Consider the following 72089-nt stretch of genomic DNA (forward strand, 5'->3'; position numbering starts at 1 on the left):
GTCGTGGGGGGGGGTGCGGGAGGGGGTGTCCCCTTCCGGCCGAAGGCCGGAAGCCCTGGAAAATCAGCTAAAAAATCCCTTTCTACAGCTCACAGTCACTTTAAATTATAGTATTTTCAGGAGTATTGTCGGCAGTGTTCCAGGACAATTTGTGTTCATATCATAAAAGCCATTTTCCTGGGAGATTAAATATGATAATTCATAATTACAAATGATATTAATTGGGTAATGTTGAATATATTTTGAAGAAAGAAAACTAAAATCAAGAAATAATTTGACAATATTGCTCAGTAAAGTACCTTGATGTATGGTATGAAAATAGGTGTGTTAAGAACCTCTATTTGCTTTTAGGAGGTAAACTAATTATTCATTATTATTAATGATATAAATTTGATATTGTAGACTATATTATACAGTGTTTCATCTAGATAGGGGGATGGGGGTTCCCCCCTCTGTTGACATGTTGACACCCCAAGTAATTTGTCAAGGCCCCCCCCATGAAATGGTGGCAGTCACACCTTATTCAAGCAGTCACATGAAATGGTGAAATCCCTCCTAAATTTTCTGGTAAAGGGGGAAAATCCCCATCTAGCTCTGTTGATGCCATCCTGGATGAAACACTGTGATAGTTTAAACACAGAAAATGATAAAATTTCCATTACTGTATTATGTTGTGCTTTAAAGTAAGAACCCTAATGTTGGTTATGAAATATAGGTAAATGAAGAACATTAATACCGTTTGTGAGGTAAAAATGATAATTTATTTAACAATAATGATTAGAAATGATTATAGTGACCATATTTCACAAATAGAAACAAAGTAAGAACCTTGACATAATGGATTTAACCTGACGATCGTTTTTGAAGTGAGTTCGAAGTCTGCTCGTATCGTAAACCACTCAGGGCTAGGGCGAATTCTTATTGGCGTGGGTAGACCGAAAAACAGTACATATCATACCTCCAGCTGTACGTAAACGTTGACGCCTGTAGCAGTGCATCGCACGTCGGCCTACTAAAATTGAAACTGTAATAAATGGAGAAGTTTTTTCGTAAGAGATAATCAGGCCGTAACCTTCGAAAACAGTTTAAACCCACGTAATTACTCTTCTCTTGTTCCTTGGTGCGCTTTAAAAAGATCGTACAGCAAAGCTTGACCTCACGATCCCTTCTCCCTCTGTTTCGGTCATTTTGAATTGAGCTTATGAGGGCTGACAGGTGTAGTACGCATTTTTTCATTGGCGAAATTAAAAAGTCGCCACATAGGGGTCAGCAACTGCAGTAGTCATTAGAATTGCTCATCGCAATTCCGAATTTTCCTAAGGCAATATACACGCGAGGCGTGTTACACGGCGATCGCAGTGCTCGTCTACTAACTTTGTTTCACATAAAACCCGTTTTTAATAGTTTGCTAGCACAGCTTGTGATACTTGTCCGAACCATTTCAGAAGGTGAAAAATATTTTAGCGATGAAAGAGTCCCTATTTTCCAAAAAAGTAGCCGGCGAAATCGTGAGATTAACCGGTCAATTTCGGTATGTATGTATGTATGTATGTATGTATGTATGTATGTATGTATGTATGTATGTATGTATGTATGTATGTATGTATGTATGTATGTATGTATGTATGTATGTATGTATGTATGTATGTATGTATGTATGTATGTATGTATGTATGTATGTATATTTTCAATCAGAAGTTATAAGATATTAGGTATATGAATTCAGCTTACCTGTACATACACGAGCCTCAATAATTGGTGGGTATGTGTGTGTGTATCAAATTTCTCCGAAATAAGTTGATCCCATACATTTTGATTAACGTCATACAAGCAAAGTTTGTTCAACCTTTAAAGTGTACAAATAAATGACGCGTAATTGCTGTAAAAGTGGGTCGCAGGATCATAAGCTTGAGTTTTTACGTCCTTGCCCTCCATAAAAACCGCTCGTCGCTACTACTGAGAACGGTCTCCACGAGATAAACTTTAAATCACCATGTAACCTACTCCATTTGGGATTTCAAAATTAATAATTGAGACGACCTCATACACATCTAACGGTTTCGATGTTACCCTTTCCTTCTCATACTTTAACATGGGGATATACTCACGCTAAAAAGCAAGAAACACCCGAATAATGTAGCTTACACTGGATTCAAACTCGGTCTGGATACTGACTTTAGTCATCACTAGCACACAGCAGGCGTAAATAACGTACTTTTATATTTTGGTGTTTTAAAGTGGATCAGAGGCTCTATTAAAAAAAAACTATATGTGTATATATCACAGGAACTGACACGGGTGCAGATCGCACTGTGTGACGTAGACCAACAGTAACAAAAAGTCCCTAGTACCCAAGGTCTACACCACACAGAACACTTTTCATGCTCAGCAAGCAAGGCAATCCCCTCGCAATCTAAAAAAGTGTAAATTTAACTGTTCCGAGAGTAATTGTTCCCTTTCTGCTGATGCATTCTCTTTTTATAGAGGATCAATGGGTCCGGTTCCAAAAAGAAATAGTTATGTATCACATGAATTTGTACAGCACGGGCGCAGATCTCACCCTATGGAACGCCATAGCTGTCATAAATGCATATTATCTTTTCCAATTTCAGAACATGATTCGCATTTTCATAATATGCTAGGCATTACTCCCACGTCACTATGCATTGAGATGAACATTTTGACATTTACAATAACGTTATTGGCATTCAATAAATCATGTTAGGCATTTGCAATACGTTTGTACGCATCCAGTTAATCATGCTAGGCATTACTCTTACGGCATTAAGCATTGAGATGGTCATGTAAGGCATTTGCAATGACATTATTCGCATTCAGTTAATCATGTTAAGCATTTGCAAAAACATCATTCGCATTTAGTTGATTATGTTTGGCATTTTAAGCAACATCATTTGCATTTAGTTAATCATGATAGGCATTCACAATAGCTTTGTAGGCATTCAGTTATTTATATTGGCATTTTCATAAATGTTACAGAAAATTTAGTTGACTGTTAAATGCATTCAGTTTGTTATTTTAGGCATTTCAAACACTGATATAACCATTTTTTAAAGATTGTAAGCATTTATATTACTGTTATATCCTTGTGACTGATTTTTGAGGCATTTATTTGGTCATTTTACGAACATTTAACAATTTAATAGGCTTTTAATTAATTATTTTACCACTTTACAAACGTTGGAGTCATGTAAGTAATGATTTTAAGAATCAGCGAGATTTTTAAGGCGTTTCATCTACTATGACAGGTATTTGTAATAATGTAAAAGTTACTATAGACACTTCGCCATTTATCTTAGGCATTAGCAATACAGGCCTTGGCAATAGCTTTGCATACAAGTATGACATCATGGTTGGTATTTTTAACATTCCGTTGAAGTATCTTTTTTCAAGGAGGGATGACCTCTAACCTCAAATGATTCTATTTTCCGAGTGACCTCTGAACCCAAATGAGTCATTCGCGTAAATAAATGATCAGATCAACTAACAAAAACGTATGAAATATCTTCTTTTAGGCTTTCACATGGTTGACACTTTACTTTAAGTTTGCGTAGCTGGAGACCCATTGTGCCAACTCCCAGTCGCATGAGTTGGCCCTCACTCATAGATGGAACAAGCGTTGGATCGATTCGCTCAGCTTCAAAATTCGAAGCCAAAGTACTGAGAGACATTTGTTCGAGGATTCGTTTCATGGCCATGGCGAAAAGTTCGAGCTCAATGCGTACAATATCACGCGAATGCCCGTTGGAGACGATAGCAGTAAAAGTGCGCGGAATTCGCGGGAGCGCGAGCGCTCCGTTGATTCGGACCTATTGCGCGGACTCGGAGTTGACAACAGCGCCCTCACAAATGGGCTCTACAATGATGAAAATGCCTAAGACGATGAGCTGAATAACTTTGACTGTATTGTGCAAGCCTACTATTGACATGGTAATGAGTTGGTCAATCTAAAATAACAGAACAGCGCCCGCACAGTACGTTTCAGGGTAATGTGAATGACGAATACTGCAATGTCAGTGGATTTAACGATAAAACCAATATAAAATAAATGATGCTTAATGCTTTCGTGTGAAGATATTGAGCAAATAAGCCGTATTTAAAGACGCCCATTGGTTATAAATACCGGATTACATGAAAGGACGCTCATTATGCAAAGAGACGCCGTGCGAGTAGCTTGAACTGAGAGCTCCAAAGATTGCGGGTTTTTGCGTGTTTTTTAAGAAAATTTATGAAATACGATTGCTCTACAGCAGGGTAAATACCTGATCAATACATAACGACTCCATATTTTTTAAACCGATGACTTTTCGGGACAATTTTAGTGAGTAATTGTGCGTGAGAACGTCGACCCAGGGGACGCCGATTGGGATTTGAATACCACTGTCAATCAACCCTTGTGCAAAGTAAGACACGAGTCAGCTAGATGTGTACCTAATGTCGATTAGCATTCGCCTTATCTGCTGACGGTGACTAAAAATAAATAAAATATGTGTCAAGATTTCCAGTATCGAAAGACGTGCGCAATAGTTTCTTCACAGTTCTGCAACTTTTTTACGTACCCGCCGCATTTCTAGAGATAAAAAACTCGATCAGACGACATTCAAGTCGATTACATCTTGGTAAGCGTGGACACGGTCCCTCCACGAAACGTGCCGTGAAGAAGAAAATGTATTATCGATTTCTCTAATGCTGGAAAGTTCGATGGCCCTGAAAAGGGCCGACCGTTTGCTTTGGTTTTGTGGCTTGTACCGTACACCCAACGATGGCAAATGTGTATGGTACGCCGGGCAAATTTGGATAATACGATCGGACGACAGAAGTCACGCAAAATGGCATATCAAGTTTTTTCTTGTGACGAGTACGTCATCAGCCTGCATCAGATGCTGTTTTCGGGCCAAAAATCGCTCATCACACCAAGCGTGTGTCCGGTCAAGAATATCCCAATACTTCCGACAGAGTCGGAGCCCGGGAGTCGGAGTCAGATAAACGCGTTGTCATTGTCAAACTCATGATGCTAAACTCAGAATGACAAATCAAGAAATGTTCAATACCCCGGCACAGAGGTGTGAAGCGGTACGGTATCCGTGTATAGTTTCCAATTATGGAGTGTCGTTTGTACCTCCATGAGTCTACTAATAAACCATAGGCCCCCGAGAAAAACGAGGGTCTACCGTCTATGGATAAACCAAATGTTTATTTGACAATAGAGCTAAAAAAGGACTATTTGACTTCCTCTGTTTCGTTCCGTCATCACTTCGAGCGAACGTATCCACGTGAGCAAGTGCCATCGATACCAGTTCCGCTGCATATCGATCGAAGTTCATTACGTCTTAGAAATTTACGAGATTTCCTGTCCGAGTTTTCAAAATGCATCTGATTTTCGTACTTTTTTGGTTCCAATGCAAACGAAGTCTCGCAAAACAAACTGGCAAATAATGTAATACACGATAATCTGGACTTGTTTTCTGACTTCCGACCGTCATCTTGGCCTCATAAAAGTTGTACGTTGGCTGGTTGAGTACGTCGGGGTCACGGTTCAGTCTTCAGAAAATACTCATTTTATATTATTTCGACATCGATGTCTCCCAATTTAACGATGCGACTCAGGTTCAAAGGTCAATTTTAGCAATTTTTTTTTATTTCAAATTTCGAACCACTGACACGTGGCCTTTCTTTTTGGGAAAAGTGTTTGGTCACATCGTACCGGGAAATTCCTGAAATATTACTAAAATGGCAAACTATCAGCTACACAACGTGCCATTATTTCCCTTTTGTCTTAACGGTCGCGGATTACCGACCACGATATCTTTGATAAACACGCAGAGATTATGTATAGGCTTGGCGGTATAGTGCGCATGCGCTATCTTCAACGTTATGCTCAGCGTTTTGAACTCCGCATGTATCGGTACGGCAAACACGTCGAGCAGACCAAAGCCAGCGCTTGCGCTCAGTACCGTCGAAAAAGCAAGCGAGGTCCACAAAAGCGGACCCGAAAAAGACGGCTCATACTCCCTGCAATAACCGATCAAGAATGCAGTGAAGAGTCAGATTTGGCCGAGGACGCAGACGTTAACGGAGACGTGCTCAGTTCAACAACTATGAGAGTATTTGACACACTGCTTTTCGAACATATTAGGCTACGCTGATTACACACCCGAGTCCAAAAATTAGCCTGAGAGAGATGAAACTTCTGTTAGTTGCGATAATTTTATCACTCTTGCTGTACATGCTTGGTGTTAGTATCGTGTTCTTTTATATTTTTAAACTCTAAGTTTCATCTTTCTATCGTGCAGTCTTGTCGTGTCTGCTGAGAAACCTTGAACAACACCGTACCCGACAACACGCGACATTTATGTCAAGGAGTTTCCCAAGCGAGTGCAGGAGTTCATACACACATGATGCAGATTCACAAGAGCAAGTTCACCGATCTGAGCTGCTAATTTTTCGAAACGAAATGCAAATATTTTTTTATTTCATGCCTTTTCTTTCTTTAAATATAACCCAAAAATTAAATTACGTCAAACGTGGATTGCGAGGTTCTCAAATGATTCTTGTGTCCGTGTTGTCTAAACTTATTACCCACACTCCACAGCTGCTAGCTGGACCTCAACACTGAACGTCAAACAAACCCGGCTCAACTTCTAGAAGTGCTGAAACTAGCAATTTTTGCTATATGAGGTCAGTCATCAAAAGTTTGATTAAAAGTAAAAATCTCCGAAATAATTATTTGTGCGCTGGTATTGCGCAAGTCGAGTGACTCCACTGTCGACTAGTCGACACTCGGAACACACGCTGTCGATGACAGCCTATACTGTTCTACGCTACGGCGTGATTATTATTAGTTTGATAAAATCGGTACAAGAACACATATAAATAAAGTTTGAAAAAATTAACACGAGTCAATCTCTCCCGTCGTAACGAAGGGCCACAAGTTTGCATTGCGGTGCAAAAGCTAAGAAAATACAACAGACATTTTATGTTGTTAAGAGTTACATGTGTTCGTCTCATCTTGAGGTAGGAAAACTAGCAACTGACGTCCCGTTCGCACCGTGTCGGCAATAACATAGACTTGACAATCATTTTTCACAAAGAACATGCATAAATTGCCGATCGCGAGACAGGAAGTAGACAACTTGAGTCAAGAACAAGTGAATGCCCGACGCGATCGCCAGACAACAGCACACAGGTCTCGATCGGATAGACTTTTTTACACAAGTTTCGACGTCTCAGTTCGTCTTGACTGTGAACACTAGTACCCAGATTGTAACCGTTGAGACAACAGTATACAGATAATCTACTAGTTAAACGTTCCAAAAATGGATTAAATCGCTAAGTACGCCTCTGTGTTTGTTGGGTAAATACCACCCACTGCTGGCACTAAGCATTTGCCAGTTCAGTGTATAATTTCTTTCTATTTTCACACGATCTGCAATCCTAAACATATTCTAAATTCCCAAAACTTACTCTAAATATTTCAACTTAGTCCTGGTGTAAGAAAATTCGCAGAAAATGGTGCGCGACTCGGACTTCTTGGCCACAATGTGTGACGCATAGGTCGTTTACACAAATCGTCGATTTTCTCAGTTCCGTTTTTGGCAGTGCGTACATTATTCAAATAAGTATAAGTCGGCGGCGCCTGGACAGATTAGCCTGATTTTTAACCTGTGGACAGTGAATGAAAATATCTGAAAGACCGTGTCTCAGAATTCCGATAAAAGGCCTGGAAGTGAAGATATCTTGACAAACGTGAATAAAGGCCGATAATTTATGCAAAAATCGTCAAGTTGACACTTTGAAGGCGCATTGTGCGAAAACCAAAGCGAATTTCAAAAATCCGGGACATGATTTTTTGCCCAGTATACCCAGCCGTCGATTGCCGTAAACAGATCACCAAGGCCGATTGGAGATTTGTACTTACACTTTTTTGAGTAAAAAAAATAAAAAACACGTGTTTTTGAGTAAAACAGCCGTATGCACACTGTTTTTGAAAAACTAACAAATTTTCTGAACTCTTCGGTGACCAAGCAGATAAAAAAGGTACCACATGTCGGGTGTGTGACCACTTCTTCTTTGTGAAAATGAGGATTGAAAATAAGTGACAATGAACCTGAGTCGCTACCTTAATAACACATTAGTTCTAAGAATTTGAGAGATTCGAACGATGCAGATCGTGTCTTTTTGCATACCAGTACATTGACTTGTAATTTTGTGGATCGAGGCATGGCATAGACAGTATAGGGGGCAAGATGACCGAGGACACTGTCGCATCAGGCGCCAAGCGACACGCTGCTGGAATCGGTGAAATCTGTAACTCGAACGCACCAAGTATGGTGACTTCTTCTCTAACTGCTCTCTAACCGCAGATAAGATCTTTAAATCTCGCCTTACACCCCCTTGGTCTATGGAAAGACCTCATGCCAAAATGTACGTACTCTGACGTGCTCGTCGACGCTCGACGTGAATTTATGTTTGTAAATCTACTAATATAGCGGCGTTTGACGCAAAACAATGAAAACGATACCGTGTTGACAGGGTGGAGTACCCACTAATGCGCTAACCTGGGATTGAGAACGGCGGCTGTAAGTTCCAAGACAAAACACAAAATTCGCAACTGTTGGAAAATAACCGTAATACTATTTGAATTAACTAGCTTATATCAGTTTCGTAAAGACTGATAAATGCCATGAAACAATTAACTAAAATAAGTGACACGATTTATAGAATGAGGAACCCATTATAAAGAATCACTGAAATTATATAACAAGTGCCTGCAAAATAACAAGCACAAAGTCACTAAAAAAACACCAGATTAGTAAATATGAAGAGAATTAAATGACGTCATGTTTGTCTAAATTGATATAATACATGCTTAGAATACTACACAACACTTAAGCCAAATGTGAGTAAAGATTTGCATATAGAGATGAATGCCTATGACGATGCCTTTAGTGCCTTGATATGTAATTCGAAATGCAACACATAATCCGCTAAATATCACAGTAAAGTTGCAAACACCTTAAATATTTCATTAAATGCCCATAGTATAACAGTATTGCAAATGCCGAAAGTGAACAATCGAGTGCCTTCAACAATCACCTTAATTGTCTATAACATTGTTTGAAATGCCTAACGCGATCATTTAAATGTCAGTAATGTTATTGCGAATGCCTAAAATGATGATTTCAATGCCTATAACATTGTTTGAAATGCATACACGATCAGTTGAATGTCAGTAATGTTATTGCAAATGCCTAAAATGATAATTTCAATGCCTATAACATTGTTTGAAATGCCTTACACGATCAGTTGAATGTCAGTAATGTTATTGCAAATGCCTAAAATGATAATTTCAATGCCTATAACATTGTTTGAAATGCCTTACACGATCAGTTGAATGTCAGTAATGTTATTGCAAATGCCTAAAATGATAATTTCAATGCCTATAACATTTACATTGTTTGAAATGCCTTACACGATCATTTAAATGTCAGTAATGTTATTGCGAATGCCTAAAATGATAATTTCAATGCCTATAACATTGTTTGAAATGCCTTACACGATCAGTTGAATGTCTGTAATGTTATTACAAATGCCTAAAATGATAATTTCAATGCCTATAACATTGTTTGAAATGCCTTACACGATCATTTAAATGTCAGTAATGTTATTGCAAATGCCTAAAATGATAATTTCAATGCCTATAACATTGTTTGAAATGCCTTACACGATCAGTTGAATGTCAGTAATGTTATTGCAAATGCCTAAAATGATAATTTCAATGCCTATAACATTGTTTGAAATGCCTTACACGATCAGTTGAATGTCAGTAATGTTATTGCAAATGCCTAAAATGATAATTTCAATGCCTATAACATTGTTTGAAATGCCTTACACGATCAGTTGAATGTCAGTAATGTTATTGCAAATGCCTAAAATGATAATTTCAATGCCTATAACATTGTTTGAAATGCCTTACACGATCAGTTGAATGTCAGTAATGTTATTACAAATGCCTAAAATGATAATTTCAATGCCTATAACATTGTTTGAAATGCCTTACACGATCAGTTGAATGTCAGTAATGTTATTGCAAATGCCTAAAATGATAATTTCAATGCCTATAACATTGTTTGAAATGCCTTACACGATCAGTTGAATGTCAGTAATGTTATTGCAAATGCCTAAAATGATAATTTCAATGCCTATAACATTGTTTGAAATGCCTTACACGATCAGTTGAATGTCAGTAATGTTATTGCAAATGCCTAAAATGATAATTTCAATGCCTATAACATTGTTTGAAATGCCTTACACGATCAGTTGAATGTCAGTAATGTTATTGCAAATGCCTAAAATGATAATTTCAATGCCTATAACATTGTTTGAAATGCCTTACACGATCAGTTGAATGTCAGTAATGTTATTGCAAATGCCTAAAATGATAATTTCAATGCCTATAACATTGTTTGAAATGCCTTACACGATCAGTTGAATGTCAGTAATGTTATTGCAAATGCCTAAAATGATAATTTCAATGCCTATAACATTGTTTGAAATGCCTCACACGATCAGTTGAATGTCAGTAATGTTATTGCAAATGCCTAAAATGATAATTTCAATGCCTATAACATTGTTTGAAATGCCTTACACGATCAGTTGAATGTCAGTAATGTTATTGCAAATGCCTAAAATGATAATTTCAATGCCTATAACATTGTTTGAAATGCCTTACACGATCAGTTGAATGTCAGTAATGTTATTGCAAATGCCTAAAATGATAATTTCAATGCCTATAACATTGTTTGAAATGCCTTACACGATCAGTTGAATGTCAGTATTGTTATTGCAAATGCCTAAAATGATAATCTCAATGCAGAGTGACGTGAGAGTAATGCCTAACATGTTCTAAAAATGCGAAACAAGTTCTGAAAATGGGAAAGAGAATATGTTTAAAATGCATTTATGATAGCTACGGCGTTCCATACACAGTGGTAGTAGTTTATTGCATTTAAAGGCCTCCGGCCCATTTGCAAGGAGTTACAATCAAAAATTATACAAATGGTTAAGAAAATGAATGATTTGAAATTAAAATTTAGTTTCAATAGAAAGAATTTCTGAGCGAAGCTGAAAAGCTTTAGAAACAAATTTATAATACTTAAATAAAGTATTCTCATCTATTGATCGTAACAAACGTAGAAATTTACACTTATTTGGATGGATGTGAAATTCTTTTGCAATATACATTAAACAAAGCTTGTCAAAAACAGGGCATTCTAAGAGGAAATGAAACTCATCCTCCACCTTATTGAATTTACATATTTTACAGATTCTTTCAATGCTGGCAATACCAGTATGTCTACCTTCCTCTATTTGTAATGGAAGACAACAACGAAAACAAGCAAATGTTTGAAGTATTTTGAAGTCGAGCTTCAAAGACAAATATCTTTCTACATCTAATGTGGTCTTAAATTCAATATACTAGGTACGCATTTTTGGTTTCCTGCCACTATTTTCCCACCATAATATACATCTTTAATTCTCAAGTCAAACTCTTGCATGAATCTGTCTTTATCACCAACTTCCTGTGCCAGCCAAACGTATCCAAAGCCATATAAATATAAAATATACTTTAAGGAGGTCGCCCAGGTTTGCCGTTCCAGTACATCAAGCTTTACAAGCATAGCATACGCTTGACGTAGCAGTCTGGAAGGTAGTGATTCAATTACTCTAAGCCAAAACTTAACACAACGCTTTAAAGTTGAAATAAAGATAGGAAATCTGCCGCATTCAGCAACCGCCGCTTAATTTTGTGCACTCGACGGTAGACCCATATATAATCTGCAAAATTTTCTTTGAACTTGCTCTAGTTTTTCGTAATGCTGATATCCCAATATTTCAGAGGCATAAAGCATGATGGGTAAAATAATTGAATAAAATAACATAAAGTGCATTTTAAATGGAAACCCCCCACCTTTTTAGAAGAAATTGACAGAACGTTTGATGCTTTGTTCGCCTGATCAGCTAAAGTTGATACCGCTTTGCCCCAGGTGTTTCTGGACGAAATTAAAATTCCTAGATATTTGTAGTAGCTTACAACTTTAATACATTGACCATTTGATACCCATTTTTCTGACCGAGCTCTATGACCACCATTTCTACATACCAAAACTTTGGTCTTATTTAAATTCACATGCATTTCCCATTTCTGCAGAACTGCTCTGAAACAGTAATTAATTTCTGCAAATTTCCAACAGAATCCGCAATAATTGCAACATCGTCTTCATACAAAAACACAAGACTTAGTGTATTAACATAAGCTCGATTTGTTTTGGTTTCCTATGGAAAAATAATATTTTTATTTGTAATTGAGTTAACCATGTGTTTGTTTTGCTAATTTTCTCTGAAAACCTAACAGCACACGGACGGCAACCAAAGAATTTCATTTAAAGCGCCTAATAGCGTTTGATGCTGTTGTGAAAATATGTGTGGATGCATTCAATGACCAAGAAATCGAATCGGCGAAACATCTATTGTTTGACGTTTGTGGAGAGACTGGCTCACATCTATTTAAGCGTCGTAAGGGCGTGAACAAATCACAGTCGAACGTGCAGGATATTTTGACTCTTCTCCATGAGATGGAAGTTGAAAATATTCCATGCTTTGTCGCGAAGGATTTGAAGAAGCTACCCCCGGTAAACTTCAACCATATCAATGTGTCTTCATTGCTGTCACAAATGAAGCAGATGAAATACGACATTGATAGCCTTAAACACGGAGTTGACAATATGTCAAAACTTTATTTGACCATTTCTGGGGACATTCGACAAATAAAAGAGAAAATAATAGATCTGCCACTTGAAAAGGACATGATTGTGAAATCAGTTACAATATCAACGCAATCCGATCACAGTGAAGACTCTGACATGTCTGTACATTCGAAACCACTCCTTGATGATTCGGTCAGTGTCCATGACTGTGTTCAGCCACTTGTCAACACCACGTCCACGAATGTATGTGTTAATGAAGAACCTGATTTGCAAGTGAATGCAGAAGTACCATCTGCATGTGGTCATGGTGTGATGACTGGTGAAAACGAAATACCAGATAATGATGCAGATGGTTTCACAGTTGTTAACTATGGGCGCTACAGAAGGAGACACAGAAGCTATGCTGATGCAGTTGCCGACAGTCAGAAAAAGGACGCTAAGTTAACTAATGATCGTGTTGGAGACCGCCGCTCACCTGCTACTACGACCAAGGAGCTGATACGTCCAGTTGACAGCGGTCGTAGTAAGTTTATACTTGGCAAACGCCAGCACACCGGACTACAAACAGCCGCTACACAAAGAAAACGTGTCTTTGTGAGCAGATTGAGGCCAGAAACTGATACAGAGCATCTTGTGCGATACATACGAGAAACCATGCGTATTGATACCATTGACTGTGATAAGCTTAAGACGAAATATGATTCCTACGCTTCGTTTTGTATTGCTGTGAGACCGGATAATTTTGAGTCATTGATGAACCCTGATGTTTGGCCGGAAGGTGTTCTAATTCGAAAATTCTACCAACCCCGTAAATCCTAGATGGATGAACTTCGTATACAACTGTCGTTCTATCAAGAATTCGTTGCAAGCTGTAAGAGATTTGTGCGAATGTCATGATATGTGCCTATTACAAGAACACTGGCTTACTAAGGATGACATTTCTTTTTTATCCTCCGTTCATGACGACTTTGATTACTTTGGTGAGTCCCCTGTTGACACAAGTGAGAACATCATTGGTCGACCGTTTGGGGGCGTTGCAATTTTATGGCGTAAGTCTATTGGTCACGTAGTTAAAGTAAGATCATTTCATGATAATAGAATAATTGGTATTGAAATAGATAATGTCAATAGTAAATTGTTAATTCTTTGTGTTTACATGCCCACTTGTAGTAGGGAAAATAATGATGTTTTTGCAGAGTGTTTAGCAAAAGTTTACTCAATTGTTCAGTCTTCTGACAATTATAGCACAATGATAATTGGTGACTGGAATGCTGATTCCAATTCATCTTTTGGTAAGTTATTACAAAGTTTTTGTGATGAATATAACTACTGTATTTCTGACAGGGCTTTTCTACCCGAAAACTCATTCACGTACGTAAGTGATGCCCATGGTACTACCTCTTGGTTAGACCACTGTATTTCTTCGTATACGGCTCATAACTGTATCAAGTCTATGGATATTATGTATGATGTGATATCATCTGACCATCTTCCACTTATAGTGTTGTGTGCGATATTGGCGTCTTACCCTCATGTCAAAGTAGTCATAGTGATGAAAGCGAAGCAGATTCTCGGGTGAATTGGGCTAGGATCAGCAAAAAGCAGCGTGATATTTACTTTAATATTACTGATAGGCTCCTATCTGATATCACCATTCCTACAGAGGCATTGTGCTGTAAAGATATCCATTGCAAAAATCCTATGCACGCAAAGAGTATTTGTAGTTTCTATGACAATATTATCAACAGTCTTTTCGCTGCTGGCACTCATATTATGTCAAAAACTCACAGTAAGGATTGTAATATTATAGGATGGAATGACCATATGAAAGAGGTCCATTCTATTGCGCGTGATTCTTTTAAGCTTTGGCGTGATTCCGGGAAGCCTAGGAGTGGTCCATTGTATGACCTTAAACGACGTACACATGCGCGCTTCAAGTATGCTTTGCGGCTGTGCCGCCGTAATGAGGAACAGATGGAAGCTGATGCCATGGCGACTAATCTCTCCTCAGGTAATTGTAAGAAATTTTGGAATTCTGTCAATAGTAAGAAAAATCACATGTCCAGACCAAATAATATTAATGGCTGCTCAGGTGATGAAGACATTGTTCAAATGTGGCGTAACCATTATTGTGACATTTATAACTCTGTAAACATTACTAAGGATAAGAAATTTGTATATGATGCTATTGACAACTGTACTCTGGGAGATAATTTCACTATCTTCCCTGGTGATATACGTGATGCTATTGCCAACCTCCAGGCTAACAAAAGTCCTGGTTCTGACTTTCTTTCATCCGAACACTTTATGTATGCCAGCAGTAAAGTTTCAACTCTGCTCAGTATGTGCTTTACGGCCATGTTAGTTCATGTAGTTTGCCCCGAAAGACTTTCGAACACTATTCTAGTTCCTATCACCAAAGATAAAAATGGTGACATAACTGACAAGAACAACTATCGTCCTATTACTCTCTGTACTGTTACTTCTAAAATTCTTGAGTTAGTAATATTGCGTCATATTGAATCATATCTTGGGACGACAGACTACCAGTTTGGTTTCAAATCAGGTCACTCCACTGATATGTGTGTTTTTATTTTGAAGGAAATAATTCATTTTTACAGAAGTTATGCCAGCAATGTATTTATTACCTTCATGGATGCCTCTAAGGCCTTTGACAGAGTTAACCATTGGACACTTTTCAAAAAGTTAATTCAGCGTAATATTCCTGTTTTTATAGTTAGATTCCTTGTTTGTTGGTATAGAACTCAAGTTATTGCTATTCGCTGGGGTGCTCTTACATCGAATAGCTTTACTGTGACAAATGGTGTCAAGCAAGGTGGTATACTGTCACCTAAGCTTTTTAATGTTTATATGGACGACTTGAGTATTCTCTTAACAAATTCGAATACAGGCTGTAATATCGGTGGTGTTTTTGTAAATCACTTACTGTATGCAGATGATATCTGCTTAATTAGTCCTTCTGCAAAAGGTACGCAGAAATTGATAGATGTTTGCACTTGCTATGGTGGTATACATGACATCATTTTTAATAGCAAAAAGACTAACTGCATGTGTATTTTTCCTAATCACAGTAGGATGTGTAAAATTCCTTCTGTGTATCTCAACGGTGTTAAAGTAGAAGTTGTTTCTTAGAAAAAATACCTTGGTGTTGTCTTATCTGATCGCTTTAGAGATGACGATGACATCGAGCGACAGACGAGATATCTTTACATTTCAGCAAATATGTTGATGAGAAATTTCTGCAAGTGTACGTTTCATGTTAAGTGTGTTCTATTTAAAGCGTATTGTTACCAGCTATATGGAGGACCACTCTGGAGTAATTACTCTGTGGCTGTTATGCGTAAATTGAAAGTTGCATACAACAATGCTGCACGACTCTTATTGGGTTATGAAAAACGGAGTAGTGCGAGTTCAATGTTTGTATCTAATAGTATCAATAACTTTGACGCTCAAATGCATAAACAGATTTATGGTTTGAGAGAGCGACTTTTGAATAGTAGTTATACAATTGTACGTACATGTGACTTATTGTACTTCAAGTCTGATATAGTTAAGGTTTGGAATAAGCTTCTTTTTGTTTGACTGATTGTTTTTCTTTTCAACCAGTATGCAAGAGAACAATTAATTCTTCAAAGAGTCTGTAATAACATTTCACAACATTTATATGGACTTTTCAGTCCGAAATAAAGTTTATAATAATAATAATAATAGGAATACAGTTTTCACAGACGAAGAGGCTTGTCGTCAGTGCGCCATCAGCGACAGTTTGAATTTATGCTGAATGATTTAACCTGTTAATAATAAGTTAACGACCACTAGCAATAGGCTTGTCAAGGGAAACCTCGACTGATTATGAAATATACGCATTAATGTACTGCTAGAAACAAATGACTAGCTAGCCAGCGTCATCAATACAGCAAATTGACTGATCGATCGATCGATCAAGCAATTGATAGATTGACAGACGAGACCGGTTCTTGAATACATAGTAGAGATTGATCGATATCGATTGAGTGATAAATGAGCTGGTTCGTCGGTAGCTTAATTGATTTGTTGGTTGGTTGGTTGGTTGCTTGGTTGGTTGCTTGGTTGGTTGGTTGGTAGGTTGGTTGGTTGGTTGGTTGATGGTTGGTTGCTTGGTTGCTTGGTTGGTTGCTTGGTTGATGGTTGGTTGGTTGGTTGGTTGGTTGGTTGGTTGGTTGGTTGGTTGGTTGGTTGGTTGGTTGGTTGGTTGGTTGGTTGGTTGGTTGGTTGGTTGATGGTTGGTTGGTTGGTTGGTTGTTTGGTTGGTTGGTTGGTTGGTTGGTTGGTTGCTTGGTTGGTTGCTTGGTTGCTTGGTTGGTTGATGGTTGGTTGGTTGGTTGGTTGGTTGGTTGGTTGGTTGGTTGGTTGGTTGGTTGGTTGGTTGATGGTTGGTTGGCAGACTGATTGATTGATCAATTGATTTATATACCGATAAACTAACGGATGTATTGATTGATAGATAAATTGATTGCTCAATAGACGGATGGATGGCTTGATTGATTGATGATTTAATTATTGACAGACTGATTAATGTGAAAACTATTTTCTTTGTCTCACGGGATTCAGACCAATTTATTACGCTGATTGCAACACTCTTTTTGTTTATAGTAACAATTGCAAGCATGCTTTCTTTAATATTGATATACATTGTGCCGTATCGAATTCATTACTTAATAATTCTAATGAATGTCTAGCACTCATGTTTTTGTTAAATAAATCATTATTGATATTAATATTACACTTAATGATGCGGGTCTATGTGACGCCCGCGTCACGTTCGGTGTCATTCCACGCCCTGTGCTGTATTCGTCAAGTGCTCTGGTGATGGCCCTGACATGGTCCGTCAGTTTTCCTGCGCAGTGAACTAGAAGAGCGTGAACTTGCATGTGTTCAGTAATCCAGCGCTTCGGGAGAACCTGAACAAAAACAAAGGTTTTCACAGAATTACCGTGCCATAGCGGGGAAAAAAGCAGACGGAGAGTCGAAACCAGTACTGACCGGGGTATCATCGTCAGAAATTCGTATCATTATTGGACATCCAACACATCACACTGAGGTAAGCTTTCTGACTGTTATGTTTCTACGGGACACTTTGACATCGCATTCATCTGCGCGTCAATCTGCGCATGAATTAAAAAACTAAATGCCGCCTCACTTTTCTAATAGACCGTACATCAAACTGTACTAATTCCAATTCCATTGCGTTTCATGTGAAAAGGGTCGCGAATGCAATATAGATATAATTAGGCCTTGCGCAACAGTCTCCGTTGTAAAACGATGGCAGGAGAGGTGTGTGATTGACGAAACAGAGATCTGCTTTCGATGGCTGTCTATTTTTTTATTTTCATGGTGACAATGATGATCGTTTTGCAGAATCAAAGAGAACTCAGTAAATTGCTTCATGACGTAACCGGAGAAATTTAGGAAGCTGTTTTATAGTTTAACACTGCATACACAGCGCCGATTACAATCGCGCACAGCGATCGCCATCTCAAACTTTCAGTGATAGCGTTCTTCGGCAGCAATGACTCGCGAAAAGGTGTGATGAATATTACTCAGATTGAGGTCAATATTGACCACGTACCTACCACTTGTAGAAGACCGGCGTTGGTGTCCCTTTGTCGGGAACACCGGGTTGTTGACTCTCGGCAGATGACGTGCGAATTTCAACGAATTCCCTTGGAAACGTAGTGTAATACAGAATTGATTTCACCTCCATAGAACTTTTAGTAGTGAGTGAGCGTAGATCTTACTATTCCAAGGGACAAATTTGCTCTCTTTGTTTACCTATTCGTGATATCAAAAAACATGGAATAATTCCATAAAGTCACTCATTGTACAAAATGACGAATGTCCATACCAGCAACTGCAGTGTAAATATTACCCATTTGCTGAATGCAAACACAAGATGTTGTTTGTGATCTCAGGATAAAGGATTTTTTTCCTATCCTCCGACTTGCTTTCCCATAACAAATAAACATCGCCCAGCCCTAATGCAAAGGAAAGCTGCTGTCCCCTTATTTTTGGAAGGTACCGCCAGTTGATATTTCATTAGAAAGCTAGCATTAGATCCGAACTTATGTAACAGATTATATATATATTCACGATATTTAGCCATGCGTGTACAGTTGAATTTTCGGACTTTATTTTATGGCACCGACCGTCGTTTTGATCTTGCCCGGCTGCAAGCAGAGTTGAGGTTGTACGTAGTTGACCAGTATTTCATCATGTTTCAAGAAGTCAAACGACACAAACCACTTTTCATATCAAACATAATTCTTGGAAAAAAGGGCACTTTCCCCTTAATTGTTCACTTACAAATTGTCATTGGCTTACATCATTATCATGATGGGGTCACAATGGAGGACTAATATTCGCCAGATTGCACTGGCGAATTTAACTGTATAGAGTTGAAAGTAATTTGTGTAAATTGGCAGATACTCCTGCATATTAATTTGACATACGAGGAATATTTTTCGGATGTCAAATTTCCGAGAGAAACAGATCCCAATGAAAGTCGCCCTCTACGTCTCCCCAGCGCGCTCACACCGAGGAGAAACTGACAACCGGTAAAAGCATACATTGTTTTCGATGCAGCTAGGATTGATTGTTGTAGTAAGCAGCGCTGTATCAAACTTCTTGTGCATCAGCCTTTACTGTACACAAGTGATATAACAAATTATGTAAAACAAACAATTTTGCCAATGAAATCGATTACGGGAAGCATGTTGGGTGTATTGATTACTGTCGAAATGGGGACTATGACCCATTTATACTGTGTTTATTGGTCAGGTGAAGGGGGAAAAGGTCAAGGTGCCCTTTTTAAACAAACACCTCACGTGACATCTTGCTAGTGAAAGCGTGATATTAACTGTGTCTGAGTTAATTGCTTCTTGCTATTTCATTTGTCGCACAAGGCTAGTAATCCTTTATTCCGCACGTCGATCGCTCAACCTCGAAAGGTCGGTGTTAGAGATTCAGCAGGTACAACAACGGAGCTCTATCGACCCGTTTTATTCTCACACCTTCTGTACTTCCCAGTGTACCGCTGAGCGAAAGGTCCTTGATTCCTGCTGGTAAGTCGGGTGGGGCTGTTTACGGCCTAATGCTTAAGCTAGAACTGTGGACCCTCCTCAAATAACTACGTGACGCCGGTCATTGCGATTAGTGGTACGTGTGATCTTTTTGAAACTCCACGCATTCCTAATACCATAACCTTCGGCATATCGTTGTTTGTCGCCCCTTTGCAGAGATTTCATAATTTCGTTTGTGAATTTTGTAACGGTAAGTGACATGCAGAATGTGCCACATAAGCTTCTGAGAGCTTTAAAATGAATTTTTCTATCTCTCTGTTTGTCGATGAGATTGTTGTTGCTACGAGTGACCCCCGAAAGGGCACTCGAGGCTCGCTTTTCAAACCGTAGCAGGGTGTGCGTGGTACAAGCATCGGTGATTATTCAATATAGTTAAATTTGAGGTCATGCTCTTTTCAAATACCGTGTGTACAGTGAACACAAAAGGTGAAAGGGAATTGAATATATGGGTTCCGTTCAAATAACCTCTGTTAGTACCCGTGCGACAGTCCCTATGCGTCAAAGTTTTGTGCGACGACATTCGTTCGACAGACACTTTAAAAATTATAATTACCTCCTTAATGAGTTTTGCATTCTCAGATCGTTGTATTTTAAATTTATCTTATTTTCAAGTTTCGTCGTCGTATATTATGTCCTCTGTCGCTGATTAAGTCTAAGCTTTTTATTAGTTAAGGTAGTATGCGCCGCGCAAGTGAAAGACGAACTTTTGCTCAAAATATTCTCCATTCTCTTTTAAAATCAAGAATAAAAATCGGGGGTCACCGTGCAAATTTTGGTATTAGAGAAACAAATTACCTGACATATACCGATTGTTGAAATTCAAAAGTGCCGCCATCCCTTGTGTTAACTCTGTGAGAGAATAAAAAAATACGATTTTCGAAAAACTAAGACAGTGAAAAGTTTTCTTACACCAAGAGCTTTAAAATGAGCCCCCACAAGTGGTAGATCAGAAAAGAATTGTAAAAAGTTTGATAGTCCGAATGTCTGTCCTCGGGGCGCGTTCTACCTGCAATGATTTCGAATTAACATCTTACTTGAAGTAACTCTGAAGTCAACCTGAAGTTTTGGTTACTTGTTCTGAAGACACTAAAAATTAAATATTGACATCTGAAGTCAACCTATGTAATTGCGCTGACGTTTTGGTTATTTGCTCTGAAGACAGTGAAAATTAAATATTGACATTAACAACAAAGAAATTCTTATAACTACAAAACAAAATGTTGACATTAAAAATAAGGAAAGGTTTTAATTTTCCAGGGGACCGCCTGTTAGAGCAAGACACCTTTCAAAGATGGCGGAAGGACACGAATCCAGGCGTTTTCACCGAGCTTTCCGGATTCTGTGGCTGGTCTTGATCGTTATCGTGGCTGTACTGTTCGGTTATTCAGCGTTCACTTACGTCACCAGATACTTACAATACCCTGTGACCGACGAAGTTACCATGGTGAGGTCGCGGACGCAGCAATTTCCCGCTGTAACCCTGTGCAATACAAACACTTTCCGGAGGTCGGCCTTAGGAGAAAGTAGTTACAAGGACTTGTTGCTATTGGACAGACCAGGGGCGTTATCAAATTTAATGCCCTATAAAGGTAAGAATGACTTTAAGAAATATACCAAATATTTCCCTATTTTCTCAAAAAATACCTATATCCCTATCACCGTTACAGACAGTACTTCACGTACGTGTGTGCAATGACACTGTCAAAATATAAACCGGCATTATCCTGCGACAATGATGGACCGTTCCATCAACATTGTCACTTTCAGACGTCCCTGTGCAAAGCTAAGTGATGCCATCATTTCGTGTTCAAATTTCTGTTTTGCAGATATCGAATGATGCCATACCATTGTGCACACGTGTAATATTAAACACGGTGTCATCTGATTTACAAGAAAGCCATCTCTCAGATAATGCTCTTGAATTCATCTGATCAATATATCAGAACCATCGTCATAATATTACTCAAAACGCGCAAACTTCGACCCAAGATTCTTTTCAATGTACACTTTTCATTACGAGTTCAAGGGAAGTGGCGATAAGGAGAATTTCTCGCCGTGTATGATAACAGCTTTTTCAACCGATATGTCGTTTTAAACTACTTGTAATAATATGCCTTTCTGCCATTCGTCAACATGGCGTTTTGCGTATTGAAGTGTCGCGCCATTATGAATTGAACTCTATTGTCAGTGTAGGAACAACAAATTAAATATCACTCTCTCTTAATCTGTGACCCCTCTATTTATTTGTCGGCCTGTTTTTCTGCTCCGTGTGTCTGCATGACTCTCTCTCTCTCTCTCTCTCTCTCTCTCTCTCTCTCTCTCTCTCTCTCTCTCTCTCTCAACTATGTCTATCCATTTATCTTTCTATCTATCTATCTATCTATCTATCTATCTATCTATCTATCTATCTATCTATCTATCTATCTATCTATCTATCTATCTATCTATTTATCTATCTATCTATCTGTCTATCTATCTATCATTATCTATCTATCTATCTATCTATCTATCTATCTATCTATCTATCTATCTATCTATCTATCTATCTATCTATCTATCTATCTATCTATCTATTTATCTGTTTCTCTATCAGTTTGTGTGTCTATGTGTTTATGTGTGCAAGATTCCGTATAATTAGTCCTCATTTACATTTCAATGGTTATAACCGATAAACGGAATAATACTTTAATAACTCCCCTTTCTCTAATCGAATAACCCCCTAGGGCCTTGCTTCGAGGGTGATTTTTCATGTGGCGAGAGTTCAACAGAATGTGTGAAGCGTTATATGAAATGCAACGGCGTTGAGGAGTGCAGCAACGCGGCCGATGAAGACAATTGTTCCGGTGGTCCAGGTACGAATCCATGAAAGGCTGATCATTGGAACATGTGAAGAAATATACAGAACATTAACTTTTGGGGGATTGTTAAGACAAAAAACATAAGATACTCAAGTTTGAAAGGTTAACAAAAACAAAAAAAAGACAGAACCAAATATATTTATTTCCCTCGTTGTGTTTGCGACGTTATATATTTAAGGCGCCGTTGAAATGTCTCCAACAAAAAAGTTTGAACCCTATGCAACCTGTTTGACTGTCATTCATTCTTATCGCTAGTGTCCGGCAAAGAAACATTCTTAAAGCTAGCAAGATTTATAAAAAACTTGCAAAGTCCTCCTGAGCAACTCTTCCTTTACACGGTAAAGCAAATATCTCGCTATGGTGTAAATTGGATATAAAGTTTAGCGTTCCTTTGTTTACGGAAATCGGTGGCTAATTTACACTGTCATTTTCTATCCGGTGTTATATTTAGCCCCGGTGTCTGATGACGATGAACCTTGTGCTTCGGACAATACATTCCAGTGTAATAATTCGAGGTGTATATCAAGTGAACTAACCTGTGATTTCATCGACAATTGTGGCGATTTCTCCGATGAAGAGAAATGTACATACCTGGAAGGTAAGAGAGAGAGAGAGAGAGAGAGAGAGAGAGAGAGAGAGAGAGAGAGAGAGAGAGAGAGAGAGAGATTAAGCACGCACTTTTAGTGTTCGCAATGTAATCACTACACACAAAAACGTCAGTAGGGCCGTACAAATTGTACGCGAAGATTTTTTTCCGCTAACGGAAGACTAGAGGGCCCCTTTGCTTGAAAGCCAGCCTGTGCTTTCAAATATCAAAGTTAAGCGAGAATGCTGTCAGTTTTTCGCACGATTCGCACATACTCTCAAGATCAAACATTGAACATCTATATCTGCATGTACCAACGTCCCAATTTTGAGACTAAAATATGTTACAAAGGGTGTATTTTAAGGTAGAACGCGCCAAGGGGACAGATATTCGAACTCTCAAACTTCTACAATCCTTTTCTGATCTACCACTTGTATGGGCTCATTTTATGTAAGGTTCTTGCAGACTTTTCACCGTCTTAGTTTTTCGAAAATCCAAAATTTAATTTTCCTCCGTAGAGTTAACAAAGGGATGGCGGCTATTTTGAATTTCAAATATCGCAAAATGTTGGGTAATTTGTTTTGCTAATTCCAACTCTGCACGGTGATCCCCGATTTTTATTCTTGATTCAGTAAGAGAATGGTTGAAAGTTTCATATAGGAAAGTTTGAGTAAAAGTTTAAGCCATTCACTTTCGAGGCGCATAATACCTTCAACTATTCCTGCTATACGTAAGCTTTGCTTTCATGGCACTGTGTACGCTAGAACAGGTCAGGAAAATAATGCGGGTAACTCCAAGCTTGAAATATAACACTATATTCGCTAATTCTTGATTTGATCACCCTTGAAAAGCGCATCTATTTCAGTAAAGAGTTCACAATACGACCTACTGGTTGTTGGTAGTTTAATGTTTATGTCAGTAAAACTCACCGCCACATTACCATTCTGCTCTGTTGAACTAATAACTTAATCTAGTGATTATCAAGAGGTCACAAAACAGTGTAAAATTATACTTGTAGTACTCTACTAGTATACTGAGCTGCAATGGTACAGAACCTCTAAATAAACTAGAAGTGATTGTATCAAGACAGACACCAGACAAGAAAATCAATCCCAGTCTAGCTATGTGTCGAAAATCCAAATCTAACTGTAAAGCTCTACAACTTCATACCAAGATATGATTATTTCATTAGACTGCAAGGAAATCAAGTTCAACTGAAAATAATGGGGACACCTTTGAAGTCAGAGATATCTTAGAGGTCTTAACAATCGTCTTACAATTATAGTCACAACAATCTCTCCAGAAATTCTAACAGTAACCTAATCACCGAAATTATTAAACAGCAATTCTAGAAAGAGGCATTGTGTTCTATAGAGCTTTCTACTGATATGCAAATTGCGATGCTAAAAATAATCCATTGATAGTAAACTGCCCTTGAAGGCTGTTGGACTGGTTATCGAGGGACACTAATCTAATCAGCACAAAAGCAACAGAGTTTAGTTAAACTATGGTGGTAGCAGGTGTAGATATTGTGCAATTACATTGCAAGTTTAACGATATTTAACTTAATTATTTTCTTGCGTGTTCATTTCATTCTGCTGTGTGCCTGTGTTCATTTCATTCTGCTGTGTGCCTATGTTCATTTCATTCTGCTGTGTGAATGTATTCATTTCATTCTGCTGCGTGACTGTGTTCATTTCATTCTGCTGTGTGCCTATGTTCATTTCATTGTGCTGTGTGCCTATATTCCTTTCATTCTGCTGTGTGATTGTGTTCGTTTTATCCTGCTGTGCGCCTATATTGATTTCATTCTGCTGTGTGCCTATGTTCATTTCATTCTGCTGTGTGAATGTATTCATTTCATTCTGCTGCGTGACTGTGTTCATTTCATTCTGCTGTGTGCCTATGTTCATTTCATTCTGCTGTGTGCCTATGTTCATTTCATTGTGCTGTGTGCCTATGTTCATTTCATTCTGCTGTGTGTCTGTGTTCATTTCATTCTGCTGTGTGCCTATGTTCATTTCATTCTTCTGTGTGAATGTATTCATTTCATTGTGCTGCGTAGCTGTGTTCATTTCATTCTGCTGTGTGCCTATGTTCATTTCATTGTGCTGTGTGCCTATGTTCATTTCATTGTGCTGTGTGCCTATGTTCATTTCATTCTGTTGTGTGCCTATGTTCATTTCATTCTGCTGTGTGCCTATGTTCATTTCATTCTGCTGTGTGCCTATGTTGATTTCATTCTGCTGTGTGCCTGTGTTTATTTCATCCTGCTGTGTGCCTATGTTCATTTCATTCTGCTATGTGAATGTGTTCGTTTTATCCTGCTGTGTGCCTATGTTGATTTCATTCTGCTGTGTGCCTATGTTCATTTCATTCTGCTGTGTGCCTATGTTCATTCAACAGACTGTAGTGGTGACTCGTTCACATGCGATAACAGTGGCGGTAAGTGCATCCCCAGATATCTACAATGCGACAGAGTCAGAAATTGCAGAAACGGCGAGGATGAGAACAATTGTGAATATTCCACAAACACAGGTACGCTGTTACCCAGAAAATTACCATACTCACTTATTGTTTTTTCTGACTCCAATTTATGTAAAGATTTCACATGCCAAGTTTCTTTGCAAAATCAGTCGTAGCGATACGGAAAGGAACGCCCATGTATAGACGCCGCAAGGCTAATTCTACAACAAAATTTGAATGAATTGTAAAAAGAAATGATATTTTAAAATTTGTGTGGGTCAAAAGTTTCGACGTAGACCAGACATAAGCTTTTCTTGCATACGTTAGAGTTAATATCATTTTGGTTTGTATGCTTAACCTCACTCTTTTCATACAAATTATCCATGTGTCATACTTGCTCTGTCTGTTTGATTGTCTGTCTGTCTCTGTCTGTCAGTGTGCCCGACACTCAAACTCTCTCAAACTTCTTTGCTTCCTCACTCTATCTGTCCCTGTCGCTGTCTGTGACTAGTAATTTAAAGCCCCAGTGCTGCTAACTTTTGATGATAATTTCACCATTTTTATTTTGAATGTGAACCATAATTCCTTGTTCTTCTCCCCAAAGCATGTTGATATACACAGTATCCAATTCTTAGGGGAGTAGAATAAGAAGTTGCAATTTATTTATAAAATAAAAATAATGAAAAACCATCGAAAGTTAGCAGCACTGGGGCTTTAATTTGATCGCTCAGTTTTACAACCGGTAACCGAATTTTAGAAATACTCTTACAAAACTATCGAGGAAAACCAACAGTGAATGGTATTCGAACCTTTCGCTGAACAATTTGAGACACACACAAAGGACCTAAGATGTTATCAACAGTTTTATTGGTAGATTTAAACACCAAGAATAAAATGTACAAAATCACGTGAAAGCCAATATACATGGCCAGAAAGTTAACAGCACACAGCTTCACGACATCGTAAAGAGTTTCACGATTTCTTCGTCCATGTTGATGAACATTTGGCAAACAAAATTCCAGCAGGCGACAGAGTATCACAATATCCTGATACACCACAATTGTTATTGTACTTGGGCCTCAGCCCAAGTACATTTGTTTTCATTCCGTGGGAAAAAACTCTGTAAGGTATAACCATTCCTGGCTGAGACCAGGGAGGGCAAAATGTCTTGGCTTCATCTTTCTTGGCATAATAAATGGCGTAATGATGTTAACTGAATGGAAGTGCTGCTCTCAGCCAGTCTTGAATAAGTGAGATGTGAATATTAATGCTTCTCTATCTGAGTTTTTGCCACAAAATCTTCTGAATATAATCAAAATGTGCATCGAAATGCAACAATTAATGCACCCTCCGTTTCCTAGGCTATGGCACGACCCTTGCTACACCCACTGGACGAGCCAAAGTGGGAGGGGTAATTTCAGTTTGGTCGAACAAGAGGGCTCGAGACCAGAATTTAACATTTAAACTTGAAACATGTTTAATCGCTGACAAGATGTGGACTAGTGTTAATCGAAGTAAAATTGTGAAAAGGAAAGGTTTTATATCCCGGACACAATGAAAAACATTACGACTGGAAACTGTACCCCCAGTTGAGAATAGTAATGCCCTCAGCGATGGAGAACACTTATCCTTGAGCTGAGAAAACCAGACCATCATTTCGAAATAGAGCTGCAGATTCGAGAAGCTCGTTCAAAATAGCTAGGTACACCCCATAAAGGGGTGGTTTCGAGTTTTGAGGGCAAATTTCGCCTCCTTCATATAGAAATCGTACGTTTGTTTTTCCAGGAGAACACACCATTTGACACAAAATTTGCATGTAAAGGGGTCGCCAGTAAGCACGTGGTCAAATCTGGCATAAGAAACAATATGAAATGTTGGGTAAAGCCAGTCCAAAATAAACTGATTTGAACTTTTGTGTTTTGTAATTTATACCACTGCAGTAACATTACCTTTTTTTGACAACATCACACAATGTAATACGTTTTGAAACTGAATACTCCGACGTATTCTGTGTCTCCTTTGCTAAAAAATACGGTATGCCGATTACCATGTAAGGAGATGATGACGTCAAGACAGATTTGTAGTGTGTTTGGTCCTGGATGGTGCATGAAGTTTTGTCAAGGTAGCTTGTGTATTTATTTCCTAAACGGGAGAGATTAGGGTCGATCTAAACGAAGGCCGAAGAATGTTATGATCCTCTAAGCGAGCTGAACTCTAACGCGAATGGTTGGATAATTTGGAGGATGTCTAGAATGATCTCGTCTCATTAAGATTATTTGGCGGTCAGTATTGAATTTCAACTGCGTCACAAGTTTGCGAAATGAGTATTCCGTCGAACGGTCAACGAACGATATTTTAGAAATCTGGAGACATGGCACATCGCATTTTTATTTTAATATTTTACATTTTACAAAAGATGTAAGAAGCAATGATTTTGTCGAAAATTCTGAAAAAAATATAGGAAGATTTGATCGCGAACACATTTTCACTTGGGGTCAACTAGCTCTGCGTACGATGCTGTGTGTTCCGCTACAGCTAATCGCCCCACTCACCACAGCCCTGCAAAGACCCGTACGAGTACGTAGGGTCGGTGACTTCAAATCCATTTTGGGACTTGACGTAAAAAGCCAAATTACTGCCGAAATTCAGCGTTCTTGGGCCCAAGTCGTATCCCAGCCTACCTCAGCTACTCGATCGCTTCCAAAAATGACAGTCTTTTATTCACTTCTCGTAAATAACCGTCGATGTCGGCAACTCTCTCGCTAGCCCTGCGTACAATGCTGTGTGTTAGCTGTTGTAGCACATAGCATCGTACGCAGGGCTAGGGGTCAACATGGGGTCGCAGCCATGTTGCCTCAAAACTTATTTCTGTCTGCACTCAAAACTCAAAAATGTCGGATATGAACCTGAAAAATCGATGCAATTTTGTCAAACTTCGGCGAAATTTCAGCATATAGACAAAATTTCATCTAGGTAAGGTAAATTTACTGAAATTTGATCGACAAATAATCCTGAGCTTGAACGTGACAGCTCGCCTTCTCCGGGAAGTCAAGTATCCAGCTGCTCATACACAGTTGCCCATATGGCCAGGTTTATGAGATTGTTTTCAAGCGACAGCGGCAGACCGTACGGGGCTCTGGATATGAACCTACCGCCGGTGTAGCTGTAATAACTGTTGCGTTGTTTTTAGTGCCCACGGACGAAGTCCTGGGGGAGTTATAGGTTTGGTCATGTCAGTCCGTCCGTCCGTCCGTTCACGCAGATATCTCAGACATGCCCTGGTCAATTTCTTTCAAACTTTGCACAAGAATAGTACCCAACCCCATACAGATGCACGTCGATTTGTTTCACAATGCGATCAAATTTGGCCGTGTTAGAGGACTTTTTAGTTTACACCTCCATAGACTCCCATGTATAAGGCAGTTCTCCATAGACTTTCATGTATAAGGCCAAGAAAAATAAAAATTTAGTTTCTCATCGTATTCATATTGCCTAAAGGATGCAGTGACACAGTTTTTTGTCCCCACGGATAAAGTCCAGGGGGCTTATAGATTGGGTCATATCCGTCCGTGAGTCCATCAGTGAGTCCATCGGTTCACGCAGATATCTCAGACATTTTGACAAAATATCATGTGACCTTGGTGACCTTTGACCTCAAATATACATTATTGTCCATAACTCAGTAACCACAAGTGCTAAACCTTTCATATTTGGTATGATGGGACACCTTATGACGCCAAATATTGTACCTCATTAATTATGCGCATATCTAATTTTTAGCGAGCCAATAGAGCTAGAGGTCTGATTTTTGGTATATAGGGATAAGTTAACAATATAATTTGTTTGACAAAACGTCACGTGACCTCAATGACCTTTGACCTCAAATATACATATTTGTCCACAACTCAGTAACCACAAGTGCTACACCCTTCATATTTGGTATGATAGGACACCTTATGACACCATATATTGTACCTCATTAATTATGCGCATATCTTATTTTGAGCGAGCCAATAGAGCTAGAGGTCTGATTTTTGGTATATAGGAATAACTTAGCAATACAATTATAATGACAAAATGTGACGTGACCTCAATGACCTTTGACCTCAAATATATATATTTGTCCACAACTCAGTAACCACAAGTGCTACATCCTTCATATTTGGTACGATAAGACACCTAACGACACCACATATTGTACCTTATTAATTATGCACATATCTAATTTTGAGCGAGCCAATAGAGCTAGAGGTCTGATTTTTGGTATATAGGAATAACTTAGCAATACAATTATTTGACAAAATGTCATGTGACCTCAATGACCTTTGACCTCAAATATATATATTTGTCCACAACTCAGTAACCACAAGTGCTACACCCTTCATATTTGGTATGATGGGACACCTTATGACACCACATATTGTACCTCATTAATTATTCACATATCTAATTCTGAGCAAGCCAATAGAGCTAGATATCCGATTTTTGGTATATAGGGATAACTATAGGGTAGAAATCTAAATATGCCCATCTAAATATTAGACATCTACCATCGAGAACAAAAGAAATTTGCTGTAATTGAATATTTAAGGAGTTTAAGCAATTTCACTATAAATAAAGAACCCCTGCCTCAAACTCCACAAAAGTTGCTAGACATATTTTGCCGTTGTCATGCGATTGCTTCGTTTAATAACCAGTTAATCAAATGCCTAATTGACAGGAGGAAATTCAAGACCATATTTGAATAGTAGTATATATTGTCCTCAAAATTACTCTAGCTCGGCCCAAGTACTCATTGCCTTCAGCAATACTGCCTTGTTATAAATTATTATTACTATTAGTATCAATGGCAGCGTCTGATAGTTAACGGTTGATATTTCATTAATACTATAAGGAGACGGACTCACCGATGTGTTCCCTGAAGATTGGACGCAGGCGTACCAAAATATTACGAAGGTCGAACGACACTATGACGACTTCAGAGAAAAAGTGTACAAGCCAAAGCCATCGCCATCTTTGATTCCTCTTCTGGTGGCGAGCACGTCCCCGGCATTTGATGACGTCAGAGATGCGCTGGCTGTGACCAAGGAAGAGATGCGAGAACTTGGACATCAACAAGACGACGCCATCTTGAAATGCAGCTACAATGGCATGGAGTGTGGATCCGGGTAAGAATAATTTTGTGAAATATATTCAACCCTTCGGATGCCGTAGTTACCCCTACTTCTAAAGATGTCCATCTGTGGTTTGGGCGGCTTGACATGAGTGTATTGTTTCATAGATGAAATTAAATTTCCACCAGTGCCACTTGATCTACAATGAATTCACGTGTATCCATCTGTCGAAATGTAATATTTCAACATTTTCTTAACTGCTCAAAAGTTGATCTTTTTTTCGGACACACACACGTTAACGACTGTCTTTACTATAGATACCATGTAATAATTTCTCCTTTCAAATATTATCTTTAGTTTGGTAGCACGGTTTATGATCAACTGAATGTTACTGGAGCATAAGCTTTCAAATACTCTTGTCTTTTTCATCAGATGCAAGGGTGGAATAAAGAATTGAAGCAGAAAGCGACAGAGAATTTGGAGTGAACATTTCAGAAAATTCAGAAATTTAGGGTGGACATTTTTCACCCTGAATTTTCCGTTGCTTCCTGCTTCAATTCTTCATTCCACCCTTGCATCTGATGAAGGAGACCACACGTCTTTGAAAGCTTATGCTCCAGTAACATTTACTTGACCATAGCGTACTACCAAACCCAAGATTATATCGTATTGTAGATCAACACGGCTACATTGTTTTTGCCAATATGTCAAGCTCCTTTGAAATATTAATTCTTTTCGAATCGACTACAATTTCCTCTCATTATAATATAAAAACAATCACGCAGATAATTAAATAATTAGGCCTACATAGAATTCATTAGTTTTACCAGCAGATACGACTTAAGTACCGGCGAATTCGGTTCTCTAAAGATAACAGTCATACTACAAACGTAAAGACATATTTGAAAATTCTGCAAAAGGTAAATGTCACGTTGATGGTCGAATACTGCGTATTTCCCTCTCCATAGAGCTTTTACCATGTCGCAACACAGACGGTATGGCAATTGCTTCACCTTCAACGGCGATGCCAGCGCTGCACTGAAGGCATCTAAACCAGGTCCTGCACACGGTATGTATGTCGTGTCTCGAAAATGCATGTGTGTATAGCACAGTACGCGTATACGCTTAAATATAATTTTATACAAAAACATAGATGCATTTTGTAATCTATATAAAAACAACGCTATGGCCGGTAAAGTAAGATAATCACTTTGAAATGGTTTAAGGAGAACGTGCCTCGGGGACAGATATTTGGACTCTCAATCTTTTACAATTCTTTTGGGGTTCATTTTAAAGCTCTTTGAGTAAGAAAACTTTTCACCGGCTTAGTTTTTCGAGAACCGAATTGTTTGTTTTTTCTCGATAGAGTTGACACAGGAATGGCAGCCATTTTGAATTTTAAAATATCGGTGAATCTTGGGTTATTTTGTTCTATAGTACCAAAATTTGCAAGGTGACCCCCGATTTTTATTTTTGATTTAGTAAGAGAATGGCTGAAAGTTTCATTAAGGAACGTGTGAGCAAAAGTCTTTCACTTTCGAGGCGCATACTACCTTAAAGTGAAGGCAAGGAAGTTGACATCAAATGGAATGAACAATCATTGAATGGTCTGACATGTCTATTATACCAGTATAATGATGGCGCAAGTACTGGGTGCATGAGAATAACCGTGCTATTCAAATATAGCACGGTTGGAACAGTCGTCAGCTCTCAGCTAGGGAAGAATTCCTTTTTTGACGTTTCACAATTACGTCATAATTTATGTAATTTCGTAATAATGATAATTTCATAATTCCTAGTAAGTACGATATAATAGCAATAGATCACCTCATCTCAGCAACGGGTATATCACTCCATTTTGACCAGTTCACTCCATGTATTCACTCGCTATCACTCGTTCATATAAGTCGTGAACCGGTCAAAATCTCGCGTGGTGTACCGTCACTCGGTGTGGTTTGAACACGATTGGAACTAATTTGGGATAATTGGATATTCGTATTTTTTCAAATTTCTCAAAAGTATAGGGGGCCACATGGCTGAATGTTGCAATATTACAAATTACTCATAAAAACACGTGTGTAACTTAAAAAGAAAAGCAGATGAGCTTACATTTGCAGGTTAAAACGACCTTACTTCACCACCCAATTATCCCAAATTAGTTCCAATCGTGTTTTTGTTTCTTATAAATATAGACGTTTTACAACACAATGAAAATGTCCTTTGAAATGTACATTCTTAAAGCTAGTGACGGTGGAAAAACTCGTAGGGTAAAAAGTACAGAGGCAAATTGAAATAGTAATTAGGCAAATATCACAAATCCCACAAAAAAAGTTATTTTTTTCTATTATGCTTTTAGCAGACTGTTGGAGCAAACAGAGAAACAACTCCCATGAAAAATGTTTTTCCTATGGAGCGAAATAGTTTCTAATTTTGATAATTACAATGGCTGTTGTTACAATAAACAAACCCTTAACGCCTAAATTACATTGATTGGCTGTCGTGACAAAAATCCCACTTATTGTATTATCTTTAGAAACATCGGCCCTGTTTTGATGATGGTAATTGTCTGGTGAACACCTTTTTTAGTATTGAGCTGACAGATGTATTATACAAATATGATTATTTCTTTCATCCATACACGCAGGCAGAGTTCGGTAAATACTTGAAGAGATACGACAGATTCATGAATATTAATAATATCAAACAATAAGACTCGAAAGGTCTTATTTACTTTTTAACATATACCTGCCCCAACGTATTATTTGATGAATTAATATCGCATTAAGATGAAAATATTATCGGTACGATTATAGTTTCTATGGACATCAAGTGACAGAAGTTGTAAATTTTGATATTTTTATCGGCTTCCTTCATAAAATTTTGCTATATTTTCACCTGCAGTAAATTGAAATTAAATTGCGAGCCAGCTACATGCATGTCTGGCATAAATTATGAATGCCATAATTGGCAGATGAATTCCAATGCGGACTAAAAAGCACACTACAATAATACTGCCGATGTGCCAACTGGCTCGGCAGATTATTGTATCTAATTGGTCGATTGTCGCTATTCACAGCAACTTAGGGAGTCTATCGTGAAAAATTCAATGATAACGGTAGGCTCACTCGCACCTCGGCTCTGTTTTATAAGTTGAACTTTTGGCATTGCGACGTGACTTTCGAAGCAGAACCAGTACATCAGCCGTGTTCTGTCGACAGAACAAATATAATTGAAAACGCGCCATAAGTTGCTGCAGCTAATTAAGCCTCGATATCGCGTATACCCTGACCCCGTTCATCGAATTTGAAATGTAACAAACGTGAAGTTCACTTGAATTCCACACGAGCCATTGACGGTTGCTGTGTTCCCACCTGGGTGAGGTCAAGTTGAATAAGGTCACAAGACGAACGTAACATATTGTGTTCGGGGGCCATCTCAATTTTCATAGATTTTTGTTCAGAATTAGTGATTTTAACCCCCGCATATATGCTACAATTGCAATTATGTGCCCCCACTCTTAATATTAATTTAATGAACAGTCGAGACATCAAGGAATTTTAATCTTTTTTTTCCACTCTTCAGGCTTGAAACTACTGCTGTCCGCTCAACAAAACGAACATGTAGGGATATACGGGGGAGAGACTGGTTTCAAAGTTGTGATCCATGCCCCAGACGTCATGCCTTTCCCGGAGTTGAATGGATTCTACGCTTCGCCTGGAACGTTCACATCGGTTGCCGTGGAGAAGGTGACAGTACCATGATATATTTATCACTAATTTCCATCCTCTTAAGGTAGTATGCACCTCGAAAGTGAAAGACTTAAACTTTTGCTCTAACTTTCCTCAAGGAATCTTTCAATAATTCTCTTTCAAAATCAAAAATAAAAATTGGGGGTCACCGTGCAAATTTTGGTACTAAGAAACAAATTACCAAAGATTTACCGATATTAGAAATTCAAAATGGCCGCCACCCCTGTGTTAATTCTATGGAGAAAAACAAAAATTTTCGAATTTTGAAAAACTAAGCCGGTTAAAAGTTTTCTTTCACCAAGAGCTTTAAAATGAACCCCCACATGTGGTATATCAGAACAGAATTGTAAAAGTTTGAGAGTCCGAATGTCTGTCCCCGAGGTGCGTTCTACCTTAATGATGGCATCGCCCAGCAATTCAAGGCGTGTGAAAGAAGTCATTGTGGTCGATGTAAATTATTTCCATTAGCGTACAACACAACACGACAGTAAGGGCCACACGATAAACTAATCTTTTTGACTTATTAATGTTTTATCTCAACTACTGACAGAAATGGTACTCATCGAACAATAGGCAGTGCCACATTTACTAACGCCCTGTGGATTTAAATATTGAACGCATCAGTGTCAGACAAATGTGTGCTATACTGAGTAATATGTTGTCTATCTCAGCCTTTTCCAAACTGCCAATAATTATTATACACAATATGTTACCAGTTACGAATGGTGTGTTAACACTTTGAGCGCCAAAGTCAATTTTGTTGCCTTTATAAAATGCATCGCATTCATTTTTTTCCAGATTTTTTGCCAAAATTGTGATAACAAAGTGAAGCCAAATGTGATGTATATTTGGTCAAAAATTATCCAAAAAAAATTCAGAAAAATTCATAAAAATTAGTAAAATGATGCACTAAAATTCTGGCGGGAAAATTACAGCACTCGAAGAGTTAAACCACAAATTTGAGATAGTCCACTCGTTTTGTGTTTATTTATGCTGTTTCGAGGAATAATATGGCTAGCCATATTTTTGTCTCTGGTACTACATTCACACTGCAGAGTTAAGGGTCGTCTCTTAGTCGGCCTTCAAAAATGTGAACAGGCGCTATGTCGGCCCTGGGCCGGTCGACTTTATTTGGGGTCTGAGGGGAAAGTTCAGAGTTCACACAGATTTGTTACCGGGTCCTACTTGTGTGTTATGGGTTTATGTCCGCCCTGGTCCATTTGACACCAAAAAGGAGACCGATCAGTGACTCAGAAGAGGGAGTCTAGTTATACAGTTTGAACGCGAACCAAAATGTATCTTATCACGACATTGTGCCAGTCTCAGAGGCTGCCCTGTGCCTAAATGTTAACCTAGCATATAGATATTCGATCATCAGTGTTAACGCCCTCTATATCCTGCATCCTAACTAGCCTCTGTTAAGCATCCGTCATTCAAAAATATATTTTTTATCTTGCCCCATAGATTTCCACAATACGATTACCAGAACCTTACAACAGTGCCTGTTCAACTGAATATCGGCCAGTAGAGGTAAGAACGCCCTGCGTTTCATTTTGTTTGATTTGTGCTCGATGTTGCTTTGAGTCTTGGTGTTTTGTCCTAAACATTCCCTAAATCTATCGTCTTCCCTAATGCAGATCAAAGATTCAAACCAGTCTGTCGAACGTAGGCAACTCGGTTTTGGATATTTTGTACCCACGAAAGCAGAATTCTGACGAAATCACGTGCCTCATTACTAGCACTTTGTAGTCCAACTTACATAGAAAATATAGGCATGGGGGATTCTGGATTCGGGCGGAATAACAGCAAAGATTTGGGAAATCGTCAAGGGTGCTCTTTTATCCAACAAAGCTTGTATAACTTCCAGTAGAACCAAATTTAACGTAGTATGCGCCTCGAAAGTGAAAGACTTTAACTTTTGCTCAAACTTTCCTGAATGAAACTTTCAACCATTCGCTTACCAAATCAACATTAAAAATCGGGGATCACCGTGCAGAGTTGGAACTAGCAAAACAAATTACCCAACATTTTGCGATATTTGAAATTCAAAATGGCCGTCAATCCTGTTTTAACTCTATGGGGGATTAAATTTTGGATTTTCAAAAAACTGAGACGGTGAAAGTTTTTCTTTCCCAGGGAGCTTTAAAATGAGCCCCCCCCCCCCACCAAGTGGTAGATCAGAAAGGAAATGTAGAAATTTTAGAGTCCAAATATCTGTCCCCGAGGCGCGTTCTACCTTAAGTTGGTACAGTTATCGACTGACAACAGAAAGATAACGCCTTGTTAGAGAAGTTCTACAATGATAGGGCCTAACACTGCGCTGTTCTTATCCTTATCCGCTGTCTCTTTATTTCATTCTAGGAATGTGAAGCAATGTGCTTATCGAGATACATGGAAGATTATTGTGGCTGCAGTGATGTCTTGATGGCCACAGAGATCGCCCCGTGTGACAAAGAAAACCCAAAACAAGGTTTGAGACCTTTTAAGAATCATTCTATACGTCATTGGTTTTTGTAACAATAGATACTGTCTGGCAATGTGAAGCGGGGTGAAAGGTTACATATGATTGGCAGATTGTCATTATTTACAGCAACTTAAGGAGTCCTCAACAAGGGCTATCCTCTACCGGATTGGCTGTGTCGGAAGAATTCAACCCATGGACCTATTGGCTGAAAATTTCAAACTTCAAACCAACCATTTTTCTGTAATAACTGAACCAACTATCAGACCTTCGTCAGTATGAATTGTGTTTACAATATCTGTAGATTTTCCTATCCTTTTTATGATGTTTGCTGTTAACTTATTGATTAATTGCAGACATGTGCCGGCAGTTGATGGCGCACTTTTCCGCTCTGGGAGTTCTGACGTGTCATTGTGAACCGCCTTGCAGGTACGTTACTACGGAAATGGTTACTTGGTGTGTATGTAGGATCAGAATAATTAGCAATTTTGAGATAGAGGACTGACATTTACACAAGGACCAAATCCAACGTTTGGTGATTGGTCGTGAAAAAAATTGTACATTGTGACGTGTACTAAACGAATGAAGCCCTACTTGCAAATTTACAACCAATCACTGACAAATTAACATCTGTATATGACAGATTCCCCGATATATACACCGCATTATATGTTACCATGGAGTCTCAAATTGTGTTGTTTCCATGGAAATTGACTCCTTCTAATTGTTTGAAAAAAAAGCATGAGTCTTGGAAATTTTTGGGGGTGTACCGAGCCCCAAAATGAAATAGATAAGACACTGATCAAGATTGATCTTTTTCACCTATCACTCAAACAAGTCTTGTATTATTCTTACAGCGAGACTCAGTACAAGCCTACAATCACCCAAACTGCATGGCCTTCAACGAAGTACGTTCCCCATTTGTTGAATTCACTGCACCACACCAATAACAAAACTTGGATGTTGACTGACGAGATGGACGTCAAGTAAGTATCTTTCCGTCTAAATTTTTGTATCGCTTGTCAGTCTCAGCAGAAGATGAGTTTTGTGGTCAAGTAAGGTACAATGCGCCTAGGGCACATGTATTTGGACTCTGGGATTTTCACAATTCTTTTTATGACATACCACCTGTTAGGGCTCATTTAATGCTCTCGGAGTACAAAAAAAATGCGCTGTCTTAGTACTATCGAAATATTTAATTTCTCCCCGCAGAGTTAACACAAGGATGGCGACCATTTTGAATTTGAAATATCGGGAAATGTCAAGTAATTTGTTTCTGTAGTATCAACATTTGCATGGTGACCCCTGCTTTTCATTCTTGGTTTGGTAAGAGTAAGGATGAAACTTCCATTTAGGAAAGTTTGAGCGAAAGTTTAAGTCTTTCACTTTAAGCGCAATGAAAATATATTAGTTTCGATGGATAAAGGTAGGGGTTTAAAAATGAGCCAGAAGTACAAAATGTCTACAATTATGTTTAATTGTCATTAAAATTGTGGTCACTTCAACGCGAGAGAGGTGATTTGAAGACATTAATAGCAAAATAATAGAGACTAAGGTGTCGATTAAAGTAATTAATGTAGTGAATACAGCTAGGCACAGCGTTGTAACATTTTTGTATTGTACGTCAGTTGAATGATTATTGATACAGCCTACCTTTTCTTTGTGCATTTCAATCGACGATTCTATTGTATGTCGGTTTGGTGATTTGTTCAATGATATTATCTCTTTTGTGTCTGTTGTGCCTAATTACAGAGCTAACCTAGTGTCCCTTGAGGTGTACTTTAACGACTTTACAGCCACACGAGTCGAGCAGAAACCAGTCTACACGGTAAGTGCATGGCTTCCTTTACCAGCGTGGTGTCAGAAAAAGCTGGCTCTTTAGAGATACGTGGCAATAAACTCTGTACAGCTGTTGCTGTGAATTTATGAACAGCGATATAAAACTACACATTGTCTTATGAATTTTATATCCATGTGGTCACTTGCAGGAGGTGTGTTTCTTAAGCACTGACACATAATTTAGAAATGATCATATATACGTAGATACATATGAGCATACATGCTAATGTGTAGGCATCCATTTATGTATGTATGTATGTATGTATGTATGTATGTATGTATGTATGTATGTATGTATGTATGTATGTATGTATGTATGTATGTATGTATGTATGTATGTATGTATGTTGTATGTATGTATGTATGTATGTATGTATGTGTGTATGTGAGTGTGTGTGTATGTATGTATGTATGTATGTATGTATGTATGTATGTATGTATGTATGTATGTATGTATGTATGTATGTTGTATGTATGTATGTATGTATGTATGTATGTATGTATGTGTGTATGTGAGTGTGTGTGTATGTATGTATGTATGTATGTATGTATGTATGTATGTATGTATGTATGTATGTATGTATGTATGTATGTATGTATGTATGTATGTATGTATGTATGTATGTATGTATGTATGTATGTATGTGAGTGTGTGTGTATGTATGTATGTAAGTATGTATGTATGTATGTATGTATGTATGTATGTATGTATGTATGTATGTATGTATGTATGTATGTATGTATGTATGTACGTATGTATGTATGTATGTATGTATGTATGTATGTATGTATGTATGTATGTATGTATGTATGTATGTATGTATGTATGTATGTATGTGTGTATGTAGTGTGTGTGTATGTATGTATGTAAGTATGTATGTATGTATGTATGTATGTATGTATGTAGTATGTATGTATGTATGTATGTATGTATGTATGTAGTTGTATGTATGTATGTAGTATGTATGTATGTTTGTATGTGAGTGTGTGTATGTATGTATGTATGTATGTATGTATGTATGTATGTATGTATGTATGTATGTATGTATGTATGTATGTATGTATGTATGTATGTATGTATGTATGTATGTATGTATGTGTGTATGTGAGTGTGTGTGTATGTATGTATGTATGTATGTATGTATGTATGTATGTATGTATGTATGTATGTATGTATGTATGTATGTATGTATGTACGTACGTACGTACGTACGTACGTACGTACGTATGTATGTATGTATGTATGTATGTATGTATGTATGTATGTATGTATGTATGTATGTACGTACGTACGTACGTACGTACGTACGTACGTATGTATGTATGTATGTATGTATGTACGTACGTATGTATGTATATATGGACGTATATAAGACCAACACAGTCATAACGACGCCAGATTCTGCGTAATTGCTAACATGTTCGATATTTTCAGAAAATCCTGGTAGAAAATAGAAACTTAAAGACCAGACAAGGAAATCTTGGAATCTTCATTTGAGATATGTGATGCTGACCTTTCTCTGATATATTATTTCTTCAGGTAATGACCTTCATGATGGATCTCGGTGCAGTTCTAGCCACTTGGATGTCCTTAGCCCTGCTTCTCGTTGTCATCGTCTATATCTGCTGTTGTCGCGCCCTCAGCGGTAAATCTGGAAAGGCGAGCCGCTATCAGTAAGCGAGAAAAGGACGTTTCCCGGGTTAGTTTAAAGACTGGTGTAAACATGATAGAACAGCAATTTGAACATACCATCGGGGTAGTTATCGGAGTTAAAATCTGTGTCTACCGCTGTCTGAAACTTTGCATCTCAAAAAAGTAGACTCAGCTCAGACTGGCAGAATTATTGTCTCTTTTTCATTCACACCGGCAACGTAGGCTAAAAGATTAAAATACAGGTTAAATTAAAATATCATTTCACCGGTATGATTACGGGAAATATGATTAGTTCATGTTATGTGTCAAAAGATGTGAATACTTTTCAATTAGTGTGAGGTATCTATGTCTTTGTACATGAATGTATATTTAAATTAGTACTTTAAATAAACACACAAAATATATATACTTTAAATATATGCACAAAGGTTAAGTCCAAAAGATTCAACTTGAATCACATATCGTCACATTTTAGCGAAGACAGTAGTTAAAACATTCTCTCACTACTGCCCTCTTGCGATGGGAGACTGACAAGTGTACCTTTTGTTGAGTAATATTTCAAAGTCGATGTCGATGCAAACTTATGAATTTGTCGCTAGACAAAAACGTTCTGTCATTTTCACTCCAATTCCATATTCATGAAGCGAGGATATTCCATCGATAAAGTATTTTGTGACTGTCATTTTGAAGAGGTGCATATAATTTTAGAGTTCATTTTCATACAGAGAAAGTGCACAGACTCGAACGTGCAAGGAGAATTAGATCGTTTGTTAGTTGTAGTTTTTTTTCCATCTGTTTGAAAGAAATCTTTACGGTCGCTTTTTTATGTTTTGCATTCCAAAGCAAGCGATAGGCCTGAGTCAGTTATCTTGTCAGTATAGCTCGACAAGTGGAAATAATATACGACAGTAACGCATGCGCAGTGAAGTAAATCTTGATCTTTGGAAGCGTAACATGTAGTTATTATGATTCAAAAAAGGATTTATATTTGGTTGTTATCTAGCCATATCATCCTTGATAATAGAAATTTTTTATCGTTTTAGCAGTGTGTTCTTCAAACTTGATTTTAATCAAGTACGCTCCTTGAAACTGATTTTTTTTAAAAAGTATTTGTCAAACATTCCTCAATAAAAGTTCCAATCATATTCTTACCAAATCAAGAATAAAAATTAGGGGTACCGGGTTATCTTACAAATTTTGGTGCAAGAGTAAATCATATCACCTTATTCTTACCGATAGTTAAAATTCTCAATGGCTGCAATCCCTTGTCAACTCTATGGCGAATGTATTATGTATACGTTTTTTTACACAATTAAGACAGTAAAACTTAATCACTTACTCAAAGAGCTTTGAAATAAGCCCTAACAAGCTGTAGACCAGAATAGTTTTTTGCAAATTTAGATTGTCAAAATATCTGTCCACGAGGCGCATTCTACATTCAGACAGAATTAGTCAATGAAAAACTTTGAAATTTTGTATTCAGTCACATTTATGTGTTTTTAAAAATGTTTATGCTACCAAGTCAACAGAAAGTTTCACGTTTGCTAGTTATGATGTAAGCGTGCAATGATTTCTTCATTCTTTCCTGGAAATTTTTAACGCTCAAATCAAGTTTTGGAAATCAAGACATGTTTAATGAACGCGATCTCACCGTTGCGCTTGACGTAGAGGATGCAGAATACTGCAAGGGCAAGAACACACACTGCATAACATTTCAACCTGTCTAGTCTGTTCCCGCGCACTTCGATTCGCGTTGAATATCTGATCCTCGGCAGACTGTTATTATACGATTTCCATGTGTAATTCGCAATCAAGGTCAGCGTTTAAGTTGTGAAATTGCACTGTGCATATCTTTTGCGCATGCTCTCATCACAGCTGTGCTCATCTCCCCCTCATCAAATTTAACAACGTTTGAGAGCTGGAGGTCGGACAGGGCTAAGTTTTTTTCTCGGTAATCATCGAATCAGGATGGAATGTTTTGTGTGTGTGTAACGCAAAGAGGACAATTTTTGCGAAATTTGATCAAGTACATGTAAATTTTACTACACTTTATGTAGTATCCATGACTATTTAGATAATTGATAAATTAGTATGAATCATATTCTTTTCAGCTATCATAAATTGTGACATTTTTATCAGTTAAGTTGTGATAAATTTCATTCTCAATCAAGTCGCCAATCAACTTATATTTCAGTAATGTTAGATTAAAGATCACAATATCTGTCTTATCACATTTTTTGTCAAGTCGATTTTTTTTCTTCCTCTGTGTTGGTTTGCAAATTCGTCCAGTAAGGTTTTCATTGTGAGTCTGTGAACTGCTTGGAGTGAGTTGAGCTTCATTGCATGGGTCGTTGCGCGATTGACTGATTGATCGAGTGACGGATTGAAAGACAGACAGACAGACAGACAGACAGACAGACAGACAGACAGACAGACAGACAGACAGACAGACAGACAGACAGACAGACAGACAGACAGATAGATAGACAGACAGACAGATAGATAGATAGCTAGATAGATTGATAGATAGATAGCTAGATAGATAGATAGATAGATAGATAGATAGATAGGTAGGTAGGTAGGTAGGTAGGTAGATATGTAGATAGGTGGATAGATGGACAGATGGATAGATAGGTTGATGGATGGATAAGATAGACAGACACAGACAGACAGACAGGCAGACAGACTGGCAGACACCTACACAACAAAACCATCTCAGACAATCAGCCGGAGAAGGCGAGAACAGTAATATAATTTGACATATTGAGGCACTAAGAATAGCGCCCTCAGAAGTGCGGCAGCGTTTCGTGTGGATTTATGCGGCATTATATCGAAATATACACATCTGTGAAACAGCGTGCACACTATTGCGGTCGACAGTGATCTTACATTAGTTTGTCCGGTCATTATGGCGCCATTTATCCAATATATTTATTGTGCGTACAGTCACCGCTAGTACTCCTTGAAAATGCCACTTTGAAACTAGTGTTTACGTAAAAATGCCAAGCATAAAGAGTGGCCGATTTCACATTTGAGAATTAAACAGCATCAAATGCTTGTGCATGGTCACGTCACACTCGCTCTTTTCATCGATCAACAAATGATCACAAAGTTGACGTATGGGTCAAAGAATTTTCAAAATAGGCATATTCATGTATCTATTATTACCTTCGTTCAGTACGTATATAAATTTATGCAAATATGTCGATTACTCACTTTACATTAGCTATGTATATACATTTATGTAAATAAGTTGATTACTTGTTCAACCATGCCCACGTAGAAATGTGGTCCGCTTCATCAATTACAATTACGATGGTATTGCTGAACGCGACGACTCTGCACATATTATAAAGAATTCAGTGCATAGGAAATTGGTTTAAAATAAATCTGAACACGTTTTCTACTCCACTTAATGCCATTCCCTTTCTTTTAGTTATGGACTTACGGTTAATATAGTGTGAATATCTTGTTAGAGGTGCCTAGTCCATCTTTCCTATCAGCAATATAGTATCCATATTTTCTATATTCTATGCAAATGCGTTAAAGCTAGCAAATATATGAGTTCGTTAATATCTCGCAGCATTGACAATTATTTTTGACGTTAATGGCAATTTGAATTCCAAGTAATGTACACGTTTATTGATCGATTTATTTTTTTTATTGGGAAAGCCTACGGGATCTAGTCTCACTTACAGGTGCCAAAAATAAACTCAAAACACAAAACTCCAATTACAGACAGATACAGTCACGGCACAAGTCACATAGAAAAGGCGCGGTCTATACAAAAGGTGAACCTAAAGAAAAACAAAAGAAATAAAATTAAGTAGGTAAATTACCAAAATGGATTGTCTAATGCCAGTTTTAAACTGAGCAAAATTACTGAAAAGATCAATATTTGGTTTGGAGAGTAACAATTCGCTAAAACTACTCATGCACCTGCTGATATTATATAGGTGAGTATATAGAAATATTGATACGGCTACGAGGTGGTCTAAAGGTTGGACAGGTGCGTAGATGTTTGCTTGGAACATTAAAACAGGCCTTCAAAAATCGCTCTTTATTTGTATGAAAGAACTCGACCCCCTAGGACTATGTCACTTTTTAAAAAGTTATTCAGCACTTTATGGGCACAGTGTTCATTGAACCTTGCCAACGATACTCTGGGCGGTGTCATTTTGAGAAGCACCCCGACGCTTCAGTCATTAACACAGTGTGGGTGATTGTCCATAGAAATGTTTTGTGTCAAGACTTTGCGTGAAGGGTCGTATGTCTGAATTGAAACCATTGTAAAGTGGCACGTCAGGTCATTCGGAAGGCCACAAGTAATGTCAACTTAAAGCTCCATTGGGATGAGTTTTGACGTTTTTCCCATCATTCTTGTTCTGTTTATGAACCACATTTATTCAGCTACGCTACTTGAAAATTATAGTGTTAATGCTTTCGACAACTTGCGTGTGACGTCTCGTGTAGTGTTGAAGTGAAAATTATTGCAGGAAGGAATTTTATTGCCAACAATGATATTTACACAGCGTACATAACGCGCTTTGATTGGCTGGCCAATACTTCCCTTTTTCATTATCAGAAGGAAATAAAATGCAATGGTTTTCTAAAAGATCAATAATTAAAACGTTATCAACAGATTCAAGTTTTGTCCCTTTAAATGCAGACTTAGACGTTTACAAAAGTATATCAGACGTCCTCTCTTTTGAACTTCACCAAGGGCAGACAATCTTACGGTCTATCGTGTCCAGTGTGTGCCCGCCCATAGTTACAATCAGCTTGTGTCATCGACATTGTAAAGTCGAGTTTTTGAACGTGTGTCACCCCTCCGTTATCTGCGCAGACGAGGGCAAAGTACATTTGGTTCCAGTCGGTGAATGTTTACAACATAAAATCATTTTGAACAGTTTCTCTTGTTTCTCTTTTATTTAATACAAACCTATTTGAAATTCAGCAGCCCAGACCATGCCAAGTTTACCGAGCGATCGAACAGGTTACCTTTGAGTCTGCGCAGTAGTGAGTTTCGGTCGGATTCGGGTGAAACCCCATCCCCCCCCCCCCCCCCTGTTCAGAGTTTACCGCACTCAACGGAAATCATCGCGTTCACCCAAATCACCCGTTCACAAATCCCAGACTTGAACCAAGTTCAAAGGCAAAGGTACCAAAAAATAGTTGTTTACCTATCTATAGAATATTATATACTAGCATCTGGTTAGGTTGGGGTTCATCGGTGAAAAATTCAGCAATTCTCATAAAACTCAACATTTTAAAGAACTACAGCAAATTGTATGGAAAAGGTGCGCAGAGGGGAACAGTCAAAAATTGACCTGGAACTCAACCTGGATAATAATATAACCGGCTTTTCAAATCATTAAATACTTAATGCTCTCACTTCTCCCCTACAGCTATTTCTAAGTATTTTTTGTTGTTTTGTCTTTTTTCTCCTGTTGACAGAGGTCGTAACCGTATAAGAATTATAGATGGCGTTTGAAATACGGTCATAAATAACTCGTCCGTTTTAATCATTTATAATGAAACCATTGTATGCTAAAGCAGATTGGGATGTAAATTTAGGGTATCCACGAACACAGTGCAACACTCAACTCTCTCTCTCTCTCTCTCTCTCTCTCTCTCTCTCTCTCTCTCTCTCTCTCTCTCTCTCTCTCCTCTCTCTCTCCTCTCTCTCTCTCTCTCTTCTCTCTCTCTCTCTCTCTTCCTAGTACATGTACAATAATACATATTGAAGTAGGCCTAAAACAAGTTTGAATCGAGTATACTATACATGTATTCCTTGTGTTTCTTGACCCCAATTTTATCGTAACGTTCTGTCACAAATGTTTATTAATTTTGCAAGAATCCTTTATGGCACTTGGGACATTCATCAGGATGCGTGTAATTACGTTCGAGCAATGACTCGGGTTAATCATTTCCCGAGAGATATGGTTGCCAACGTAACGGCTAAGTACAGAACTGGGTATATGTTTCGCTTTGTGAGTCCCGCATGGAGAGACGTGTGTTATACCAGCATAAACCTGGTAAACGAATACGGGAGCGGCTCGTCTGCCCGAGCTAAATTTAGGCCATATTGTGTTTATTTCCAACACCACAAATTTGCATATGATTTCTGCGCTGAGCGTTCCGTGAATGATAGCAGCGAGAAAGTCAATCGTGACCCCGTTGTGACAATAGTCACCGCAAGAAAACGGTTGGGTCGAATAGGATCCAGTATGGCTATAAACTACTTGTCAGTGACACTGGTTCGCTGAAGAAGTGGTACCAATTCAAAATAAGGGCGGAAATTCTTGAAGGTAAGACATGTGAATTTGTTGCTGTAAGTTGCTGTACGTCTATACGAAGCACATTAGCTATTTCATATACGCCAACCTTCACCTTTCGACATTTGCATTTTTATATGTTGACAAACTGACAAATATTGAATTCCCTTTTTCAATCAACGAAGTGACATAAAATTATTGTCGTAAACAAAAATTCGGGCACAGCTAAACTGCGCCTCGAAGCTTCAAGTGGTTATAAAAAGCAACCTGTTTGATAAATTGGGTATGCGTTGTATTTGAATTCTTCTCTTTACGTTAGAAGCTGCCACGCTTGTCATTTCGAGACAAATTCAGTCATGCTGTATCAATACAATTCCACAATGTTATTAAATTCCCTCCATAATTACTCCGCGCTGTTTCCCATTTACAGCAGCGAATTGAGTGCAGCGAGCGAATAATTTAGTCACACGCTGGTTAGAAGGTTCGCGATTCGTGCCATTGTCGCGCAAATTTCAACAACTTCGCGTCCAGAAGAATGCCTTTACATGATACACGCCAACTACCGCAAATTGTGGTGTCCCGTTTTGTCATGACAAACGTACCAAAAACTGGGATCGATTAACGAGTCTCGCTCGTTTGCAGGCATGCAGCCCGTGTGGGCAGTCGATGTGTAATTGTGAGGCTGTCGTAAGCTTATACAGTGTCTTTCATGGGATAAAATAGTGTATTTCGTACGTTGTGCCGTATTTCTATATAATCGTTCGATATGAAAAGTATGCAAGGACTTTCAAAGAAGATAAACACTGCATGAAAACGCAATAATACAGATAAATTCACATTAATGAGTTGCCTGTATTATAGAATAATACACGTGAATTCACATGAATCCACATGAATACAGGCTTTCTGAATACAAGCAATGGATTATTAACTGTATTCACCTGTATATGCACTATTCAGCTAAAATACAGGCAATAATTCATGCTAATACAGTAAGTATTATACCGTTTTTTATGCAGTGAAACAAATAAGGTTTTTCTTTACAAAAAAATTAAGAGATAAGAAGATACCGTAAAGACCGATCCCGAAATGCGTTTTCGGCTGAGGGCGCTCTGAATCCAAACTTCAACTTCCAACACCTTTATACCCTAATCCAGTTGCTGAGAAGTTCATTCTTATTCAGAACACTGATCTTCGCAGATTACGCTGTCTCTCAGCAACAGTGTATTTTGTCACACATTTTTCAGAAGACGACAAGACAAAGGTGACGTCATCGTAAACGACCACTGCTTTGTTTTGCCTCTATAATACGTCTTAAGAAATCCATTGCCATCGCGACTGCAGATCTGAAATTCAACATCAACAATGGTGATGTGTGCATAGTGATAATGACGATGATATTTTGATGATGATGATGATGATATGATGATGATGATGATGATTGGGGTGGTGGCGGTGGTCATGATGGTCGTAGTTAGGATGGTATTGTTGGTTGTGGTAACAGTACAACTGTCATCATCATCATCATAATCATCATCATCATCATCATCATCATCATCGTCGTCGTCGTCGTCGTCGTCGTTGTCATCATCACCGTCGTCAACGTCACTATCATCATCATCATCATCATCATCATCATCATCATCATCATCCATGATATGCTGTCAATGTCGGCTCTACTTTGTTGCTAACCTTGCCGTTTCTCATTGTTAGAAATCATCGATGCACTGTGTACCGTCAATGACATTCGGCATACTTAATTTTGCTGGTAACTAGTATCAATTAATTTGTTGTATGTTTTTCGTTTTCCATTTATTGAGTTTAAACGTGTAGGTATTGTTTATGATAAGATTCAGTGCATCAGTATGTCTTGTTTTGAAGCAATGAAGGCAGTTGTCGTATTACATGATGTGTGCAATGACAAACCCATTAAAGACTCGTCACACTTACTGCTTCGCCACAGACAGCTGCGGGCTCTCTGTCTTTCAGTGGCTCATGGATCGGAAATCGATCCGTTGTGGCTCGTCTCGTGAGGTCAGTGGATTTCAAAATCCATCTTCTCCATGCATTGAATCACGTTTGTACGTTCAAAATTTTGTACTCGAGTTTCATTAATGTACTGACCATTTAATAAGCAAAGTGGCAAGTATATATGATATCGTTTTTAATTAATCGATTTATTAATTTATCTGTCTGTTACATAACCCTTTGCTTGTTCGCCTCCTTGTTGCGCGGGTCTGTACGGGCATTGACCCGGATTCAAATTAAAAAGGCGTTAAAGCCCCAAGAGCTGCGAATTTTATGCATTATTTTCATTATTTTATTTTCAAACCAAAGCTGGTTCGTGTAAATGTGCTAAGTGAAGGGCATGTGTAGAAGTATCACTATCTTGATCGTGCCTATACACGTTTTAACAGTCTGAATAATAAACGGGTGCCGCACTCATAAACTGGTGCCCCCACGGAAAGGTACAAAAACACAGTCTTTCATGCACATATACATCGTGATCATACCGGAAACGAGAATGATGCCATTTACTTGATTAGCACAACACACGATGGTCAACATTTTGTTGCTGTAATCTTTATTTTCTCTGTTATATGATTAGTTTTTGGAAAATGGCGGTAAGTCTAAAATGATCATTGAATTTACATGCCACTTTCGACACTTATGACAGTGTTATACACTTTTTCAGTCTGGATCTTATTCAAAGAAAAGTCTTGGAAAAATTAGGATATTTTGAGATCGGTTCATTACACATTCGCAGCTATTGGGGCTTTAAAGGGGTAGGTTGTTCATTAACCATGTCCAAAAGCAAATTAACCAGCTGGATTAAAATCTCAATAGAAAGCAAAAGATTGTCACTGTGTAAATACGCAATGTCAACAGGAATAACGCGAGGACCAGGGATTGAGAGCTGCCCCTTTAATGTTTGCACGGTTTAGTATTCCGTTAAATGTCGATACGTTTTTTACATTGTAACATGCTCCGCCCGTCTTATTGCTTTAATTTTACTTTTAAATATCAAACTAACCTTTACAAAACTCTCACAAAACAAAGAAAATTGTATTTGTGTAGTTCAATGAGATGAACGCTTCTTTTGCTCGCATCCTTAAGATTCGCTAGTACCTCGCCGTTGTAGGTCATCGTCTGTTTGCATAACGTTCTGGCCCTATGATTGTTTCACATGTTTCTTGTTAAATGTAGTGTATGTTGTGCATCTAATTTCAATGCGCTGTAAATGGCACGGAATGTTATTCAGAGAATGGTAGGACGGTTGTTATTACAAGAAGAGTAATACGCAGGGAAACCGATTTTTAAAGAGTTTTATCTACAACACAAGACACACATATCTACAAAAAGTCTCACCCATAAGTCATTAATCAATATAAGCGTGTTCACTAGTTATACACAAATTTATATGAGAGTTTGTATTAACATATTAACTTTGCCAATGTCTTGTGAATCTTGCCTTTGAGATGTAGATGACAGGTTTAAAGCTTACACCTGAAGTGGATTTCGTTTAAATTACACTCTTTTCAAGGTGACCGTAAGATGCATTGTGATTTATTGTCGAAGTACCCCACCCTCTGCACTGTCAAAACACTGTCTCCCTCTACCGACAATAGAGAAAAATAACTGTCTAAGGAACACAGAGGTCGTAAATAATCCTCTTGGCATTGTGCGCCCTCTTTGTGTATGCAGATATTTTTCAGCTATGCAACCACCGTGTCGGTTTCACTCACCGCATCTTCAACACAAGGCGGGTTCGGTTGTACGCTTTGGGGTCCTTTGTTCTATTTCAGTCGACGGAGGTCAGGAAGGGCTGCGAGACGAGTGGGTTGTAGAATACCGGGGTTACGCAGAGCTGAGACACATGTAGCGTTTGTGTGCCACGCAGCGCTCTCTGTGTTGGTGATGTTGTCATGTCTATGAAGCTTGCAAATACTTCCACACTTCAGGTTCGTATAACTCCGGTTGTGTTTTGATCACATGCTTCGACTTTATAGGGGTCAGGTTATATGAGGGCGAGGAACTTTTCACCTTCGGCCTACCAGTAATTACCGGTAGTTAGAGCAGTTATAACGCCGTTGATGACGCATATTTTCAGTGCCCAAATATGCTCAACAGACCACCATTATTATGCCCTCGAAAACCACCCTTGCCAGTCAGTTGGTACTACTTCCGATCTCTTCTGTGCATAGACAGTCGACCTCATACATAGAAAGAAATATTGATCGCTTCGGCTACCTACTTTCACCACCACAGGCAGTATATCACCAAATGTATTGTTTGAGGATGAAGTGCGAATCGTCCTTTTCAATTCTCAACCGATTATCCACAATACGCGTGACACAAAGAGTTAATAACTTTGGCACACGGGACACCGCGCCGGCTGTCGTTCAGTTGCCCTGTTGCGGCCGCGATCGGCAGCTACAGAACGCAAATTTGTTTTACGTGCCATAATTGACAATTTGTCGAGAATGAACGTAATTACTGCTCAGATGATAATTCGATCAGCAATCAGAATATGTACTCTTGTTCATGAATATTGCGGTAATTTGTCTTTTAAGTTGACTTAGTGAATTACTCTAACTGCTTGGCTGTCGACGGTCGCATGTAAGCCTGTGGCAAAAAGATGGACTGTACCCTTGAGCACAATTCTTGCTCAACTTTCCCGTGCAGTCAACTTATCACAGCTTTCAAATCAATTCATTGTTCTTACTGATGTTTGCAAAGTCAGTACAGGTATCCCATCACAAATCATCATTGTGGTATTTTAAAAACGACCATAGACAACCAGGCCCAATCCGCGGACGAGTGTGCAGCGTTGTTTCCATGCCAACATCACGGATTTTCCTACGTCACACTATATTCTTTCTTTTGGTGTCGTCACCGCGCCGCATTGTAAACTTGAATACTGGAATGGGACGCTGGCAGTTGTTCTTTTCAAAAGACATTTGTACTTCAGTAAAGGGAGTTGCTCTAAGAATCACTTTGCAGCTTTCGCTGTTTGAGTTGAAGCAAAAGTACAGCTGTCGGCCTTTGTTCGGGTTTTTGAGCGCATTCCGCTGCTAATGGGCGCGAGCGATCGCGTAAATTTGCGCGCGTTAACGCGCCAGCCACATTTACAAGGTATAATGATCATATTACTTAGCGCAATATATAAACATTCAATACAATAATGACGGAAATTGCATTTTGCCTTTGTGCTCAAGACAAAAAATATGTCATCCATCTTTTATGGCTTTGTTGATTCAAATAATAACGGCAATGAAATGAACTTTGAACGCCTCTCTCTCTCTCTCTCTCTCTCTCTCTCTCTCTCTCTCTCTCTGAAAGAGCGAGGTTAATCATTAAAATTACGTGTCATCGATTCTGATAAACTTCATCAAACGTCTTCCAATGGAATGATGAAATTTAATATATATTGAAAGGGTGCACAACACATTTGACCTTGGTTCTCCAAGTTGACGAACACCGTAGTAGAGTGGTATTTCTAATAACATTTTGCTTTGGTAACTCAGTCAAACGACCTTTTTTTGTTTGTACAATTTCTTACTTTGAGACAAAATAAATGAGGTCAAATAAAGAACAACAATGAATGCTTTATCGAGTACATGTTTGTATTTCAGATGGATTTTGCAAATAGCCTGGTATTCTGTAAACCCATGTATCATAATTGGGCTTTGGGCCATATCACAAGTTATAAGGCTAAACATCAATGTATATAGAAGCAGTGGAAGCCATATGCGTTCAGTTTCAGCAGCCGCGACGATGACGGGGTGATCTCGTGGTGATTGGTGGCGGCTGAGTGACCCTTGACCTTAGCGAAAATATGCTTGATTCATAGATTTTGTGCTGTCGTTTTAATGTGCGTTCATAACGCTGCGAAAAATGTCATTCTCTCGCAGGGTTCACACGCCACGGATATTCTGATGCGGATCGACGTGTGATTGGCGCCGCTAACTTCAGTTTCTTGGCGAGTTGAATGTACACTTCGTACCTTGTCCCTGTCGAACTGATGACACGGGAGTAAACCGTCCCAACAGCAGGGAAGACGTCATTGAATTCCGTGAAAGATGGTAACGGAAAGCGAGTTCAGTCGCCTTCACAAAACTTTCAGAGGTCTGTGGACCGTCTGCATCTTCGCCGTGGCGTTGATGTTCATAGTGTCGGTGGCGTACACCGTGCCGCGCTATTTAGAATACCCTGTGTCTTACGACGTTGCCATGGTAACCTCGCAGAAGCTGCCGTTTCCGGCCGTAACGCTATGCAACACAAACAGGTTCCGGAAGTCGGAGATAGAAGACAGTCGCTTCAGAGACTTGCTGCTGCTGGACAGACCGGCAGGTTTATCCAATTTAATGCCGTATGTTGGTGAGTATGTGCGTGTGAAACTTTGATAAAGACTGCTGTATTATCATGGTTTCTTTCTGCTCTTCCTGAGGGCATAGGTCGTATTATGATTTCTGTTCACCAGAAGACATCAACATAGACGGCAGCGAATCGCCATTTCAATTTGACCTTTAACGGATTATATTCGTGAAGTCTGCATGAATGCAACTACCTTCACTGTTTGTGTCGCTACATGGGCCATTGAAATTAAAACCCACGACGGGGCATTTGGCCACAAATGTAATAAATATCAGCTAAAACAGCTTGATCGTCAAACAAACTATGCTATCCGTACAATTATTTCTAAAAATAATGTATATCGCTTCTCTAAATTAAGCTAAGGCCAAAAAATAGGTTTGTTTCTGGTCATTGACACGTGGCGAAAATGATGCGGCCTGGCGATTTTTTTCAATTATTTTTTTATTTTTGGTGGTATTTGATTCATTTTCCCCTTTTCTCCATAGGGGTAAATGAAATATATATATATATATATATATATATATATATATATATATATATATATATATATATATATATATATATATATATATATCAGCGCGTGATAAATAATAACAAAAAATTCCTTCAAGTACAAAGTCATGATATCTGTATGATATCATGACTTTGTACTTGAAGAATTTTGTTTTATATATATATATATATATATATATATATATAATATATATATATATATATATATATATATATATATATGGATATATATGGGCACATACGTACATACATATCACACATGCATCCTTACATTTTGTACGACGATATAAACATACACCTAACGAGAGAGTCAATTTCTTAGGTTTCGTAAAGTGATACATTTGGACTGATAAAATCATTAACGAATATAGCGTCCTCTGAAGGTCTATGATTTATTGAATGCCCTCCATGAAACCTTATTTTCGTCAAGGACAAACTCTCATAATAGAATCTGAATCATTACCAAATAACGTTATACAAGTGTCCATGAACTAAGTACAAAAGAAACGTTCTTCATTGCGAACGAAGGCTGATTTTTGAGCCTTCAATAAAAAAATAATCATATTTAACATGCATGATCGTCATAGGACCGTGTTTCCATGGTGATTTCCCTTGTGATGAGAACGCCACAGAATGTGTCAAGCACTACATGAAATGTAACGGACAGGATGAGTGTCGAAACGGAGCTGATGAACGGGATTGTACTGGAATTGGAGGTAAGAAATCACAAACAATAACCTGTCAGAGATCAAAATTAAGAAGGTTAAAGTCGTTGAAATAGCGTATAATATGTTATAAAAACGTTTTGAAAGTAAATCTGTTTACACGCAAATTAAACGCAGAAATGGCTGTTCTCAATATTTGCGTATGTTATCAAACTTACGAAAATCGATTTTTCTCTTTGACGGATCGTGTTTGCATTCCATTATGTTTGACTTCTACCGTATGGCGTCATTTTTCAGAGCCCGAGATGGATGACGAGATGTTCTGCGTCACTGACACTAAGTTTCTCGTGTAACAACTCGAAGTGCATACCTTCTGAACTAACCTGTGATTACATCGACAACTGTGGTGACTTTTCCGATGAAGATAATTGTACATACTTAGCAGGTATTTGCAATATACGTCGGCTATTATGTGATTTATGACATGAACCTACACAATTCACATTTTGCTGTCGCTATGCAGAGTGTACACGTTCATTTACAAAAAGTGAAGATCATTTGCATACATACATACATACATACATACATACATACATACATACATACATACATACATACATGCATGCATGCATGCATGCATGCATGCATGCATACATACATACATACATACATACATACATACATACATACATACATACATACATACATACATACATTCAACTAACCTATTGCGTTCACTATACAGCTCCACGAATGAGCATGACGTCATGCTTTCATACAATACAGTGAAAACAGCGTACAATTGTATTGCTGTCGTTCAGGTCAAAGTTTTTCACATAAAAAGTAACATTAATGCGGAATAACTTCCTGAAAATGACTCTATTTCACACAATTACTGACTTGAACCAAGTCTGTGTCCTCGTCCATTCTAGATAATTTGACCGTAATCAACTACATGCACACCACAACATCAGTTTATATTGATTTATTTACCCATCAACAGCGCCAACGACATCCAATCACAGATGACAAACAGTAAAAGTACATAAGGGAGTGTTCAGTTATTATGGCCGGGGTGGGCCGGCAAATTCTTCCTGCGCATCAGTCAAAATAAGTGAACCCCCCCCTACCATTGTACCAAAAAATTGATGACCCCCCTTTCAAGATGACAAAAATTTCATGACCCCCCTCACATTGCTTGAGTAAAGCTGCACACACAAACACCTTGGGGTATGGAGCAATAGAATCCCCCCAAAAAGAGCTTAGATTTTTTCAAATGACCTTCCTTACAAACTCAAAAGGTGTTAATGATCAGATTTCCCCTTCTGACTTGCTATAATTTTGAAATTACCCCTCAAAGGGGTTGGACAGAAATTACTGGTGGATCGCAATATTTTTGCGCAAGCTTGTGTGTACAAAATTTTGATATTTGGATTTAATTAAAAATCAGCTGTTGATAATGTTGATTCACCATACATGGTATACATATATTTTCTCATACATGTATGAGAAATCTATGTAATACTTTTTCAATGCAAAACTATATCTTTGCATTCATAGATATTTGATAATTTACATAAATGTACTTAAATGAAATAGGGTTGTTACAACTGGCATGCGGACAAAAAGTTTGACCTTAGAATTTCACCAAAAATGTTCATCCACTATTCATGGGAGTCAATGATATATAAAATTGTGAATAATTTTTTTTCCAGTGAAAAACTTGGTATACTTGTGCATATACAGATGTTCAATAATTAACATTATTTTACTTGATTAGAATATGATGGTTAAAGGTGCATATTATGTGTACAAGAAATCTGATTATGGAACTTCACTGAAAATGTTCATCCACTATACATGGGAGTCTATGAGGAAAGTATGAATAATTTTTTTCCAATACAAAAATAGGTAAACCCATGTATTTATGTACTCTCGATTATTGATATCAATGTACTTGATTAGATTAGGGTGGTAACAAATGGATGTGTTCGCCAGAAATTGGATATTGGAATTATACCAAAATGTAGATTCACTTTACATGGGAGTCTATGAGGAAAATGAATAATTTTTTTCCAATACAAAACTATCAAAATCTGTGTATTTATAGACATTTGATAATTCATTTTAAAGTACTTAGTTAGCCTAGGATGGTTAATGGTTGATATGTATGCAATAAATTGGATTTTGGAATTTCACCGAAATGTTGATTCACTATACATTGGAGTCTATGAGAAAACTAAGAATAATTTTTTTAAATGCTAAACTAAATTAATTTGTGCTTTTATAGGTGTTTGATAATTGATACAAATGTACTTGATTCAAATAGGGTATTTAAAAGTTCAGATGTGGACAACAATTATGATATTGGAATTTCACCTAAAAGTATTATTTAACTTTTCATGGTACTAGTAGTCTCAGTACAGGTAACTGTTAAATAATTTCCCTGACAAAACTTGCTATATCTCTAATATGTAAGTAATAGGAATTGTTCATCGCCATCAGTGCAGTGAGCTTGATTTACAATAAGACAAGCCTCAGAGTTGTCAAGTCAAGATGTTCATGTGACAGATAATTATACTTTTGTTCAGATTTACAGGTGAATAACTTCAGAGAATGAAATCATGCAACGAATCATTTTTATCTCCCAGAATATTTCTGAACACTGAAACTGCTTTTTGACGGGACGGATACTTATGAAAACTAAGTGACCCCCCTCTGAGCTGTTTGAAAAATACATGACCCCCCTTTGCAGTTTTCAAATTTGAGGTGCCCCCCCCCCTGGATTTTGCCGGCCCACCCCCGGCCATAATAACTGAACGCTCCCTAAGGGACAAAGACCGTAAACAAAGGACAAATAAAACCTTGTTGGCATAACAGAACGCTGAATTTCATAACGACATGTCACAATTTTTCATTAAACATGTACTTACCTACTTACTACCGACCGCTAGACAAACAGACAAACAGATACACGGACGGACGGACAGAAGTGAAGGCACCCGCATGAACGTTCATTGAGGTGTCTCTGTACATACGCACTTTGTTCTGCCAGGTTTTGTTGAAATATGTTGAAATATGGGAACATTGGCACGTCTGTCTCAAAGCAAAACTTGTAATTGTTTGAAACGCTTGTAAAACAATTAATGCTGGGGCATATATGAGAGCTTCAATTTCTGCGGAGCCTCTCAGTGTTTCTGTGTTGGTTCATTCCCCTCTTTGTTGCCAGATTGTGGTAGTGACTCGTTTCAGTGCAGTAGCAACGAAGGAGAGGTTCACTGCATCCCAGGCTATCTTAGATGTGACAGAATTAAACATTGCAGAAACGGTAAGGATGAGGACGGCTGTGAATATCCAACAAACACAGGTGAGTGTTTTATTTCTTAAACTCCATTATTTTTGCACATGCTCAGTGTTAATGTCATCGTTGCTACAGAGCTTCCAGCGAAATAATGCATAATATAATTTTCTAAAACTAGCCATCGAATCGGAAAGATATTAACATGTAAATTGAATAAAGTGAATTTTGATCGTTACTTATATATGTGATTGGTGCATTTATGTTTATTTATATACTTCTGATTGATTACCTGTCAAATAATGTTTTTCAGGATTTTTTGATGTTTTCGCTGAAAACTGGACGCATCCATACCATGACATCACAACAGCCAGCCGTTACTATGACAAATTCAGAGAAGATGTATACCTGCCAAATTTAATAGACTTTGTGTCGAATGACACTTCGCCATCTTTGATTCCACTCCTGTTGGCAAGCACGTCCCCCACATTCGATGACGTCAGAGCAGCTCTGATGATGACCGCAGGGGAGATGCATCAGTTTGGACATCAGGCAGACGACGCCATCTTGGAATGCAGCTACAATGGCATGGAATGCGAAACTGAGTAAGAGTTTTTAGCGTTGCGTCCCCACTGTTTGTATAAACGATGAATTGCATAGTATAGAGAGAGGCCGCAGCATCACTCCACACGAATCGTGGCACAAATATATGTCCCACGGCATTACCGTGAACAAAAATATGTATGCTGCCAAGTTTTGACTTGGTTATGTGAGAACCATAAACGAGAATGTCCGTTCTGTATTCTATAATCAATCATGCAATTTAAGCCGTTCAAAATTCAGTACGCTATCTGACACTGAACTCTGGCTGTAGTTTCCGTTTTTGCCGTAAAACGATCGTGTGTTGCACGTATAGACGCGCAGAATTCCCCAAATTCTTCTCCAGTTGGTGGCCAGGCTAAATTTTGTTTCCGTTCCATGCACGTGGTCCTTATATTTACTTTCCACGGGAGCATTACTGATATTAACTTTGATCTATTCCTAGTTTGCGTCAGTGGTACATCTTGTGTTTGATATAGTTGTTCGTGATGACTTCAATTTTTTGCATTCATTTACCATACAATTTAAATAATATACACGCTCATTTTGGGTTTCTCTCATGTATTTTTGGCTGAGTCATTTAAAAGTAAAGTTTGATTGGACAGAAAAATAATGTAAAATTTTAAACTGTTAATGGTATATTTGCTTGACTTATTGGTAGGTGTACCCTTTCTGCAATATTTCTATTTATTCCTTTCCTCTAATAATCTGATTTTGATTGTGATGACTCAGCAAAAACTAAATAAACGAAACCCAGAATACATGAGCGAGTGTTCAGTTCAAGATGTGGAGTAAACATCACTGTATGTCCCGCTAACGATAACTCATGACCATGCTGTCGTTCCATGTCCTATTTAGCCGTTCGCGTTAACAGTTGCCCCTGTCATAGTACAAATGTCGGCAACACTGTGACCTTTCCAAGATTAGGGTTAGGGCAGTGAATGATCAATTTAACATTGTCAAGGCCCCTTTGAACTTTCCACTAATGGTTTTGTATTTGGTCTTTCTTGTAGGGATTTCACGGTCTCCCAACATGAGAATTTTGGAAATTGTTTCACATTCAATAACAAAGAGAAAGGACGACTGAAAGTCGAGAAACCTGGACCTGCCCATGGTAGGTAGCATTTACGGACATAATAATGTACAGTGTCGTGTGAATTATTAGGTTGGATACGCCTCGGGGACAGATATTCGGACTCTCGAATTTTTTACATTTCTTTTCTGATCTACCACTTGTGGGGGCTCATTTTAAAGCTCTTGGAGTCAGAAAAGTTTTCATCGTCTTAGTTTTTCGAAAATACAAAAACAATTTTCCCCCGAGAGTCAACACAGGGATGGCGGCCATTTTGAATTTCAAATATCGATAAACGCTTTAGGTGATTTGTTTCTCAGTACCAAACTTTGCACTGTGACCCCTTTACATGGTGAGAGTGTGGTTAAAAGATTCCCTTTGCATCGAAAGTTTGAGAAAAAGTGTAACTTTTTCAATTTCGAGGCGCATTCTGTCTGAAGTGGTAGTTTACATTTATCGCACAAAATTCTTTTGCGGATTAGCGTACATCGCTAAACGGTAGTGGGCGTTTCTCACTATGGGGTTAATATGTATGGTAATGTTAATATATATAATTATATAACCAATTTCAGGTTGCTTTTTTAAATTTATGTGACTTCCAGCCGTTATCTTTTTTAATGCAAAGACATGGTAGCTTTTGTTCAACTTGCTATTTATCCACTCTGTCCATTATTATTCGTTTGTTTATTATTTATTTACTCTAAGCATTTTCATCAAGTTTAGTTTGGAGTGTATTGCGCAATCGTTTTACCGTCACTGGTAAGAGTAAGTCCTATACTTTTAGTCAGTTCGATTGCAGTGTTACTAAGTATAGGGCGGAACTGTTTATGTCTTCGAAAACGTTTTACAAACACGGACAAGAATATGTTAGGCTGAAACACGACGGTAACAGTATTTGCATACTATGTAATCGATTTCGACGTCCGCGACGGCAGTCAGTCGTCATATATTTAGGATAGGCGTGACTAGAGTGACTGCATTCAAGTGAACATGTCTGTAAATTAGATTAATATGGTTCACAAGCCTTGATGTATGGTCGAACCATGATCCAGTAACATCCGTACACACATAATTAACATGCATGTCCCGTAAAACACTGCCCGCCAGCAATTTGTTCAGTATCACAACAGTCGCATTATACTTCGGTGGGTGAACGGGTCTAATGACATTTAGTGACCTTAATTAAGTATTCTTAGAAAAAAAACACCAAACACATAAATCCGAAAATGATCTGACCGTAGCGTTACCCTAAACTGAACTTTCATGTTATACATAGTACATTTTCCAGCCATGCCTCATGGTGTGAAATTACATTCACTGGTGATCAAATAAGCGTACGTCATGGTCAGCAAATATTATTAAATGCGACAGGATTCCATTGATTCTGTTGTTTTGCATTGAAAAACAACAAATTGTAACTGTGCACGCCGTGTAATGTATGTATGTATGTATGTATGTATGTATGTATGTATGTATGTATGTATGTATGTATGTATGTATGTATGTATGTAGGCTTATATATGTATGTATGAATCTATTTTCTTTATTCATTCATTTATTTATGTATGAAAGTATGCATCCAATGTGCGCATGGATGAACGAACCCGTGCAGATCTTATGTGTATTATGTATACAGGGTACATTACAGTTGATGTAACAGGTAAGACTGGACATTACACCTACCAGCAAAGAGCCTAGGCATTCTTTCATGCGACGATTAAATATCAGTTCGATTTAAAATTTATTGAACAAATAACAACAATATGAACAGCATCCTATGCCAAGACATCAGTTTACCTGTATGAATTCTGTTTTAACTCAAGTCAAGGTTGATATATTTCGTGCCTTCTTGGCTAGTTTCACAGATCCCCAATTTTACTCTTGCAGGGCTGGAGTTACTATTATCGGCAGAACTGTACGAGTACGTCGGCGTCTACGGTGGTCGCAGCGGTTTCAAAGTTGTGATCCATGACCGTGACGTCATGCCTTTCCCGGATAATGAGGGGTTCTACGCTTCGCCTGGCACGTTCATATCAGCTTCCCTGGAAAGTGTAAGACCGAATAAAAATTGTTCTCTGACAAAGATCAGTGCTCTTCCGTTTGGTTTTATGTTTTTTCCCAAAGTTATCCTTCTTGAATAGGGTCAAAAGGTCACATTCTTGCCGGATATACATACCGAGACAGGCGTTCTCTAGTTGTTTAAACTAGCTGATATTTGCATACACCAATGTGAATTTTGGCTGGTTGTAATTGTCAACAGAACAGTATGAATACTGAGAGCTCATGCTTGCATCCATAAATAAACATATTTCTGTTTTTTTGCTCTATGTACACTTCCCTGCTATATCGAACTGAACCCCACCCAAAGCTCATTTTGTCACGCGAATATTTGCCAGGTTTGTTTAGTGTCTTGCTGACACTACAATCCAACATCAAAGAAAATGTACACTTGTTACATGTTATTACTGCGCATGTGATAAATGCCAACTAAAGAGCTTTAAAGTCGAATGCCAAATGCCGACTATATTTAATTGTCTCCAAGAAAAGACGGAAAAAGAAATCGTGGTTTTATAGCTTGTGACATTTGCTGTACTCCGACATGACGTCATAATCTATGTAAATCACTTCACAGTCTCAGGTTTGGTCGATAGAGTCTAAAACCCTTCATAATATGCACTGACACGCACTCAAATACTTGTGGTAGCACTGTCACTAAGGCGGCTTTATGTTATCAGGGACACAGTCCTTCAATTTTCGGTGACGGGGAATGGATTTCCACACCGTGTTTGTTCGGCTCTGTCTCCCTGTTGTCTCAAACGAAATCCTTAATAGTATGCAAAGTTCATCACTGAACCATTGTAATAAGATCATGTATATTCCTTTTATCCCACAGAGTGTCATCTCTCGATTATCAGCGCCCTATGGAGACTGTTCATCGGAATATTCATCGGTCAAAGTAGGTACCTCATAGTTTTTTACCGCTTCAAAACTACAGAACGTGAGAGGGTAAGCTGAGATTGTCTTTTTGGCGACCTCTGATTAATTGCACATCTTATTCAATATAAACAATTTTAACATTTAGTCAGCATTTGAAGCATGATCGCTCATTGTTGACCACTTCTTGTATTCTTGTACCTGTGGATTTTTTGGGGACGCACTTATTGATTGTCACGTTCCTGAAGCACACTCAATTATAACGGTTTTCGTTCTTTATTGCTAATCTTGCGAAACAACGTTTCCCTCACGGCGCCCTCAACGGTTCAGCGGAAAACCGTACACGGGCTATGACGTCATTATCCGTTATCCACTTGCCAGCCCACAGAACATAGGTACGGTCGCCCTACGCGTAGGCTAGCCATCACGGAGAATATATTTAAGTTCAGACAAATAACTCAGCTTCGTGAAAAGCTGTCTAGTTTTAACAGTCATCAGTACTACATTTCGTGCCATAACACCCTATGGCGATAAGAAGTTCAAAGGTAATCCCAATGAGACAAAGACATAACAGTGTTAAAAGGCATACGAGCTGACTCTATTGCAATACTTGATATTATTCACTTTCATATTTAAAAATTCCATGTAGATACAGGTTCACATCCTGTAGAATGTTATTGTTAGTGTCATTAACAACGGAATTTAAAGGGATGCTGTTGTCGAAACTGCGCGTGCGCGACTTCGTCGAATTTGTTTACAAACAATGTATTTCATGTATGATATATAGATTCATCAAGTCAACATAGCTGCAACATTTAAATTTTATGATATTCATTGTTCACAAACATGTCTTAACTTGTATCAATCGCCAACGTACCCTATACAGTGTTCACATCGGGCGTATAGGGGTCCCTGGCAAGCTTTGAGAACAGTTCTGACGACTGCCCTCCTTTAACTGCGATGAAAATTTACCCCACTCAAATATGGCCGCCTCCATGCAAATTTAAAAAATAATTAGACATTGTGCTTATATGGACTTGGATTCGGATAGCAAACACTACACGTTGTCATCCATTGGAACACATGGCAATGAATGTCCTTTACTTGGAGGTTGTACTCTCTGTAATACACACAGTATTTCAGAAAAAATGGTAGGACATTTAAGTGAAATAATATATGTCAAATTTATCAACCCATTGTTCTGTCACAAGTGACAGTCGGGCAGAAATCAAAAGAAATATTCGATGATGACAATTGGCAGTAAACAGATTATAAAAAAGACGCATCTCACATCACTCTCTCTCTCTCTAAAAATAATCTAAATAGACGAGCTATTTGAGAGTGGCTGATTTATAAGTTACGCTTTCTCTTGTTGATTTATCTGTGGAATTCAAACACTGTATACATTTTTTAGGAATGCGAGGCGATGTGCTTGGTGAAACATGTAGAGGATTATTGTGGATGTAGACCTGCAGATGTAATGGAAGAGATGGCAGATAACAACACCACTGAAATATGTGACAGGAGAAATCAAACACAAGGTGAGAAGAGTGCGGAAATTGTACAGAACTGATTCTGAATACGATGATAGATGAGCGACAGTTCCCCGGGTCTGAATTAATACTCAGATCAGCTATACTATAGCACGGTACCTTCATCCTACCGCCATGGCTAGAGCAAGATGACTAGCCAAATGCAGGTGTAGACTTAAGCTAACGGAAGTCCACAGGTGTGTTACCGGAAACTGTTTTGCCTTGCGCATTCCCATTGAATGTATGTTAAACTAGTTCAAGTCGGTGAATTCTTAAAAAATATGACTATTTACAATATTTTCTCTTGGGTCTCTTCTATTTCATACAAACCTATTTGAGATTTGGCAGCCCGTTACCTTTGAGTCTGCGCAGTAGTGAATTAGTTTCTGCCCGATTTCCTGGCGTTCACCCCACTTATCTTGTTCGCACGTTTCACATGAACAGAGAACACAATTAATCGCGTTCACCAAAATCACACGTTCACAAATCACAGACATGAATCAAGTCTAAATGTATGTAAGCAAACATAAGTACATACCCATCGGAGACCTTGAAAGGAATTCGTCTCTTCTTACATTGCTAAAACGAACGCTTGTCTTTTATAAATTTGCCGAATACATTATGTGTCATGAAACAAAATCATGGATTGTACCTCCTTTTCAGTTTCCATCCTCTCGTTTGTCCGACGCCCCATATTACCAATCTCACGGTATCCTCAAGGTCAAATATTCATTGAATGTTCAGACATGGCCGGTAAATATTTCTTATATTGACCTCTTACAGACATGTGCCTACAGTTGATGAAGTACTTCTCGACAAGGGGTCTATTGACATGTGATTGCAGGCTGCCGTGCAGGTAAATAAGTAGTCTGCCGTTTTGTTCTCGCGATTTTCTTCATTTTCATGATTTAAAGGGATTCGTCGTAACTGCGCATGTGCGACTTTCTGTTTTACAAGCAATGTATCATGCACGATATCACCTCAACATAGTTGCAACATGTACACAGAAACGTTGTACAATCTTGAAAACATCTTTTAACTTTCATCAATCGCCAACGTACATTTGGTACAGTATTTACAAAGTTTCGTATAGGTCCCATGCAACATTTGTGAGATCAGTTTCAATGACAGCCCCCCATTTATTCAACAGTATTGAATGCTACACTTGGTTAGGAAAGAGATACAGCATTTATAGGAACCTCTGTTATACAAAACAGTATGTACTTGTGCGAGTGTGCAGTTATGTTGAACTGTTGTTGTGTTCGTGCGACTAAACGCAAGGGGAAATTTACATCTGTTTGTAAGGAAATTAATTCAAAAAATATTTTTCCTTGTCGACGAACCAGTTGATCCATTTATTAGGTTTTCGTTATTTTTCTTTGTACTGCAGTGAAACTAAATACAGATCTACCATCACACAAAGCCCATGGCCTTCATCCAAGTACGTTCCCTATTTGTTAAATTCGCTGCACTTTTCCAACAACAAAACATGGACTTTGACTGATGAGACGAGTGTGAGGTAAGTATCCATGCTTTAAATAATCATCTGTCTCTAAAATCAACGTACAATATCTTCTGCTTCAATTTTGCGATACAAAAATTTCGTCTTGTTACTTCCTAATCACGCATTTTGCTCTCTTTCTCCGGATCATATTGGAAAACGTATAGTTTGTCAATGTCTGTAAATCATTGGCGTTCTTATGCCAGATTTTGAGGGTCCATTCAGCCTGCCAAATCATCGATCGCTAGCACCAGCGCCCTCACGGTCATGTTTTCCCTCGTCATTTCAAATCCTCAGGTTGACGTCTTACGGTGGCTATCTTACCATTCATAATTATGTACTAGTTGGTTGGCATGGGCAGTGCTTGACCCAGACATGGTCTTTTGGTAGCTCCATGGTCCAGGGCACTGAATTTCCATAATTAAAATATAATTTTTAAGAGATAAGAAACACATTTTGATATAATGTTATGGCAATAACACCCTTCCCCACGATGGTACTATTACAATTCGTTTTTCGTGCTTGTTGGTTATTTATTTCGGCATTAGGCCTAAACTCGTCATTAAGGCAGAACGCACCTCGGGGACAGATATTCAGACTCTAAAATTGCTACAATTCTTTCCTGATCTACCACTTGTGGGTGTTCATTTTAAAGCTCTTGGTAAAAGAAATCTTTCCACCGGCTTAGTTTTTCGAAATTCGAAAATTTTATTCATCTCCATAGAGTTAACACAGGGATGGCGGCCATTTTGAATTTCAAATATCGGTAAATCTTGGCCTGTTTGTTTCTCTAGTACCAAAACTTGCACGGTGACCTCGATTTTTATTCTTTATTTTGGAAGATAATGGTCGAAAGATTTCTTCAGGAAAGTTTGAGCAAAAGTTTAAGTATTTCACTTTCGAGGAGCGAACTACTTTAAACTCATTTTGGTCTGTTACTACTCGGAATCTTCAAAGTATTGACCGTTCGAAGTTTGTTTGTACTGCATAGATTTTGTTTCTCGGTAGACAAGCTTGACAGGTGCCATTGCCTTAGATACACTTCTCCCGTTGTCTAAATGTCTTGGGTTACTCGTGGGTCGTTTTGTCCCCCAGCCTTTTCCAGTGTGTTCCTCTCCCCGTATTATTTAAGAATAGGGTCTTAAATGTCATGTTTAAGGCGTGGCTTTGATCAAAAGAAAGCAATGAAAAAACAAAATATTCAATCATAAACATCAATACAGCTCTTGATATTCAATTAACATATCAAAAATATTATTTAAAAGTCTCCGTGACACGTTACAAACCATCACGTGATGTTCTCATTTTCCTTCATTAAGACTTGACTACCGTCATTATTCAGTAATAAGTGTCTGATTTGTATGCAAATCGACTGATATGATAATTGAGATCTTGTTGTTTTAATTAATAAATATACTGGTGATTAAATAATTTTACTGGTGCCAGTAGCCACTGGTGCATTAACCTTAATGTGAGATAAACTACCATGTCGTCATCATGCCGTGTATCCGAATCTTGTACATCCGCCTGTAGAGGGGGCTATTGCTCAAGTCTTTCTTTATGTTTTTTACTTCAGTAATAACCTGGTATCACTCGAGGTGTACTTCGAGACTTTAAGTGAACAGCATGTCACAGCAGAGCCAGCGTACACGGTAAGTCTGTGACTATGATCTAGAGTGCAAATTTTGTAACAAATCGACTCTGGTATCGTTATTTGCGAGGAAGGCAATCCGTGACAATCATAGCGTGAAAATTGCTAAATTTACCGGAAGCTCAAAGCGAAGAGCTCCCGTGGAACAGCAACTATTGAAAAATTACTGTGAATCCGTCAATAATAGGTTGTCATATATTAGGCCTACTTTGAATATACAGGTAAGTTACCTTGTCTTATTTTTAAACTTGAAAATAGCCTTTCCATTTTGTGTGTAAAACATAAAAACTTGGCTTACGTAGGTATTGAGTGATTTTGATGAACTATCTCGTCGTACGTGTAAGCACTCGCAGCAGTTATTCACTATTTTTTTTATTAGGCCAAAGTAATTAAATTCTTGTTTTGCGTCCACTCTAAATGGGAAAAGGTACGCGTCTAAGCGGCTGAAAAACACACACAAGAAAATTAACACAATGTAATTTGATTGCAGCAAATAAAAAATTGTAACAAAATTTTAGTTCAGAAAAGCTAAGCGGTCATGTCCTAAAATTTCCTATTCAAATACATTGTGTGTGTTTTTTCATGAAAACATTAAAAACCTAAGCGGATGGGCACGCAAAACAAAGAATTTAATTACTTTGGCCTTATCATACAATGTCGCTGAAGGAAAGTCAAAGTCGTTTCCAATATTAGTCTTTTATATTTGCCCATATACGGTCATTTGAATATTAACACTCATGGAGCGATTTTGTAGACTCTATAAAATGTTTATGCGACAAACAGAAAACAAGTAAGAATAAGAACCATCCATTTCTTTTTTCGTTTCCGACCACTTTTTCGTCACCTGGTATTTCCTTTCTACAGATGTCAGCGTTAATGATGGATGTAGGACTCTTCTTGGCCATATGGATGACGCTTGCCTTGCTCGTCGTCGTCCTAGGCTATGTTTGCTGTGGGCCGAAAGGCGAAACCGGCCAGGAGGCGGACGAGGTCAAAGTGAATCACGTGGACAACGTGAAGAACGCGAACAGTGTGAACGTGAGTTTGGACGAGATCACGGAACAGGACACTATGGACACAAAACTTTAGGAAATGATTAATGACTCGATAGCTGTGTATCGTCAACGTACGAGATCGTCATACAGGAAACAAAAGTTCATCGGGGATGTGGTTTTTCAGTTCTGAAGGAAATATTTCCAAGAGTGTACAAAGAATGTGAATAGCGAGAGAAGCCCCATCACTAATAAGTGCAACTGTTCTGCCTGCGCATTCCATGAAAGTAGGTCTTACACCGGGAGAGGAAGCGGAAAATAAAAGATGTCGAATAACGATATTTAAAGTTTTAAGATAGTACCAAAACCATTTTATACGCATTTTTGTAACATCCGAATTCTTACGATATCGATGAATATGATAATTTGATTTACACAAAGATGATCTTTATATAAATCTGCCATAAACTGGAAAGTGTAACAGTAGACTCGATTACAGCATAGGCAAACTTCTTCTCTTCTTACATATACAAAACCTCCTGAAGGGCATTATAGCTTTCATTAAAGGTATACAGTCACCTGTAATCTAAGTATGCCAATATATGGTCAAAGGGGCGTTCCTTGGTATTCAAAATGCCAATGTGAGGGCGCTGTTTTAAATAGCGGCCACCCGCTTAAACTCTTTGATTTGTTAGATTTTCTCTTTCAATGGCAACTGTGGCAAAATTGATATAGGTGACAGTATACCTCTTAAAACAGTATCATTGTAAACACTGAGATTGTACTTTTCCGTATTTATGCAATGAAAAAAATGTTTCCGGTATTTCCACCGAGTATAATTTAATTCAATTTGATGGTATAATGTGAACGCCATTATTCAATTTTTGCGCATCTATATTTGTCAGAAAACATATTGTTCAAGAGAAAACCCTCGAAAATAAACAATCTATATTGATACACATGGCTTACAGAGAAAAAATTGCTTCAATCTTTTCACACATTGCTCTGTTTTGCCAAGCTCATCAAGATTTTTTATACTTACTTGGCAAAATTATAGCGAAAAATTGTGCGAATGCGAGATGAATTCGATTGAAAAACGTTTACTAATTAATTATCACCGTTCTTATCTCTTGTTTTTATCGAATCTTGGCTTAGTAAGATCGCCTACGTCATGCTTATTTTATGCTGCATATTTTTCATTTCGCTCTTTACAGAATGCTATAGTAACATAAAACGCTATAAGAGTATAGTTTTGTATATTTGGCATGTAGCAAATGACTCGTGCCAACATAAAGATAAAAAATAAGGACTGAATAAATTAAATACAATATTGAAAAAGTAATTAATAAACAAAATATCTGCCGTTGTCGTAAAACCAATCTTCACACACATTGTAGTGCGGTGTGGATTATGCTAACCTAGCTAGCTCGAGAGTCTCTTATTCGGGTTGACCGCGCGTCAGACTCCCTAACTAGGTCATAATTATCCAAGACGCGCTACAATTCTTGTCCGGAGATTTTGTTCCAACATGATTTCAACTCACCCTGGCATGTGACTGTTGTGTCGTCGTAAATTGAATCAATGAATTAATGTTCCATTTTTATTAATAATGAAAAAACAAGACTTGACTCTACTTTTGTCTATTTCAAAGTAATTCAAAGAAGTTAAAACAACATTGACGATAGAATGCATTTGATCAAATTGCACCCTTGTCTGACAAAATGTATAAAGTGAATATAAAAGTAGACGAACATTAAAGTCACCGCTATTCTAATATCAAAGTAGATGTAAAGGTGTGTATGACGGTAGGGATTAGTATGTGCTGCTGGGGAATTTACGGGGGTTGTCGTGTGTGTGTGTCACTTGAGAACTCGTGAAATACGTATGGGCGCCAGCGGGCGCACGTCAACAAGAATGAAGACCGTTCGATTCGTCCACGGTGAACGCCTTGAACGGCTCGATAGAAATACTGTACTCGGCGACGGGCATTCAGTTGGGGTGGCCAATGTTCAATACCTCGCCTACGTCACGGGCCACTATATCCAAGCACTTCCGTCCTATACGGTCGCTCTATTCTTGCCTTGGGAATGCTAGTTGTGTCATGAATTGTGGAAATGGTAGTTGGAATCCCTTGGCTGAGACCAGGCATTTACAGGTGCAAACTGGATTCTAAAAAAGACATGGCGTTAGTTTTTGAATTCCAATGATTGATGTATATGTACTATTGACATCAAAAGCGTTACATAGGGAAAACATGCATAGAGTTATCTTCCGAGGAGAAACAGAGGAACATCTTTCAAGCTGACTTCTTTTCTATCCTCAATAAGCATTAATATTGAACCACATCTATAAGGTATCTATTATGCTTTAACTCTCCTTAGAGTAATACGATTCATAAATATATTATAGAAATAATGGGCAACGCGCTGACCATTAATGTTTATTTATGGGCAAGGGCGAGAGGAAAGCCAAAAATAGTGGCAATGCCACTGTTCGCTCCCGTATAGTTATCAAACAAGCCAACAATTGAATGAAACATGGACATTCATACAGACAGACTGACATACACAGACTGGCACACAGTGAGTGAGACTACCCACAATTCCCTTTTATTTGTGTGCTCAGACATTATTTGCTAAAGGCTTCTTAAATTTTATCAGTTTCTGAAAAATTTGAAACTTACAATTTAATTTAAGGATTATTGGTTAAAACTATGTTCCATAATTATTGATCATGTTTAAAATTCAGGAGTAAATTGAATAAGAATTCAATGTTTGAAGGTTCTAAAAATTATACACTTGTCAAGGTAAAGTTGTCGGCAACTAAGATGGTCTCATCATACCACCTGTGAGACATGCAAATTTCCTTTGTCACGATCATTCAAAAAAATCAATACTCTTTCCCTTGCCAACACAGATGCAACTTATTCCCTTGAAAATATTCCATATGGCTGTCAAAAATCTATGTTGACAAAATCACAAAATTGCTATCTCTTCTGCGGAAAAGGGGATGAGCTTCACATTATTCACGGTGAGAAATTAGAGAATTATGATATGATTATCAAACTATGGTCCGATAATTTTGAAATATGGACCGAGTTGTTCTGTGTACAGAAGAAATTTGCTTCAGTTCAGTGAGTGATCTCCGTGTGTACGGATCATGGAGAATTGTGGGTAGCCTCACTTACTGTGTGGCGCAGAGTGATGACATTGACCCCAAGTGTGCCTTGGCCAATGGAGAGTGATAAAGATATAACAAACAGCTGAATGTAATGATAAAATAGTTAAATATAGGCCTACAGGCACTGAAGGTGAATATGTTACAGCAATTTGATTAGTTTCTTTCCCTTTTCTACTTCTGTGATAATTTTCAAGACGATCAATGTGCAAGGCAAGTTTATGTATCGAGATCAGACAAATTTGTTATCTTTTACAAGCACAAGAAACCTGTTCTTGATTTTTCATTTATAATATTTGACAAGACTGAAATACATAACATGCAACCAATGTTTACATTTTGCCCATACACCAGATACATGGAGAGATTTCAACATACGATCATTAACTCAGAAACCCTACAGGGAAAAGTAAACATTGTTTTCTTCCAGAACAACTGGTGCATCCACATGTGGAACAATTTACAAACTTAACAGGATGGTGACAAGATATAAATTTAAGAAATTTAACTGTGGTGAACTTGACTATTCCTTTCAAATACTTACCTAACTTGACATCTTAAACTAAAATACACTGCATGGTTAATTTTGTACAAAAATACATCAGGGGTGGACCATTTGATAAAGGGGGTGTCTGGAAGATTGATGAGGTACCGTACATTATCTTTTTCATCTAATCAATTGTACATTCTTTTTTCCCACTCTCCCACCTTTTCTTTTTGTCAAACCTTTTCTGGCTGATTTTTTTATTGATATTTTTTTGATTTTTTTTTCAAAATCTGCCAGGACCCCCCTCCTCCAGGATATCAAATGGTCCACCCCTTTGTATTGACCATCTTTGCATGAGAT

General features: G+C 38.1%; 3 protein-coding genes across 7 annotated transcripts; all 3 read left to right on the forward strand.

Moving 5' to 3' along the window:
* Nucleotides 1–12653: 12653 nt before the first annotated feature.
* Nucleotides 12654–13604, forward strand: LOC139136408 (uncharacterized). The gene has a single exon (XM_070704131.1). The coding sequence runs from the start codon at nucleotides 12654–12656 to the stop codon at nucleotides 13602–13604; it is 951 nt and encodes a 316-aa protein (XP_070560232.1).
* A 4030-nt stretch (nucleotides 13605–17634) lies between these two features.
* On the forward strand, nucleotides 17635–42882 carry LOC139137129 (degenerin mec-10-like). Of its 4 annotated transcripts, none has more exons than XM_070705094.1 (14): nucleotides 17635–17886; nucleotides 21182–21513; nucleotides 22648–22776; nucleotides 23234–23380; nucleotides 25775–25906; nucleotides 30729–31002; nucleotides 31917–32017; nucleotides 34531–34694; nucleotides 36162–36227; nucleotides 37059–37167; nucleotides 37515–37587; nucleotides 38016–38144; nucleotides 38911–38986; nucleotides 40538–42882. In XM_070705094.1, exons 2-14 carry the CDS (start codon nucleotides 21216–21218, stop codon nucleotides 40673–40675), a joined length of 1836 nt encoding a protein of 611 aa, XP_070561195.1. In that variant the 5' UTR covers nucleotides 17635–17886; nucleotides 21182–21215; the 3' UTR covers nucleotides 40676–42882. The 4 variants fall into 4 exon arrangements, with proteins under 4 accessions (XP_070561195.1, XP_070561194.1, XP_070561192.1 ...); XM_070705093.1 differs by lacking the exon at nucleotides 17635–17886 and adding an exon at nucleotides 19633–20000; XM_070705091.1 differs by lacking the exon at nucleotides 17635–17886 and adding an exon at nucleotides 19633–19906.
* A 3711-nt stretch (nucleotides 42883–46593) lies between these two features.
* LOC139137130 (degenerin-like protein unc-105) lies at nucleotides 46594–69433 on the forward strand. 2 transcript variants are annotated; one of them, XM_070705096.1, is made up of 14 exons: nucleotides 46594–46962; nucleotides 52845–53310; nucleotides 54408–54536; nucleotides 54783–54930; nucleotides 57715–57852; nucleotides 58097–58388; nucleotides 59397–59497; nucleotides 61343–61506; nucleotides 62349–62411; nucleotides 63804–63930; nucleotides 64705–64777; nucleotides 65312–65440; nucleotides 66999–67074; nucleotides 67938–69433. In XM_070705096.1, exons 3-14 carry the CDS (start codon nucleotides 54489–54491, stop codon nucleotides 68160–68162), a joined length of 1584 nt encoding a protein of 527 aa, XP_070561197.1. In that variant the 5' UTR covers nucleotides 46594–46962; nucleotides 52845–53310; nucleotides 54408–54488; the 3' UTR covers nucleotides 68163–69433. The 2 variants fall into 2 exon arrangements, with proteins under 2 accessions (XP_070561197.1, XP_070561198.1); XM_070705097.1 differs by lacking the exon at nucleotides 46594–46962 and adding an exon at nucleotides 50616–50891.
* Nucleotides 69434–72089: the final 2656 nt, after the last annotated feature.

The sequence above is a fragment of the Ptychodera flava genome, chromosome 7 (assembly GCF_041260155.1).
Source record: "Ptychodera flava strain L36383 chromosome 7, AS_Pfla_20210202, whole genome shotgun sequence".
Classification (NCBI taxonomy): Eukaryota; Metazoa; Hemichordata; class Enteropneusta; family Ptychoderidae; genus Ptychodera; species Ptychodera flava.

Bases quoted from the DNA above. Each gene is read 5' to 3' on its own strand.
- LOC139136408 (XM_070704131.1), top strand. From the start codon at position 12,654: ATGGAAGTTGAAAATATTCCATGCTTTGTCGCGAAGGATTTGAAGAAG.
- LOC139137129 (XM_070705094.1), top strand. From the start codon at position 21,216: ATGGCGGAAGGACACGAATCCAGGCGTTTTCACCGAGCTTTCCGGATT. The intron at 25,907-30,728 runs GTACGCTGTTAC...TAATACTATAAG, and splicing joins TGAATATTCCACAAACACAG to GAGACGGACTCACCGATGTG. The intron at 31,003-31,916 runs GTAAGAATAATT...CCCTCTCCATAG, and splicing joins GGCATGGAGTGTGGATCCGG to AGCTTTTACCATGTCGCAAC.
- LOC139137130 (XM_070705096.1), top strand. From the start codon at position 54,489: ATGAGTGTCGAAACGGAGCTGATGAACGGGATTGTACTGGAATTGGAG. The intron at 54,537-54,782 runs GTAAGAAATCAC...GTCATTTTTCAG, and splicing joins GGATTGTACTGGAATTGGAG to AGCCCGAGATGGATGACGAG. The intron at 58,389-59,396 runs GTAAGAGTTTTT...TCTTTCTTGTAG, and splicing joins GGCATGGAATGCGAAACTGA to GGATTTCACGGTCTCCCAAC.